Source organism: Schistocerca piceifrons, chromosome 8 (genome assembly GCF_021461385.2).
Source record: "Schistocerca piceifrons isolate TAMUIC-IGC-003096 chromosome 8, iqSchPice1.1, whole genome shotgun sequence".
Taxonomy (NCBI): domain Eukaryota; kingdom Metazoa; phylum Arthropoda; class Insecta; order Orthoptera; family Acrididae; genus Schistocerca; species Schistocerca piceifrons.
In genome coordinates, this window is record NC_060145.1 from 243,178,702 (window position 1) to 243,250,790 (window position 72,089).

The 72,089-nt window shown below is 42.6% G+C and overlaps 1 protein-coding gene across 1 annotated transcript; it reads right to left on the minus strand.

The window, feature by feature from the left end:
* Positions 1-12,472: 12,472 nt before the first annotated feature.
* LOC124712534 (cuticle protein CP14.6-like) lies at positions 12,473-49,395 on the minus strand. The gene is made up of 3 exons (XM_047242844.1): positions 49,357-49,395; positions 31,166-31,281; positions 12,473-12,927 (listed from the first exon to the last, which is right to left on the minus strand). Exons 1-3 carry the CDS (start codon positions 49,369-49,371, stop codon positions 12,666-12,668), a joined length of 393 nt encoding a protein of 130 aa, XP_047098800.1. The 5' UTR covers positions 49,372-49,395; the 3' UTR covers positions 12,473-12,665.
* Between the last annotated feature and the right edge of the window lie 22,694 nt (positions 49,396-72,089).

Sequence of the window (72,089 nt, forward strand, 5' to 3'; positions counted from 1 at the left end):
ATTCCTTCCTCCACCCATTTTCCGCCAGCTGACCGCCTTTGCGATGGACTGCTGCCTGGTGAAGAAAAAAAAGGTTGGGCAGTTCCTTTAGGACAAGATGTATTGTGGGCAATTATGTACTTTCTCATGCAGCAGGACGTGGTGTTTTAGCAGACGGGCATCTCCAACCTGCCGCGTCGGAGTGATGACTGCCTCAACGCTCAAGGTGATTTTGCTTTATGACCATTCAGTTTCTGGACTGTACAGCCTTCGAGCGCAAAGTTTTTGGCCATGCACGAGACTGCTCACCTTTTGCTCGGGTTAGATCCTTGCTACAGTCCCAGCTCAATTTTTATACAGCTCTCTTGTTTCGCTTTAGGAAATCAAATGAAGTACAAATTTGGCGACACAGTCCCTGGAGGGCCCCTTCAATTTCCTTGCGCAATGGCCTGATTGGCTAACTTCAAAGCTAATCACCTTGGAAAAGGCGTAATGTTTCATTATTTAACAACAATTTCTCAGCACAAAATACTCTGCAACATGCTTAGAAACTGTAGAGGTTGTCTATGACCACCCTGTACTGTGAGCTGCTTAGAGGTAACGCCACTTCTCGATTCTCAACATCCATAGTTAAGTCTCCCCTTATTCCCTTACACAAGCCTGGCGTTCGTAGCTTACTTAGATATCAGTTTCCCATCTTCTAGGTAGTCAACTTCCTTCTGGAATTCATCTCCATAACTTCTTTGGCTACATTTTACCATCAATTCGTTCTAACATACCTACTGCAGAAACATTTACGAAAGGTCGCGGTCATGTTCTGCACTTGTAATGAAACTCTCGTCTTAACAACAAAATATTTGTTTCATTTCTTCCTTTCTGAGCCGTATGTGGCTAATGTTCCTGCCGTCATGTATTTCACACCCTGTTTTTAACGTACTTACACCTCACCTCACTACGTTAATTTAAATTAATACTGTCACTGAGTTGCTGCTTTGCCTGACCGTGAGTGGCACTAGCAGCGCGTATCGATATAACCCCTCTCATAGTATCTTTGCTCGACTACTATTAATTCCAGGTCGTTGTCTGTCGTAAGCCAGTCCGCGTCGCGAGCTCGGGCTGCCAGTCAGATGGAACGCGTCTGAAGCGCAGTCCGGACCTGCCAGTCGGAGAGTCGTAATGCGGCACTAGTGCAGCCGGGTTGGAGCAGTGAGGTCTGCGTCGACATGGCTCGCCCGACCATTGCCGCCACGCATCACTTGAGCCAGGCCACGGTCTTGGTGGATCGTCGGTTGGTCGTCCTACCGGACGACGCGTTTTGGCTCGCCGATTGTTCATGAGCCAGCTGTGTGTGTGTGTGTGTGTGTGTGTGTGTGTGTGTGTGTGTGTGTGTGCATCGACTCCCGATTTGTCTTCGTGGGTGCTTAGTTACTGTTGGGTATCATTCAGGTCTTCATGCAAGTGTTTGTCAGGTTCTGTGTGTAGTAGGCGTTATTTCCACTCACGAATATTTTGGATGTTGTCTGCATTCTGAGCGGAGTCTGTCGGTCGGTGCCGATCAGGAAGGATATCTCCGCGCGGTGCAGTCGGCTGTGTCCGCTGGCGGTCCCTGCACAGTGTCGGAGCGTGTGTGAAGCTGTTCGATCGCTACGAGCTTCGTGGTTCACCGACCCAGGACGTCAAAGTTGAGTGGTGTTTTAAGTACCCAAGCCACATCCATTCATGTTGTGTGGTTCGTTTCGGTGGTTCGCTGTTGGGGAGGTTTTCGTGTGAGCAACACCGAGTGTTTGTATTGCTGAAATTTAGCCGCCATGCGGTGGAATTAATTATATAGGTTGACTAAAATTCAAGTGCACCAGAGGAATTTTCTGCCTTGTGGCCGTTAGTGTTCCGGTTACCTGCCCTGGCCACTAACGTAACTTCAGGCAGTGTCCTTTCCTCATCTGTTGTCCCTGTCCAACACGGCGTGTAGTTTTGACAGCGTAATAAGTATACATATTTGATTGTGAATAATTTCGCTCATAACATTTTGTGTTTGAGTTCTCATGTACCGATTGGTGGCAAGCAAGTCGTTTGTCGTTCGGTCCGTGGCTGTCCCTTGGTTGGGTTCCGACGAATCAAGTGTAGTTGGACTCACCTACAGGGTAGACCGACCCCCTGGAGGCTTCTGAGTGCCGCTTGTCGTTACCGTCTTTCTCGCGGGTGTTTAATTGTCTGTATAATCTGTCATAGCCAATGATTTAACCTTCACGCGCTCGCGCGGGCGGTGAAGTGACCGCCTTTTTGCAATTTCGCGCCATACTTACTCCACAAAGGTAACAAGGCGGCGGGAGGGACATGTATTCTCTAGTTGCACATTTTTCCGACAGATGCTGCTCAAAGTTCGTCCAAGTCGCACCTCTTTCTCAATTCAACACAGGTAATATGAAAGAAAAAACGAGAAGACAATTCTTATATGCGTTATCTTTGGAACTGATGAGCGATAACCTGAATGAAAGAGCTAAATTGAAGCATTTACCAAACGATTTGCAGTATTTTTGGAAAATTACTGAGAGAGTGGCGTAGTTTATCCAGCTGTATCAACCCCTACAAGGAGAGGAATATGTTATTTGTGTGGCTCGAAAAAGAATATAAAAACAAGGCGAGAATGCGGTGAATGTGGAAGAAACGTCTGTCTACGACATTCAATCGCGACAGTTACGTGCAATAATTGTTGTCAGTCTCAAAACGTAAATGGAATGCATACAGACTGATCAGCATTTTTCATCTGACGGAAATGTTTGTGACGTTTTCAATCAAAAATTCTTTTTTCAAAGCAAAATTAGCTTTTCTTGTGACGAGTTAAGACAGTGAATAATTCTAGTCTTAAGTATTACATTATATAGTCCCAAAACACTACAGTTAAAAAAAAATTTCTTATATTTCATTTGGGTATTTGGCTTCCTTTTTGTATTCCATTGTATATTTTATTGTTAAATAAATAATTTTGGTTACAAATGTGTTTGCAATTGTGTGAGATATCCTATGTCGATATTTTATGGAAATATGACCTTTAAAAACGGAAAATCTCAAGAGATTGATGAAAACTCTCGGGCGGTCGGCCGACCGCCCGCGCGATTGCTCGCGTGACTATTTCTAGCGCGAGCGCATGAAGGTTAAAAAATTCTTGGTTTCACTGGGTTTTACGTAAATTAAAATTAATTGTGGCCCTTCAGCCGCTTGGAACCTTATTCTTGAAATTACCCTTCAAGCAAAAACATTGCGGCCTTCTGCCTTTGAAAGGTTATCGCAATTAGTTTTAAAATCTTGAAAATTTTATTGTGCTCCTTCAGCCGTTTGTATTGCATCTTGTTTTTATGTTTATGTATCCACTATTCCCTTGAGGATTTCACCCTATCTGTGATATATATTAATTATTTTATTTGTAATTTTAACTGCGTGTCTTCAGCCACTTGAAAATTACCTTGTTGATTTTTAAGATTTCTTGTATGAAGTCCTTCAGCTGTGAAAGAATTGGAGTTAGAAACTCGTAGTTGTAAAAGTTCGGCTATGTGCCGTTTTGGTTTAAAGGAGCTATTAAATTACAACAAATTACAATTTTCAAGTAAACTGACCGATACCTGATTTGCCCCTTTCCACAATCCTAATCACCAGTATTGCCCAGCGGCTTTAGCGGGCGCCTTACTTGCGCTTTTTGGCATTATGCAACTACCACAGGAAATGAGCATAAAACGAGAAGCACACAGTGAGAAAGGTATCTACATCATAAACACATCTACAGACAGCAGAATTTCAACCTACCAGAACACTGTTCATAGGGAGTAAGAGTTGGATTGATACTCTTTATCAAAAGTTGTCTGGTGGTGCAGCCTCTGTTGTCTGTACTATCGTATTCCGTTCCCTGTGTAGATACGTTTCTTAATGTGTGCTTCTCCTTTTACATTCACTTCCTTTGACAATGGCTTACCGCCGAAACGCTCAAGAAAGAAACACTATAAACATTGTGTGTGTGTGTATGGATATCGCCGGCCGCTGTGGCCGAGCGGTTTTAGGTGCTTCAGTCCGGAACCGCGTTGCCGCCACGGTCGCAGGCTCGAATCCTGCCGCGGGCATGGATGTGTGTGATGTCCTTATGTTACTTAGGTTTAAGTAGTTCTAAGTCTAGGGGACTGATGACCTCAGATGTTAAGTCCCATAGTGCTCAGAGCCATCTGAACCATTTGTATGTCCATCTTTTCAGACGGTTGCAGGACTTCAGCTGTTCAGTAAAAAATGTGAAATCAAACACCTTTCAGCCTTCTAAATTTCCAGATTGTTATTTAATTGGGCTACCAGTTTCGGCGATACATTACTCCGCCTTCAGGCCCCCTGACAGACGTGTAGAAAGATTCCAACCTCGGTTCTGGTCAAAACAGGGGCCAGGGTTTAAAGACTGGTACCGGTAGATTTTTGAGACAGAGATCAGTTGAGACGTTACAGTGGTCCACATGAGAGTTTTATTATACGTAAAGGCTGATTAAAAAAAACATTTACATACAAAAGAAATGAAATGATCGTATGACATTGTTGGCCGGGAGGCCCCATGAGGGGAAGTTCGGTCGCCGTATCGCAAGTCCTTTTTAGTTGACGCCACTTCGGCGACTTGCGAGTCAATCATGATTTTGAACACACAACACCCAGCCATCACGAGGCAGAGAAAATCGCTGACCACGCCGGGAATCGAGCCCGGGACTCCGTGCGCGGGAAGCGAGAACGCTACCACAAGACCACGAGCTGCGGACGTTTACGTACAGACATAGCTAGTCGGTCATACAACACGGATCAGTAATTACATAGGAACCGGGGGTCGCAAACTCCAGGAGAGGACGCTACGGTTAGGAAAGGGGCGGTGCCCGACTAACATCGGCGGATCACACGGAAAAACCGTCGCCATTCACGCCCTGGAAGCGTTGGGATCAACATGGCTAGCTACATGTACCACGAAATGGCTGCGATGAATTTGATTTATGGTGCAGCCAACAGCAATGGACGAGTAGCTGTGCGAGTGTATCGTGCGAAATATCCCGATAAAAGATGCTGAACCATACGATATTCGTGGATCGCCGATTGTGCTAAGTCGTCTCGTTCCATGCGCACAAGTCAGTTCTAGTCGCCAGCGAAGAACACGAGCAGTTCAGGCGGAAGGATGTTTTCTCGAAAGGACACAGCGTGCGCCATCAACTAGTACACGAGATATATCCCGCGCCATTGATATCTCCCAACCCTGTATCTGGCGCTTTCTACTCTACGAAGGACGGCATTCGTTTTCTTTCCAACACGCCCAGACTTTACAACCGGGGAACTACAACGAGCCCTTGCGATTCGGGCGGTGGTTTCTGCAGGAATCCACTGCAGACAGTAGCTTCAGAGCGAGTGTCCCCTCTACTGTTGAGGCTATTGCTACACGTACACATGCCTCGGAATGCAAATTTATCCATAACGTGTGGGATGGCATCGTTCGAGACTGTTTAATTGGGTTGCACATTCTCCAGTCGCTGACCGACTTGGCGGTCGCACATGTCGTATTCCTACGAGACGTGTGGCCAGACGTGATGAATGATGTTCAGTGCCTATTCGTTGCCGCATTCGGTTTCAGTACGACGGTGCTCCTCGCATGTCAGCAGACACCTACAGGCAACCTTCCCTGACTGCTGGAATGGTTGCGGTGGGCCAGTCACATGGCCACCACTATCACGCGACCTGCCCCAATGGTTTTTTCCTGTGGATATACTGAAGAGCATTGTGTATGAAACACCTGTTACATCGCTCAAGTACGCAGTGGGCGGGATTGTTGCAGCAGGTACCTTTGAGAGGGTGCGCTGTTAAATGCAGTGTCGATGTCGGCCGTGTATCGATGCATGTGGAGAAATCTTTGAGCATTTCCTCTAGTGGGCGCCCGTTTGTAGCATGTTACTTAACAACGGCAACGCTATTTAGTATCACTGTATGGGCTTTGCGACCACGGTTCCTACTCTATAACTGATCCTTGTTCTACGCCCGATGTGCCATGTCAGTTTGTAAATTTTGTTTCTTTTTAATCACCTTGTCTGGAACCGCGCGACCGCTGCGGTCGCAGGTTCGAATCCTGCCTCGGGCATGGATGTGTGTGATGTTCTTAGGTTAGTTAGGTTTAAGTAGTTCTAAGTTCTAGGGGACTGATGACCTCAGAAGTTAAGTCCCATAGTACTCAGAGCCATTTTATTATTGTGTTTTGTATCTCTCCTTTATTAAGACAAATTACAGCAAGTTACCAGTCTGGCGGTGCAGTCATCTTACAAATAGATTCTGTAAATAATTTACCAAGTAACTATTTTATTACTTTTATTCCACCTTTTAACAAAACTATTGGAAAACCAAGGACTTCAGGTGCCTTTACTAGAACCTCGTACTCACCGCATTAAAGATTACTTTCTTTTAGCAGCTGTTGTGGTTCATTTCTCGAGTTACGCAAAAATTTATAGAAATATACTGTTTCTTGCAGTTTTTCTCATTGTTAATTACTGAGCCATCATCTTTTTTAACTGATCACTATCCAAATTCCATCAAATACCGCACTGTTTTGTTTCATTATTGTTCTTGAAGTTTCCAGCTAACTGTATTATCAGATTTTTCATAGCTCATCATGTTCTGTCACATTTGTGTCATCGTTTGAAATTAACTCTTACCTTTTCTGTAGTAGAAGCTTGTTAGCGTTTCTTTTCTTTTACATTTTTCATACCCACAACACAGTTTGCTTTCTGGTTTAGTGAAGGTAAAGCAGTGTTGAAAACTGAAAGATTCTACCACGTGTGTAATGGTTCGATTCCGGCGCCAAAGGCTGCCACTTTGAATTCCCGCCGAGCGATGCCCCTGACGCGGGCAGAACCGTCCGGAAGTGGACGACGTAAACTCTCTGTGACAGAGACAGCTGGTGAAGAGTGGTTGCAGACTTCGCCCTGGTGATCCGTTGGACTGGTTGGGATACATGGTCAGTCAACCGGATGTTGCAAGCCGTTGTTGGATCCAGTGGGCATGAAGAGTTTTACGAAGGGTCCCGCTGGCAAACTGCTGCATATCGCTGTTTGCCGAATTGTGGACTCTGAGAGACATTAAGCAGCCACATAAAAGGTGATGTTCGTCGATATGGCCGTTTGCAATTGATTAGACTATGCGGATTCGAGTGGCCGTTACAGCTTGTAAATGCGTATTCAGTGACCAGACTCTTGAGTAACTTAGTTGGCTGGAGCGAAGTACGTTAATGGTGCGCAGGGTGGTTATTGTACTGAGTCCACGTGGTTTTGGGGGGGCGTGCTTCACTTGACAAGAGTCACGTTTATTACATTATGTACTAGTCATATGAGTACTGTGTGTCCTGTTATTCATCTGATAATTTTTGAAAAAGGTTTTCGGGAGGAGGGCTGTATATAGATATTAAAAACATGTGAGTTATCAATTGAATGTAGCAATGGACTAGCCTGTTGTGTAAGTATTACCTGTGGTCATTTTAGTATCTATTCTCAAATACGGGATGGTGAACTTGTTCATTGCTACTGAGATCTGTGCGACTTCTGTCTGCCATGTTAGTTGATGGAATTTGTTCTGTATCGAAACATTCTGGGGGCGCTTTAAAATTGTTTATTCTAAATGCAGATAGGTGAACCCAGCAAATAATTTGAAAATTTTTTTGATTCCAAGTACGATTATGTGAAACTCGTTCAATAGCTGCAGTCTTAAAGATAAGGGAGGAATGAAAGTTTAAATTGAAATTTTCCCTGCTCATTGACCTTAAAAGTTTATTATTTTTTTTAAAAAAAAAAGAGACTTTATTTCACAAGCTGTGACATTGTCGCGAAAAAACAGTTTCCTTTAATGTACGTCTATGGTCACAAACTTTTTGTTAACAAAATGTTTGTAACCATAGACGTAAATCAAAGGAGACTCTTTCTGTGTTCAGCGTTCAGAACACTGTGCTATAAAAATTGCTTTATCGAGTCTCTTGTGTATCGAACTGGGTTTCACCTCTTGAATTAATTTCCTGTTTAAAAATTTGCATGTGAGAAAAGGAATGAGCCGTGCTCCGGCTCGCGTTTGTGCCGTTGACAGATTGGCGTCGTGTATTCGGATTGTGATCTTTAGTTTTCTTAGTGCGTTCACTGGCGCCACTACGTTTGCCCGCTTTGTCCGTGAGAGGCAGCAGCGCTGTTTATCGATAGCGAGTACTGTGGTACTATCTTTGGAGTGACCTCTAGTATTTGCGGGTCGTGTTATGTCGGAGTCATTTGAGTTGGGACGGAGCAGCAGTGAGGTCCGCATAGCGCAAGTACTCGCCGGGACAGCTGGCGACGCATGCACTGCCCGATGGAAGGACGTGGTCGCGAGAGTGAACGACCACGTCGAGGTCCGGATTCAGCGGGCTTAAGTTGAATGGATTGTTATTCACTGGTGTGTGTGTGTGTGTCCGCCGAAGTGACCTCATGGAATAAGCTGTCAGTCGACGATTCAAACTGGAACGTTTGCCTTGCCTGACTTGATCGAGAGCGACCGTTGGTTGGTCGTTCGGTCGGTCGTCTCAACGGACGACGTGTAGTTGGTCTTCCGACCGCTTCTGGGGTATCTGCGTTTGTGTGGACTTGTAATTCGTCCTTGTTGATCCACAGCGACTGGATTCAGTATTGCTTGAGTTGCGTGTGGTGTTGTTTTCGCGGATCCGTGTGTATCTAGTGTGGTTTTGAGTGAGCAGTCATTTTAACGCTGTCCGCGTACTGAATTCGTGGAGGCAACTTTTTGCGATGACCTCCGATTATTCTTGCGTTTGAACATGTTCTCTTGTATAATGATTGTCGTTTTACGATGTCAAGAATATAATCCGCCCATCTGCCTGGCATGAGTTACTCCGTCTCGTGATAACTGGGTGTTGTGTGATGTCCTTAGGTTAGTTAGGTTGAAGTAGTTGTACGTTCTAGGAGACTGATGACCATAGATGTTAAGTCTCATAGTGCTCAGAGCCATTTGAACAATTTTTTTGAGTTACTCCATCTTTGTATTGGGCATCATACGTTAGGTAGATTTTGCGACAGTGTTGGTCATGCGTTTAAACTGTGACTGGTTTGAGTTGCCATCCCGTTAAGTGAGCATAACAACTCTTGGCTGCCTGTCTCAACGCTTACGCAGCTGTAGGGACTTTCCTCAGGCAGATCCTTGGAGCACTGCCTGTGGATCTCTCCCTTCTTTATTTGGTCTGATTGTGTCAATTGTTTAAAAATATTTGTTCAATATATTCCTATTGCTTGTGGCCTTCAGGCGAGAAATTGAATTCTTCTTAATAAGGCCTACAGGCGTCAGCGTAGCTTGTGTTACAATCAATTTTTTTAAATGATTATTTTAAAAATGATTTTGGTATTTTCAACGTTTAGTTGTCTTCATACTTGTAATTCAGGCCTTCAGCCGTTAATTGTTCTGAAGTATTGCTTGTGGCCTTCAGCCAACAAATAATTTGAATTCTTTCGTAATAATGCCATCAGCCGTCACTGTAGCTTGTGTTACAGTAATTTTTTTAAAAATGATTATTTAAAAGAAATTTATTCCTTAAATAAAGTGTACATGTTTATTGTGCAACCAACGGTAACTGATTAAGCCCCGTCCACACCTTTTCCTACCTTCCCTAAGTCCCACCTATCAAGGATGGAACATTGTTCATTGGAATGTTATTGCGTATGCCTATAAACCTCAGTATCACCACTACATTACTACGTTACAGCATATGGTTCTGTTCTTTCGATTGAACTTCCTTACGCATCCTTTTATGGGAGATTTAACGTTTAATTTGGACTTGGAACGGCCGCGCACCTTGCATTTGTTTAGCATATGTCAATAATTGCCAGAGCACGCAGAACTTACAAATGAGATAACAAATCCTAGTACGAGCGGATCACTAAACATCGAACATTTTAATTTGTAGTCTGACTACGTACAAGTGCTAAAAAAATTATTTTCATCGTGGCAGCGACAACAGTAACCGTTATGAAATTGACTCGAATGAAAAACAGCCCACAGTTGCGCTAAATTATGTTTATTTTAAACCTCGACCATGGTTTCAGCTATAATAACATAGCCTTCCTCATAGCCAGCGCCGCTGGGCTAAGACATTTTTCATTTATTAGTATGTATAACTTCTGAAGAAGCTTATATTATTATAGCTGAAATCATGGTGAAGATTTAAAATAAACATAATTTAGTGCATCTGAGGGCTGTTTTCCATTCAAGACAATTGTAAAAAATGTCGCTTCCTTCTGTGAAGATATAATCTTGATTTTCTAAGCTTGTGTGCTCGCTGCTTAATTTTACTACCTTACGTTCGCTTTCTGCTTAAAGTCGTCACATGGTACTTATCTGTTCCATTCCTAGATGAGTTGATTTCTTAGAGCCTTATGTGAAACTTTATTGTGATTATTATTCACATATTTCAGCAAAAAAAGTTTAACGAGGTTTAAAGCAGTCACAAAGCTCGCAGGACATTTTGACACTCCTAGAATTCTGAAAGTACATGGAGTATCGTACTTTTATATTTAAGTTCTTGTGACCTATTGCAAAATATATTCGACAGATCTACGACGAAGAATAGACTTACATATTAGTATCATTACTTTTAGGACGTTATTTGAGAAAGGAACACATGACATCAGTTTTACTGCTAATCGACCTGCCTTAGTGATAATTCACAGGCAAAGTATTGTTCTTTTTGAGTGATATCACTATATAAAAAGGAAAAGATGGGGCATAAGCCCGCCACTGCCCTATTGGTCTGCCTTTCTTCAGCGCGTCACTAGGAGGCGGATAGTAGCAAGCCCAGCACCCCAGTCGCTCTCCTCCGAGAGAGACCACGGTACTCAAACTTCCTGGAAGATTAAAACTGTGTGCCGGACCGAGACTCGAACTCGAGACCTTTGCCTTTCGCGGGCAAGAGCTCTACCACTTGCCCGCGAAAGGCAAAGGTTCCGAGTTCGAGTCTCGGTCCGACACAAAGTTTTAATCTGCCAGAAAGTTCGATATCAGTGCACCCTCCGCTGCAGAGTGAAAATCTCATTCTGGACCCCGGTACTCATTTGATAGCAGGCTAATTGGAACCAGGGCCGACGTGGAGGGATTAGAACGAGGAAAAATTAACACCCATATCTGACACTGAAACTGGGATCTTCGGGGCCAAATACCATTGCTCTAGTTCATAGACCATCACAGCCACGTAAACATATACGGCCACCAATATTTTGCTTATGAAAACCTGCAAATGTTTAAGGATAAATTTGTTTTATTTAAGACTGGTCTGACTGTCTGTAGAGGAATTATTTCAAAGCATATCTATGAGAGGGTCAATAAATTTTTGAAGAATCGATAAGTAATTTGCGAAAATTATGTCATTCAACATCTTTAGCAGTAAGGCATGGTGCTCAGAAAAAATTCGTGTATTGTCTTCGTTACAAAACACATGCATATGTGTCGCAGTGTGACAGTAATATAGCGATCGTGCCATTGTAAATAAGACAGGGTTTATGAACAATAATACGAGGGGTATTCGTTTATTAAGGTCCGATCGTTCATGAAATGAAAACAACAGCAAAAATTCAATGGAACTTTTCACAAATGTTGGGCAGTCGCTATAGTAGGTCCGTCTACAGCGTCACGTCTGTCTTTCCAGTTCTCAGCACACCGCGAATACATAAAGATGCATAGTAAACAGTCTACCATGCCAAGCAAAAGTGCCTGCCGTGACATTTCGCCGGATTTTATGCAGCCCATCTAACATAACTGCCACGCATTTCCTTTTTCATAACAATTCTCGGCAGCACACTGCAGGGGCAATGAAGACGCCCCAATAGCATTTACGATGGGTAGTGTTTGATCACAGGCCGGATTTGTTTCTCCTGTGAGTTTCATCTCCGCTCACATGAACAGTTAGCTATAAGACGGGGTTTTGGCACAGACAAGGAGCTGCACACCAGCGCAGAAAATTGTCGGAAATTTCTACCCTATGGCGAGGGTACTGGAACGTTGGTACTGTGCTATGACAAATGTCTAAGTCGGAATGGCCACTGCGTGGAGAAGTAGCTGGGAGGTGAAGTCAACTATCGCGAATAAAACCGATCGGACCCTAATAAACGAATGACCCTCGTAAATAGAGGCACATCATTGTAGTAAGAATGCCGGCCGGTGTGGCCGTGTGGTTCTACGCGCTTCAGTCTGGAACCGCGTGACCGCTACGGTCGCAGATTCGAATGCTGCCTCTGGCTTGGATGTGTGTGATGTCCTTAGGTTATTTAGGTTTAAGTAGTTCTAAGTTCTAGGGGACTGATGACCACAGATGTTAAGTCCCATAGTGGTCAGAGCCATTTGAACCATTTTTTTTTTGGTAAGAATGTAAACATAATTCATTCACTTCTACGTACGATAACTTCAATAAGTTATATTGATGAAGAGTATACCGTTGGTTCAAATTCCCATTTAATCTGTGAGACCGTGACATATGCGGATCTTAGCTGCCAGGAATTAACAGCAACATTCCAGCTACAAGTGGTAAGTGTTAAGCACTTGCTTGACGATTTTAAGCTGTTAGTTCAGAAACTTGTGTTGAGATATTATACATTTGAATGATCGTGAGGTAAGCAGTGGCAGTCCAGTTAGCCGACAAGTGTAAGTCCAGCGTTGCTTCCAAGAAATGCGGAGGATCGTAGCAGCGACTGCTGCGGTGCGGGGCGCACCGTGACGGGACCGCTGCCGAAAGAGACTTTGGGCCGGTAGCCGTTCTCGTCGGCCTCGTAGATGACGCTGTAGGTGGCGCCTCCAGCATCCGGCGGCTGCCACGAGAAGCTGCCCCGCAGGCGCGCGCCGTCGCCCTCCGTGCCGAACTGCTCCTGCCGGATGCCGTTGCTCGTCTCGTACCTGCGCAAGCATTTCACCCACCAATCATTACTGCAGAGGGCGGATTGCGAAGATATCTACAGAGCAAGATGATCTTGAGTATGTGTGGGAGTGTGGCTCCAAAACGATAGGGACAATTAAGACCAGAGCTGGTAAATGTATGAATTAGTACCATCAAACGCTTGCTGTGGGGTTAAGACCAAGAACTGGTATTAAAATTCAGTGTTTAAAAATACATGTGCAGGGCGTCCCCAACTAACGTTACTAATGCTCACCTAGTCAGCCACTAGCTACGTTCGCGATTTAGACTGATATGAATAGCTTCGTGAAGTAGTTTTCAACTGCAAAAATAAAAAAACCACGTGAAATCTATGTACTTGTACGTTTATCTAGAGTATCGTTAAGAAATCAGTAAAAGAAAGGCTTCTGTTTATGAAAAATCTGTCTTTATAAAAAAAGAAATAACCTTTCACACAGTTAAGGCTCTTACACTACCATTGTTCTCTTAAATAGTTTTTGGAATTTACTTAAAATATAAAGAAATCTACTTCACCAAAGTTCACGAATACGTTCTGAGATCAAATAATGATGAATTAAGTTAAATATAAAGAAAAATAAACAATGATTTTCAATAAAAAATAACAGTAGGTGCATGGACGAATCATCTAAAACAACGAAAAATATCCTAGTCTAAATCATGGAATTTATTTTCAGTCATCACAGTCAAGACCTACATGTTTATATATAAAAATAGCCACATTCTTACTATTTTTTGTTTCTCTTCATAAAAGTTCCCTATTTCGCTGTCATTGTCATCATCAGATATTTCTGTTTCATTGTCACAGCACTTGTCTGCCACTTAAAAATAAACTGATGTATTCGATGAGTCAGTCTTCACTAGCTAATGCCAATTTAAAATTTCATCATTGTTCTGACACTGCTCCATTCTGTCTGAAACAGTCAAAAATGATTTATGATAACAAGTAAGCGTTTATAGCTTTGTGCGGTATGTTTCCACCTCAACTGGTACGTATCTACGGAAATAACGGTCGCTACTTAGAACACAGCTGCACAGTGTAGAAGCACAGCCAGTACAAGATTGCATAAAATCGAAGTCGCAATGTTGCAATGGGAATCGTAAATAAAAGAGTGACACGTACAGTAATAAATTACCCCAAAAAAGCAGTTAAAGGTTAATTAAAAATATATGTACTACAAGAGCCCATAAACTATGTGATCTAAAGTATCCTGACACCTGGCTGAAAATGACATACATGTTCGTGGCGCCCTCTATCGGTGATGCTGAAGTCCATAAGGTGTAGGCCCACCCTTACCCTTGATGACAGCTTCCACTCTCGCAGGCGTATGTTCAGTCACGTGCTGGAAGGTTACCTGAGGAATAGCATCCCATTCTTCATGGAGTGCTGCACTGAGGAGAGGTATCGATGTGGGTCGATGTGGCCTAGCGGGAAGTCGACGTTCCATAACATCCCAAAGGTGTCCTATAGGATTCAGGTCAGGACTCTGCACGCCAGTCCATTACAGGTATGTTATTGTCGTGTAACCACTCCACCACAGGCGGTGCATTATGAACAGGTGCTCGATGGCGTTGAAAGATGCAGTCGCCATCCCCGAATTGCTCTTCAACAGTGGGAAGCAAGAAGGTGGTTAAACATCAATGTAGGCCTGTACTGTGATAGTGCAAGAAGGGGTGAAAGCCCCCTCTATATAAGCACGACCACACCATAACACCACCGCCTCCGAATTATACTGTTGGCACTACTCACGTGGGCAGATGTCGTTCACGGGGCATTCACCCTACGCACACGCTGCCATCAGATGGCCATATTGTGTACCGTGATTCGTTACTCCACACAACGTTTTCCACTGTTCAGTTCAGCCAATGTCTAAGCTCCTTACACCAAGCGAGTCGTCGTTTGGCATTTACCGGCGTGATGTGTGGCTTATGAGCAACCTCTCGACCATGAAATCCAAGTTTTCTCACCACCCGCCTAACTGTCATATTACCTGCTGTGGATCCTGATGCAGTTTGGAATTCCTGTGTGATGGTCTGGATTGATGTCTCCCTATTACACTTTAAAACCCTCTTCAACTGTTGGCGGTCTGTCAGTCAATAGACGAGGTCGGCCTGCACCCTTTTGTGCTGTACGTGTCCCTTCAGAATTCAGTCAGGTTGTAACTGCAGTTCCAAGAGAAGCTAATACACGACAAGGTAAGTAGTACCTGTTGTCGTTTGCTTTGCCAAAACGAATGGTCCATAAATCCTAGTCTTTGTTATCACTAGCAAACCGTTCTGTTTCAGGGTGTTTCTCTTACCTTGTTGCATCAGATGACTCTTGCCGCCTGATATATGGCAATTGTGACGGTTCGCAAAACTACATGTACGCAATGTGGCCTGTCTAAGCTTAGGAGGTTATCTAACAGTATTTTAGTGGTCAGCACACACACAGTTATAGACAATGTATTCATCCTTCTCCGGGTAATATAATACCAGGATGCGATACGCCGTCAGCGTGAAAAGGAATACGCACCTTCCAGCGACCTTCTGAATGCCCCAAGCTTATTCGTCAGATGTAGATGGCCGTCCAGGACTTTCCTTGTCAAGCATACTACCTATTTTCCGGAATTTGTTGACATGAGGCCGGATTTTGGTTCTTCTTTCTTTCTCTCTTTTCTCTATCTTCGACTGTGCAGCCCACTCACCTCTTAGAATGTTTCATTACCAAGTTCCTAGTAATCAATGGCTCTCATTTCCACTACAGAGAGACGTATGGATGCATAGATTACAATAATTCTTTCATGAATCGTTAGTTTTGGGTCACCTTTTAAAGGGTGCTCTATTTATCTTGGCCACTGTGAATAACTCTTTGTCCAGACGCAAAATAAAAAAACGTCTCTAGCAAATGTTATTTACCTAACCGCGGCACATTAGGCAGCATGATTGTTTTACTTATAGCGTCGTTCATTACGAGGATGTGAACAGCAGTTCGTCTTTTTTAAATGGCGCCAGATATTTTTGTTCGGCAATCCGCTTTCTCTCCTCAAGAACTGTTGAAATGTATGTTGTAATGTACTATCCCCATAAACCATAAACAAGACATTACTAAAAACGTGACACAAAACTGATTTCGAGCGTCCCGCACTAGCACAGTACAGGTACCCGCCGTACCGCAACTCATCCACTTGCTGGAGATAACAGTAAACGAATGGAAACACGAGCAAGCGCACACTAGTCATTCAGTGGACTATCTTCTATTGAAGGTATGTGCGAGTACAATGCACAACAGTGTTCAGACTCAAGAGTCATTCTTAAGTGCTGATAATATATACCTTAACAATTTAAGGGCGCCAGAAAATACGGGAAAGGTCAAAATTACATTGAGACGTGACCTGTTTTCTATACATGGTGTAAGAAAAATACATGGCCAAACTTTCAGGAAATATTCCGATATGTCGCGAAGTTGTCTGCAAGGTAGACAACACATCATACTTCCCAGGGTTAGAAGTTGCCCACTAGGCAGGTTACAAATTTTCACCGAAAAGTACGAGAGTTGGAACTTTAATAGTGGCAACTATTTACTTACAGCTCTTACAAAATAGATATGTGTTTCAAAGTTTTACTGACCTTCAAAGTAGTCACCAGCATTGTGTATAGCCCGTTTCCAGCGATGTGGAAGTCGTAGGATACTCTTAGCAGTGCCAGTTGTGCTGACAGTTCGAGCGGCGCGGTCTATTGCCCGACGAATTTGTAGCAGTTCTGAAGTGAATGCCATGAAGTGTTTCCTTCAGTTTAACAATCGAGTTTCACTTACGATGGCTTAAGTTGAGGGAGTGCACTAGGTGTATGTCACTTAGCAGCCCCGTCAGTCAAATCAGTAACAGCTTGCACTGTACATGTTTGAGTATTGTCCTGCAAAATAATAGTAAAGTCCTGCAGAAAGTGTCTCCATGCTGTTCGTATTTGGAACACAACCTACAACCAGCTTAGAGACAAAAGTGCTGACACTTTCTGCAGGACCTGACCATCATTTTGCAGGACAATGCTCAAACACGGACAGTGCAAACAGTTACTGATTTGTTTGACTGATGGGGCTGCTGATTGCAATACACCTACTGCACCCCCCTGACTTAAGCCCTCGTGAGTGCAACTCTATTGCTAAACTGAAGGAAACCCTTCACGGCATTCGCTTCAGGACTGCTACAAATTCGTCGGGCAAAACGCCGCGCTGCTCAAACTGTCAACACAACTGGCACTATTAAGACTATCCTACGACTTCCACATCGCTGGCAGCGGGTTATACACTATGCTGGTGACTGCTTTGAAGGCCATTACGGCTTTTAATCTATCTTGTACGAGCTGTAAATAAATATTTTCCACTATTAAAGTTCCATCCATTGTACACTCCTGGAAATTGAAATAAGAACACCGTGAATTCACTGTCCCAGGAAGGGGAAACTTTATTGACACATTCCTGGGGTCAGATACATCACATGATCACACTGACAGAACCACAGGCACATAGACACAGGCAACAGAGCATGCACAATGTCGGCACTAGTACAGTGTATATCCACCTTTCGCAGCAATGCAGGCTGCTATTCTCCCATGGAGACGATCGTAGAGATGCTGGATGTAGTCCTGTGGAACGGCTTGCCATGCCATTTCCACCTGGCGCCTCAGTTGGACCAGCGTTCGTGCTGGACGTGCAGACCGCGTGAGACGACGCTTCATCCAGTCCCAAACATGCTCAATAGAGGACAGATCCGGAGATCTTGCTGGCCAGGGTAGTTGACTTACACCTTCTAGAGCACGTTGGGTGGCACGGGATACATGCGGACGTGCATTGTCCTGTTGGAACAGCACGTTCCCTTGCCGGTCTAGGAATGGTAGAACGATGGGTTCGATGACGGTTTGGATGTACCGTGCACTATTCAGCGTCCCCTCGACGATCACCAGTGGTGTACGGCCAGTGTAGGAGATCGCTCCCCACACCATGATGCCGGGTGTTGGCCCTGTGTGCTTCGGTCGTATGCAGTCCTGATTGTGGCGCTCACCTGCACGGCGCCAAACACGCATACGACCATCATTGGCACCAAGGCAGAAGCGACTCTCATCACTGAAGACGACACGTCTCCATTCGTCCCTCCATTCACGCCTGTCGCGACACCACTGGAGGCGGGCTGCACGATGTTGGGGCGTGAGCGGAAGACGGCCTAACGGTGTGCGGGACCGTAGCCCATCTTCATGGAGACGGTTGCGAATGGTCCTCGCCGATACCCCAGGAGCAACAGTGTCCCTAATTTGCTGGGAAGTGGCGGTGCAGTCTCCTACGGCACTGCGTAGGATCCTACGGTCTTGGCGTGCATCCGTGCGTCGCTGCGGTCCGGTCCCAGGTCTACGGGCACGTGCACCTTCCGCCGACCACTGGCGACAACATCGATGTACTGTGGAGACCTCACGCCCCACGTGTTGAGCAATTCGGCGGTACGTCCACCCGGCCGCCCGCATGCCCACTATACGCCCTCGCTCAAAGTCCGTCAACTGCACATACGGTTCACGTCCACGCTGTCGCGGCATGCTACCAGTCTTAAAGACTGAGATGGAGCTCCGTATGCCACGGCAAACTGGCTGACACTGACGGCGGCGGTGCACAAATGCTGCGCAGCTAGCGCCATTCGACGGCCAACACCGCGGTTCCTGGTGTGTCCGCTGTGCCGTGCGTGTGATCATTGCTTGTACAGCCCTCGCACAGTGTCCGGAGCAAGTATGGTGGGTCTGACACACCGGTGTCAATGTGTTCTTTTTTCCATTTCCAGGAGTGTAGATTAGCTGTTTTTCCAGAGGGCGGTCGTAGCAACGCCACCAGGGCTCGCGGGTCTCAGGAACCTACTTGCTTCCGCAACACACGTGACCGAAACTAGATCCCAAGAGATTCTGATGCGGTACAGTATGTAGACTGCCACAAGGCCGTCCATCGGCATTTCACTACGAGCTAGGACTCGACGTCCAGCCACATTTCCGCCCCAACGAGCCGCCACCGGCACGGATATCGCCCTGATTCGCCACGACGCAGAAGACAGATCTGTCATCGTGGTTGTGAATGTCGTAAAACTTTGCTTAAATTACTCTTGTAGTACATACACTGTAAACTGTTCCACGGGAACTTGAACTCTCTGGATAGACAGACGAACTTTTTCGTGGAATTCCGTGCATAATAGAAGAACTGAAAGTGTAATTCAACTGTGCTTCAAGCCAGTCTCAATGAGGCATGCTATTTTCATTCTGTGAGGCCAGTTTGTTTGTTTCCAAAATACGGCCTTCAGCTAATGACTTTCATCGTGTCAGTCTTGTATTATTATTCGTCGGAGTAGACGGACAGTGGTTTCTGGTTTTCTTAACAAACTTTTCGAAGAATCTATGACATTGTCACCTACGACGGATTCTTCACGTCTCTCACATGTAAAAAACGAGAATATGTCATGTGCACATGATCCCGAAAGATTGTCTCCAAGTTAACGTCAGTTTCTTGAACTGAGCATATTAATTATCTGCTTTTGAACGAAACGTCATCGTGAACAGCGTATTTGCTGTACGGTGAGGATTGACACATTGACGAATGAACCATTCGTTATGGCTACCTTCGCATAATATTATGCAAAAAGTCTCTCATTAAACCCAAAGGAATTCTATCCACATGTAAAGGCTGTTAGTGGTACGAAAGTTAATGTTCGGACAGTCTTGGATGAAACAGGAACTAAAATTGAAGGTAACAAAGCAAAAGCGGAACTGTTAAACTCAGTTTCTAAATGCTCCCTTTACAAAGCCAAATATATCAGTATTGTCACAAATTAATCGTCACATCACTTCAAATATGAGTGGTATGGATATCAGGGTCAGTGACATTGAAAAACAGTTGATCGCTTCAAAACTGAACAAAGGTCTAGGGCCTGACACTCACTGTCAGACTCCAAACCGAATTCGCTGCTCATTTATCTCCTTCTTTAGCCATAATATACCGAACATCCCTAGAACCAAAAACAGGGCCAGATTGTTAGAAGAGAGCACCGGTGACACCTGTCTGCAAGTGTGATACGGAAGTGGCCCACAAGAACCGCCCAGTATCCATGACAACTATTGATCTTAAAATATTAGAAAATATTTTGAGGTCAAATGTAATGAAGTACCTCAAACAGAATAAGATCATTCTTGCTAACCAGCATGGGTTCCGAAAATAATGATCTTCTGGAGACCATGTTGCACTTATCTCACATGACATCCCGAAAGCCATAAATCAAGGCTGTCGCAGATATGTAAGTTTTTTTTCCCACAAAGTACGAGGGCTAATTCGGAAAGTAAGGAACGATAGGTCGCGAAATGGAAACCACAGTGAAAATCAAAACTGTTTTATATGCGACAGCTACTTATCTCCATAGTCGCCGATTTGACTTAGACGTTTGTCGTAGCGTTGTACCAACTTTCCAATATCCTCGATATAGAAGGCAGCCGCTAGTGCTTTCCACCAATTCTCTACGCTGGCCTACAGCTCGTTGTCTGTGCCCAAATGTTGTCTCCATAGCCAGCGGTTCATGTGAGCAGAGATGAAACTCAGAGGGAGACAATGACGGGCTGTTTTGTGGGTACTCAAACATTTGCAATTGAAAACGATACAGGAACTTCTTCGTTGCCGCTGCAGAATGCGGCTGAGAATTGTCTTGAAGAAGAAAACGCACGAGAGTTATGTAATGTTGGTTGCACAGCTTCAGGCGAAATTTCTCACCAGACCCACGTCCTCGGAGGGAGACACGTATCTCTATGTGCTCCCTGTGTGCTCGGAAATAAAAAGAACGACGTAACGCGATCGACGGGCATACTAGAGACACTGCCCAACACACCTGTGCAAAACATCGGTGTTTCACAGTGGTTTCCATTTCGCGACCGATCGTTCCTTACTTTCCGAATAACCCTCGTATTTGGATCACTAGTATATCTATACTTATTTTTGATACTACGAGTATTTGGTGTATCAAATGAAATTTGTGACTGGATTCAGAATTTCTTAGTCGGGAGAATGCAACATGTTATGTTCGATAGGGAGCCGTTGACAGGTGTATAACTTGTTTCAGGGGGATTGGAACACTTACTGTTCGTGTTGTACGACTTTAAATATATCGTCAGAATATTCGCTGATAATGCGGATGTCTATAATGAAGTACTTTTTGAGAAAAACTGAACAAATATTGCCGGCCGGTGTGGCCGAGCGGTTCTAGGCGCTTCTGTCTGGAACCGCGCGACCGCTACGGTCGGAGGTTCGAATCCTGCCTCGGTGATGGATGTGTGTGATGCCCTTAGGTTAGGTTAGGATTAAATAGTTCTAAGTTCTAGGGCACTGATGACCTCAGATGTTAAGTCCCATAGTGCTCAGAACCATCTGAACAATATGAACAAATATTGAGTCGGATCTTGAAAAGATATCAAATTGGTGCGAAGATTGGCAGCTTGTTTTAAATGTTCAGAAAATGAAGTAACATTGTATTCTATGACTATAATGTATACGAGTCACAACTAGAATCGATCAACTCTTACAATTAATGGTAGTTAAATGTTTTGGTTTAGTGGTAAAATGCGAGGGCGTTCAATAAATAATACATTTTTGTCTGATTTTATTCAGGATTGCAATACGTCATATTATTCCCCACTCTTCTGGTTACACAATGCTGTTTTTCACCATAATGCGACGGCCTTGCGCCACCTTACTGGAAGGCTCATGGTACCGCTCTACTGATCGACCTAGAGTCCAAAGTTTTGCTGCGCCAATAACCTCCTCAGCACTCACATACTAGTTCCTGTGGGGTGCGTCCTTCATTGCACAGCTGGTCCTTAGTTGCCATTTATGGTCTTCTGTTAGGCGGCGAGGTACCCAGCGAGCAAACGCCTTTTGAGTATCCCAAGTGGTGGACGAGTGTGGCAATACTAGCAACAGAGGCGTCCAATTGTGCAGCGAGGTGCTTGATTGTGATCCGTCCACCACTTCGATTGAGAGTGTCCGCACGTTCGAACACTGCAGAAGTCACAGCTATGCGCGACCAACGGGCACGAGGGAGATGGACAGGTTTGAACGACCTCGTTGCGTTGCTGACGACTCACGGTGCTTTGGTTCACTGTCAGGTGTCTGTAGAGATTCTGCAAGCGCCTATGAATATCCGCATTGGTCTGATTTTGCACCAAAAAAATTAAGTGACTGCTCTCTGCTCGGAACGCACCTGCCTTACACACGCCATTTTGAAGGCTATGTATAGAGCCGCCAGCTATCGGTACTTCGTGAAACTATAGAGGCTGAAGCGGGAATATTTCAATATGTCCCACAGCAAATTCCGCATTTTTTTCAGTTGAAACTGTTAGAGAAAAAAAAGTGTTGCATTACTTACTGAACGCCCCTCGTACTACGGAATGCAATGGGTCTATAAAGGAGATTGATTACAAAACATTTCTGCGACGCGTATTAGAAAATGTATGGGACACATACCAAATGGAATCAACGAGAGACGTTGAACGTATGCGAAGGAAACATGTTTTTTGACCCGTGGGAGTGTGTCATGAAGATGCTGAAAAAACTTGTGCAAGTCTTGAACATAGACGTAAAGTATCTCTAGAAACCGTAGTTACAAAATTTCATGGACCAGCCCTAAGAGAAAAATGTAGGAAGACAAGATTAGATAAATTACAGCGCCCACAGATGATTTCAAGGAATCATTCTTACAGAGTTCCATATGTTTAAGCAACGGAACGGGAAGAGCCGTAATAGCTAGTAAAATGCCAAGTACCCTTCTACCATGCACTGGACAGTGGCTTGTGGGGTGTCGACTGTATATGTGTGTGTCTCGGAAACGCTGTGTGGCACAATCATGTACTATGACTTTGCGAATTTCGCCACAGAAGTACACTTTGCTCAAAACGAAAACTACCTTTGAGATGTTATATAACAGGATACCTTGTGTTGCACATAGTTTAATTTACATCCAAATCAACGCTGCTTAATCAGCAACACAGATATAATGTTTAGCAACGCATAAATATTTTTCCTTATAATGTAAAGCAAAAAAGATAAAAAAAAAGAACTGTGTGACGAGATGCCCGATTTGAAAGAAAAAAAAAAGGTGAGGGACCTGACGTTTTAGTCAGATAGTGGACACTGGACTAGTTCTTTGAGATCAACTGTTCATATCTCCGGGTGTCCATCCAGACTACGGTTTACGTACTACTTCCCTAAGTTGATTAAGGAAGATGTCCGGATGGTTCGTTTGAAAGAACGCGACCGATTTCTTTCCCTATACTTCACTAACCAGAGTTTCTTCTCCGTTTCTAATTACCTTGTCGTCCAATGGGAGTTAACCCCTAATTTTTCTTTTTAAAAACGAGAACACACTTGAGCGAGTATTCATTTTTATTATTCTCAAATGGCTCTCAAAATTGATGTAGGGTTATTTTAAGGTATAGCGTAAGTCTGGTTTTTGCAAGAGGTCTAAAGATGATTCGTAACAAGCACTCACTGTTTTTCACGTCAGCCTAGCATTTTTTTCTATTCACATAATTATGTTTCACGCTGCACACAAGTCGTAATTGGATGCGAGTTAATGACGAATCCAATAGCGTGTTGCGATCTTTGTGGCTAGTGTTTACTCAACAGCTGTACGAATGTGGGTCGCGGTGCGAAAGGTCGCACTGCTGCAGCCGACCACCTGGTCGTGCCAGTCCTCCAGCGACTGCGAAGTAACGCACGAGTCACTAAACACGGAACTCACGTACGAGTAATGGTAATCACGTAAACGTTTAATGAAAGTCTAAAAGTATTCTTGACACGCAGTTATGTCGAAAATTTACGTTCTGAGGTCGTGTTTGCGTAAAATACAGTTTAAATCATAACCAGCCACTATTAACCCCAGCAAGACCAATGCATATCGCTTATCGCGCTATACGAGAAGGTTAGGGGGCGAGAGGGATATCTTGAGCCCATACAAAAAATTTCAAAATTCGTTAATTATTGTTGACTCAAGAAATATTGATGTGTAAATAAGGTCCTGAACTTGAAAATATTGAATACGACATTCACTGGGAAGAGTAGCATCTAATACGAAGACTTAAATTTTTGGATTCAGTTTAACTGGAGAATTTAAAACATTTCTAGAATGTGGTAGGAGGATTCATTAAGTACAAGATTTTTCAAAATTTTAAAATATAAAAAAACTAACTAGATTACCATGTTTCCAAAAGGTGTTCATAAAATACCCCCATCCGTCCCTTTGGTATTACGAAGGTTAATGATGTTTAAACCACATGCCATGTTGGCTGACTTTCGTTGCGGTGGAAGTTGCTTGTGCTGGTGGTGATAAATAGCAAGAAACGATTTAAAGAATAGAACTTCCATCTTGAGTCAGCAGTCTGACTGATTTGGTGCGGCCCGCTGCGAATTCTTCTCCGACACCAACCTCTTCATCTCAGAACATTACTTGCACCCTACGTCCTCAATTACTTGCTAGAGGAATTCCAGGCTCTGTCAGCCCCTATAGTTTTCACCCTCTACAGTTCCCTCTAGCACTATGGTGGCTATTCCCTGTTATCTTATGACCTATAACCCTGTCCCTTCAACTTTTCAGTGTTTTCTATACTTTCCTCGCTTCACCGATCCGATGGAGAACCTCCTCATCCATTACATCCACCTGACTTTCAGCATTCTTCTGTAGGACCGCATCTCAAACCTTTACGTTCTCTTCTTTTCAGGTTTTCCATTATCCATGATCAGGCTTCCTTTTGGTTTCTCTTGGCCTGTGCTGGTTCGCTTTTTATATCCTTCTTGCTTCGTCCGTCATGTGTTATTTTCCTTCAAGGTAGCAGAATTTCCTAAGTTTCTCGCTACGTGACTATCAATTTTGATGTTAATTTTCTCACTGCTCTCATTTTTGCTGCTTCTCATTACTTACGTCCTTCTCGGTGTACACGAAATTCGTATTCCGTACTCAGTAGATTGTTTCTTCTACTAAACAGATCCTGTCATTCTTCTTCGTTTCCTTCTTCACTTTCACTGAGAATAGAAATGTCAGCCGGAAATTTTATCATAAATATTTTTTTCTGCCTGGATTTGAATCGCACTCTTGAACCTTCCTTTCATTTCCGTCATTGCTTCTTCGATGTATAGATTCAACAGTAGAGGCATCCCTGCCTTACATCATTTTCAAACCGAGATCTTCAGTCTTCGTCCAGTCTTATTGTTGTTGTTGTTGTTGTTGTCTTCAGTCCTGAGACTGGTTTGATGCAGCTCTCCATGCTACTCTATCCTGTGCAAGCTTTTTCATCTCCCAGTACCTACTGCAGCCTACATCCTTCTGAATCTGCTTAGTGTATTCATCGCTTGGTCTCGCTCTACGATTTTTACCCTCCACGCTGCCCTCCAATACTAAATTGGTGATCCCTCGATGTCTCAGAACATGTCCTACCAACCGATCCCTTCTTCTAGTCAAGTTGTGCCACAAGCTCCTCTTCTCCCCAATTCTGTTAAATACTTCCTCATTAGTTATGTGATCTACCCATCTAATCTTCAGCATTCTTCTGTAGCACCACATTTCGAAAGTTTCTCCTCTCTTCTTGTCTAAACTATTTATCGTCCATGTTTCACTTGCATATATGGCTATGGACAAATACTTTCAGAAACGACTTCCTGACTTTTAAATCTATACTCGATGTTGACAAATATTTCTTCTTCAGAAACGCTTTCCTTACCATTGCCAGTCTACATTTTATATCCTCTCTACTTCGACCATCATCAGTTATTGTGCTCCCCAAATGGCAAAACTCTTTTACTACTTTAAGTGTCTCATTTCCTATTCTAATTCCCCCAGCATCACCCGACTTAATTCGACTACATTCCATTATCCACGTTTTGCTTTTGTTGATGTTCATCTTATACCCTCCTGTAAAGACACTGTCCATTCCGTTCAACTGCTCTTCCAAGTCCTTTGCTGTCTCTGACAGAATTACAATGTCATCGGCGAACCTCAAAGTTTTTATTTCTTCTCCATGGATTTTGGTACCTACTCCGAACATTTCTTTTGTTTCCTTTATTGCTTGCTCAATACACAGATTGAATAACATCGGGGATAGGCTACAACCCTGTCTCACTCCCTTCCCAACCATTGCTTCCTTTTCATACCCCTCGACTCTTATAATTGCCATCTGCTTTCTGTACAAATTGTAAATAGCCTTTCGCTCCCTGTATTTTGCCCCTGCCACCTTCAGAATATGAAAGAGAGTATTCCAATCAACATTGTCAAAAGCTTTCTCTAAGTCTACAAATGCTAGAAACGTAGGTTTGCCTTTCCTTAATCTTTCATCGAAGATAAGTCGTAGGGTCATTATTGCCTCACGTCTTCCATCATTTCTACGGAATCCATACTGATCTTCCCCGAGGTCGGCTTCTATCAGTTTTTCCATTCGTCTGTAAAGAATTCGCGTTAGTATTTTGCAGCTGTGACTTATTAAACTGATAGTTCGGTAATTTTCACATCTGTCAACACGTGCTTTCTTTGGGATTGGAATTATTATATTCTTCTTGAAGTCTGAGGGTATTTCGCCTGTCTCATACATCTTGCTCACCAGATGGTAGAGTTTTGTCAGGACTGGCTCTCCCAAGGCTGTCAGTAGTTCTAATGGAAAGTTGTCTACTCCGGGGCCTTGTTTCGACTCAGCTCTTTCAGTGCTCTGTCAAACTCTTGACGCAGTTTCATATCTCCCATTTCATCGTCATCTACATTGTCTTCAATTTCGATAATATTGCCCTCAAGTACATCGCCCTTGTGTAGACCCTCTATATACTCCTTCCACCTTTCTGCTTTCCCATCTTTGTTTAGAACTCGGTTTCCATCTCACCTCTTGATATTCATGCAAAGGTCTCTTTAATTTTCCTGTAGGCAGTATCTATCTTACCCCTAGTGAGATAAGCCTGTACATCCTTACATTTGTCCTCTAGCCATCCCTGCTTAGCCATTTTGCACTTCTTTTCGATCTCATTTTTGAGACGTTTGTATTCCTTTTTGCCTGCTTCATTTACTGCATTTTTATATTTTCTCCTTTCATCAATAAAATTCAATATTTCTTCTGTTGCCCATGGGTTTCTACTAGCCCTCGTCTTTTTACCTATTTGCTGCCTTCACTATTTCATCCCTCAAAGGTAACCATTCTTCTTCTACTGTATTTCCTTCCCCCATTCCTGTCAATTGTTCCCTTATGCTCTCCCTGAAACTCTGTAGAACCTCTGGTTCTTTCAGTTTATCCAGGTCCCATCTCCTTAAATTCCCACCTTTTTGCAATTTCTTCAGTTTTAATCTGCAGTTCATAACCAATAGATTGTGGTCAGCTCCTGGAAATGTCTTACAATTGAAAACGTGGTTCCTAAATCTCTGTCTTACCATTATGTAATCTATCAGATACCTTTTAGTATCTCCAGGGTTCTTCCATGCATACAACTTTCTTTCAAGATTCTAAAAGCAAGTGTTAGCTATGAATAAGTTATGCTCTGCGCAAAATTCTACCAAGCGGCTTCCTCTATCATTTCTTAGCCCCAATCCATATTCACCTACTATGTTTCCTTCTCTCCCTTTTGCTACTCTTGAATTCCAGTCACCCATGACTATTAAATTTTTGTCTCCCTTCACTACCTGAATAATATCTTTTATCTCATCATACATTTCATCAATTTCTTCGTCAACTGCAGAGCTAGTTGGCACATAAACTTGTTCTTCTGTAGTAGGCGTGGGCTTCGTGTCTATCTTGGCCACAATAATGCGTTCACTATGCTGTTTGTAGTAGCTTACCTGTACTCCTATTTTTTATTCATTATTAAACCTACTCCTACGTTACCCCTATTTGATTTTGTATTTATAACTCTGTATTCACCTGACCAAAAGTCTTGTTTCTCCTGCCATCGAACTTCACTAATTCCCACTGTATCTAACTTTAACCTATTTTTAAATTCTCTAACCTACCTGCCCGATTAAGGGATCTGACATTCCACGCTCCGCTTTCTCCTGATAACAACGCCCTCTTGAGTAGTCCCCGCCCGGAGATCCGAATGGGGGACTATTTTACCTCCGGAATATTTTACCCAAGAGGACGCCATCATCATTTAATCATACAGTAAAGCTGCATGCCCTAGGGAAAAATTACCGCTGTAATTTCCCCTTGCTCTCAGCCGTTCACAGTACCAGAACAGCAAGGCCATTTTGGTTAGTGTTACAAGGCCAGATCAATCAATCATCCAGACTGTTGCCCCTGCAACTACTGAAAAGGCTGCTGCCCCTCTTCAGGTACCACACGTTTGTCTGGCCTCTCAACAGATACCCCTCCGTTGTGGTTGCACCTACGGTACGGCTATCTGTATCGTTGAGGCACGCAAATTTCTTGCACGTATTTTACACTGTCTAATATCGTCTAGGGCCACCGCGAGCACGCAGAAGTGCCGCAACACGACTTGGCATGGCCTCGACTAATGTCTGAAGTACTGCTGGAGGAAATTGACACAATGAATCTTTCAGGGCTGTCTATAAATCTGTAAGTGTACGGGGGGCAGAGATCTTTTCTGAAAAGCACGTTGCAAGGCATCCCAGATATGCTCAATGATGTTCTTTTCTGGGGAGTATGGAGGCCAGCGCAAGTGTTTAAAGTGTGGGATTTCGCATTGTCCTGCTGGAAATCCTGAAGTCCGTCGGAATGCACAATGGACATGAATGAATGCAGGTGATCAGACACCATGCTTACGTACATGTCACATGTAAGGGTCGTATCTAGACTTATCAGGGGTCCCACATCACTCTATCTGCACACGCCCCACGTCGCTACAGAGCCTCCACCAGCTTGAACAGTCCCCTGCTGGCATGCAGGTTCCATGAATTCATGAGGTTGTCTCCATACCCATACTAGTCCATCCAACCGATAAATCTTGAAACGAGACTCTTCCGTCCAGGCAACATCTTTCCAGTCACCAACAGTCCAATGTCGATGTTGACGGGTCGCGGCGAGGCGTAAAGCTTCGTGTGGTGCAGTCCGCAAGGGCACACGAGTGGACCTTCGGCTCCGAAAGCCCATATCGACTATGTTTGTTGAATGTTTCCCACGCTGACACTTATTGATGGCGCAACGTTGAAATATGCAGCAATCTGCGGAATGGTTGCACTTCTGTTACGCTGAACGATTCTCTTTAGTCGGCATTGTTCCCATTCTTGCAGGATCTTTTTCTAGCCTCAGCGATGTCGGAGATTTGATGTTTTACCGGATTCCTAATGTCCACGGTACACTCGTGAAATTGTTGTACGGGAAAATCCCCAATTCATCGCTACCAATCCAGTATCTAATTTCGGAATCTCTGTCTGCCAATTATGTAATCTAGCTGAAATCTTCCAGCGTCTCCAGGTATTTTCCAAGCATACCTCCCCCTCTTTTGTTTCTTGAACACAGTATTCGCTATTACCATCTGAAATTTATTGCAGAAGTTAATTAGTCTTTCTCTTCTCTGATTCGTACTGCCAAGCACATATTAACCCGTAACTTTGTTCCTTCCCATACAATTGCGGTTCAGTCGCTATTATCATTAGGTTTTCATTTGACATCTGTCATCTGACCCGTTTAGTATCCTTATATACTTTTCCTACCTATTCATCTTCTGCTTGCGACCTTAGCAGGTATAACTAAGCTATCGCAGTCCGCGTTGATTTGCTGTCGAATGTGATGAGAACAACTTTCCACTGAACTGTTCACAGTAACTCATTTTCTGTTGTACTTTCTTAATCGTAAAGAATCCACCTCATGTTATACCACTTTCTGCTGCTGAAAACTCCTACATTACTGTAATTTGAGCCAACAATGCACTAAAACTAAATAGATAATTTTCTAAGAAAAGAACTGAATTAGTTTTATTTTACTTACATTGAAAATCGTATCTTGTTTTATGACTTCCTTTCAAATATCCATGTTACTACAGAAAACTGATCTAGATTCAACACTTTTTTGAAAACGCATATTAACACGGAACTTTACGTACAATGACAGTGACTTACAAAAGCAAGCCAGCACTAAAGTATTTGCCTGTCAGGGAGGTTACATTATTTACGTGAATGTTAAAACAGATTGTCTCAGGAAAACGGGAGTAGGATTCGTTACGAATAGGAAACTCATGGTAGTGACTGAGGTGTTGTGAACAATTCAGTGACAAATATATTCTCATCAGAATTGGCAGGAAACCAACGCCAAGAACAATAATTTGTACTTGAACAACAGTTAGGGTATACATTTCAGCGTCAAAAACATACGATGAAGAATTAGAGTATGTGAGGGCATTGAATAGCTAACTCAGTTAGGAAAAGGAGATGAAAATCTAATAATCGTGGGGGTTGGAACACTGTAGGTGGGAAAGCAAAAAAGATTGCATCAAGGGAGAATATTGGCCCGGTAGTAGAGATGAGAGAGGAGAAAGATTAGATTAGTTTTGTAGTACGAGGGTGAAGACAAAGGAAAAAGAAAAGAAATACAGAGTATATATTATAGCCATTCGGAATAAAAGAGACGACACCTCCTTGAGTTCTGTGATAAATCTGAGCTAGTGGTGATAAATATACTGCTCAAAATAAAAGAAAATAAGATTTACCTAGGAAAGACAGATACGGGAGGATACAGGCTGAATAACATCGTGGCGAGACATAGGTTCAAAAATCAGAAAGGAGTAAGAAATCCAGGAGGTTGCTGGTTCCATGGAACAATGGTAAATTGTATAATGGTTAAGGAGTTGGACTCGCATTCTGTAGGTGCGAGAATCACATCTCTAACGCACCATTTTCATTTTCATTTTCTTCCAACAGAACAGAACCGGTATATCTGTCAAACGTGAGTCTATACTCTGTCCCCAATGATAAAGTAACCTTGTCTTCGATGGGGAGTTTAACCACACTTGGTTTTCTCGACATCTGTAACGCCGGAGAAATGTTTCCTCACAACATAGTCTCTGCACCAGTGTCCCGTATTTTATTTTAAGGTCTATGTACAGTGTGATTAGTTGAGAGACTGTCATTATTTCTCTACTTTTACTATACTGAGCACAGTCTCCATGTTTAATGAGAAATCATAGGAAACGTTTTATTTAAATGTATTAGCATTAAGTGTGACAGCGTGTGTGTTAATCATAATACATTAGTGACATACTTCCAGTGCCATGGGTCAATTCCATTGAAGTCATTCTCCAGTAGACTTGTAGCGTCTCCCGGGCTAAACTGCGGTGCTGCTAGAACAGCGTTCAGGAACACAGCAACCAAGAAAATCTGAAAAATATGTACAACATAAAAGATAACTGCATTTGAAACACTAGACTGCTCTCTAACACAACCACTAAGAACGTACATACCAAATGTACAAGCACAATCATAGTCACCCTTACTCGCGGGTGCACATTCACATAAAATCTAGTTTTTTCGTGACAACGACACAAATTTGGCAAATGAGTGACAGTGTGACCCAGTGCTAATTTTTTTTTCTTGTTCAGTTTTAGTGGTGTAACAAGTTACTAAAATACACTGACATAATTTGTACTTACGTTAGCATGGTTACTTTTGTGATTTATCTCGATAAGAAATGGAATTCTACAACCGAATGTCCATCTGTAAATTTCAAAGGAGCACCATATTTTGTTCAGAACGTTTTTTGTGGGTGTATGTGTCAAAGAGCTGTAACAAATCGAGATCTAACACAAAGCAAATCAACACCGCAAACATAGTTCACTTTGTGTGCAACGTTAATTGATTCTATCGTTCTCAAAAGTGAAGCTTTTGACTGGAAATAATGTTTTTGTCCTTTGCAACAATAACAAATAATTCATAATGGCCTGCAAGACTTTCGAACAGTAATTCTTTATCATATGAAACTGTTCTTCAGAATGCAGGAACGTGACGAGATTTCCTTTTCAGTCTCTTTATGTTCGTAGTTATAGCGACAGCAGAAGAAGAACTCGTCTATGTGGGGCAACCAGTCAGTCATACCGGAAAAGTTCAACATAATTTGGCTTTATGTACAAATTTATTTATTTATTAACTGGGCGAAAAGTTAATCTTCATAGGAAATATCATGGCAAGAAGACCTCTGTATCTTACTGAATCGTTTGGTGCACAATCATCTGATAAATTTATACGCTTGGTTCAAAACTTATCTGCATGACTCATCACTACCTATTACCGAAATGCGCCTTCATGGGTATTATCAAGGGGTACCAAACTGAAAATTACGTTCATGTTATCGCATTTCGTGATCCACGCAGGAATATGAAAAGGAAAATGGATGGAGCTTAAACAATAAGAACTCAGCGGTATCATAGTTGACAAGGGCACAACTAACGCAGACGTGAAGTTTAATGTGTAGAAAAGGAGAAGCATATTTTATCACCGTACCAGCGTCTCTAAGACGTTAAATTAGGTGAGCATATCTCTTGAACTGAAAAGTAGGCTGCAATTTTTTTCGCTCTTTACAAGATATTTCACAATCCCTGTTACAGGTTTCTAGGGTTTGTAGAGAGGACATAGTAGGTAAAGCGTTAATGAAGACTCATATCTGGGACGTATCGATTATATACGAAATGAGTTTGAAAATGGGATCCCCTGTTTCACTTAAGGCACACTGAGAAGATGATACCATCGTCAGTCTTCGCCGTAATTATAAAATCGCATGCCATTTTTTCCGAATACAACAATGGCTTAAAAACTGGTATGTTCTCCACTAGGAGCGTGGACTATGGTGCTCCGTGGAGGCGCCGCATTGTTGACTTTGAAGAGGAAATCCTTCGTCACGCAGTAGAGAACCCGACGAAGAGTGCACCTGTAGAACTCAAAGGGCAGAGCACATTGTCTCCGCTGTGTGCGTGCGCTGAAGCGGGAGATACGAAAATAGTCCAATCTTTAAACTTATTTTACATCCAAATGAAACATTTTCGGAAATGATTTCCTTATCAAAACTTTACCTAGTCCCTTCTACAAACTCTAGAAGCCTTTAAAAGGAAATGTGAATCACCGTATGTATGAAACTTCACATATATGTAAGTTGTGCTCTACAGCTAAGTGGATTACGAAATGGTGTAAGATTTGTTTTCATATTATCCTGAAAGGCTGTTGAACTCGCATTCTCACGCCTCCACCTCCACTATTCGCTCTTCCACCACTGCTCCTGAGTGAGTTACTGGATGAAACACTATATTCGTCCTGGCTAATAAGGTCAAATTACCCCCTGGTCTTGAGTATATAGTTGCACCGAGGCTGCCCTGTGTACATGAACCTCGTCGGCTCTCGCGAGAAAACAATTTATCAAAAAGGGAAACCAGATGCTGGGCTATCCCATACGTCAGAAGAAAACAAAAGAACACCTACTTGCACATACCGTAAGAGATTTAATACAATTCATTATACCACTGTACGAAGCAAGCGCCAAGTGATGGAGAGATTTCTCCTATAAAGCTACTATTGTTCAAATGTTCAGATGTGTGTGAAATCTTATGGGACATAACTGCTAAGGTCATCAGTCCCTAAGCTTACACACTACTTAACCTAAATTATCCTATGGACAAACACACACACCCATGCCCGAGGGAGGACTCGAACCTCCGCCGGGAAGCTACTATTAAGGGCTGTCTCTCCTCCAACATGTTATCGAAGTAGAGATTCCATTACCCTCACAACTGCATCTGTTCATGCTATTAGAGACAGTCAATCTCATAGCAGATGAGTCTCCGTGACTGAACACTGCGCGCGCGCGTGTGTGTGCGTGTGTGTGTGTGTGTGTGTGTGTGTGTGTGTGTGTGTCACCAAATGACTGTGGGCTCAATTTCATCTAATACCATTTACCCTTTTTCACATTAGTCCAAAGGAAAGCACGCAGGTAGCATTTGAAGAGAATTACATGTTTTTGATACGAAAGTTCATTAGCAAAAAGTTGTGCACCTAAGACATGCCTTTCCAAACTGCTATCGCGTGGTACTTCAAGCAGACAGCGATGTCAAAATCGATCGACAAGTAGACACCGTGTAGGACGACAAATCCACATTATTTAGAAGCGCAGATGAAACTATTTAAATGACTCAAGAATCTGTCTAAACATAAAAAACCTTTACCGCAGCTGATGACACTAGTAAGAGTTGAGAAATGGTCTACAGCGATATAGTGCAGCATAGTATGTGTTCCTTGGCTCAGTTGTATGATATATGACGTAACTTGTTATTCTGTTACAAAGTCGAAATACATTTGGATGATTACCATTTTCAGGTTGGTTTGTATAATAGAAAACAAAATTTAATTAAAGACAATACGGATTTAAAAATGGGAATTGTATGACACTTGATATAGACCTTAAAATTCATAGAATGAAACTAAATTTGTAAGAAAAATAAGAAATAAACGAATTAAGTACGACATTATAACTAACCAAGGAGTTGAACAAGCTTGAGTCTTTCACAAGTCTGTTGAATGTATTATACAGGATTATTCAGCTGCCCATGTCACTGGGTTTCGTGCAGCCCGCAACGCCTTCAACTTGTAACCTCTTCAGCTACCCACATGCAAGATTTTCATGTTATGTTTTTCGCTAAGCGGAAAGCTGTACCGAGAAAAATTGAACAGGCCTTTTTTGTAGGAAACATAATGTAATTAAATTTTATGCTGGAGGCCAAGGGTTTCCAGTTAATCAAGAAAAATGCGTTTGAAGGTTACTTTTGTACGTTTTCCTTGAATAATTCGAAAACTACGGCTTCTAGCGAAAACGCATCCCAGGATGACAAAAACGTCTTATTCATTTTCTTCTGTATGACTAATAGTTCACACGTAGCAAACGATGAATATGAAAATCTTGCACATGGGTATTAGAACGCATTACAGGTTGCATGAAAGCCAGTAGTAGGGGCAACTGAATCACCGTGTATAGCGTGTGTCAGGAGCAACGGTCAACATTCAGAGGTGTGACAAGCTATTACTTGGAGCAATAAATTTCATATGGACATATGCCATATTCTGAATTCAATGTAAACTGATATTTATTTTCTGTGTTATTCAGTACATTCTCAGGTTTAAACTAGCACACATATACAACAGTAAGTAAACGTTAAAGCATGCGTTTCACGAAGTATCGGTTGGATAATACGTATATTAACAAGTAAATCCGTCTCCAAACGTTATCGTTGATGTCACATTACACATGCAGCATGGTTCGCAATAGATGTTCGAATATTTCACCGTAAACTTCAATATATTTGTGTAGTTGTGGGAGACGATGTTGTGTCGCTTGTGTCGCTTGTCTGAGTGCCTCTGCAGCTTCCATAAGGACGACAGAAGAGCCCTAGTAGATAGTGTCGGAAGTTCCATGCGGCTTTTCGCGGATGATGCTGTAGTATACAGAGAAGTTGCAGCATTAGAAAATTGTAGCGAAATGCAGGAAGATCTGCAGCGGATAGGCACTTGGTGCAGGGAGTGGCAACTGACCCTTAACATAGACAAATGTAATGTATTGCGAATACATAGAAAGAAGGATCCTTTATTGTATGATTATATGATAGCGGAACAAACACTGGTAGCAGTTACTTCTGTAAAATATCTGGGGGTATGCGTGCGGAACGATTTGAAGTGGAATGATCATATAAAATTAATTGTTGGTAAGGCGGGTACCAGGTTGAGATTCATTGGGAGAGTGCTTAGAAAATGTAGTCCGTCAACAAAGGAGGTGGCTTACAAAACACTCGTTCGACCTATACTTGAGTATTGCTCATCAGTGTGGCATCCGTACCAGATCGGTCTGACGGAGGAGATAGAGAAGATCGAAAGAAGAGCGGCGCGTTTCGTCACAGGGTTATTTTGTAACCGTGATAGCGTTACGGAGATGTTTAATAAACTCAAGTGGCAGACTCTGCAAGAGAGGCGCTCTGCATCGCGGTGTAGCTTGCTCGCCAGGTTTCGAGAGGGTGCGTTTCTGGATGAGGTATCGAATATATTGCTTCCCCCTACTTATACCTCCCGAGGAGATCACGAATGTAAAATTAGAGAGATTAGAGCGCGCACAGAGGCAGTCGTTCTTCCCGCGAACCATACGCGACTGGAACAGGAAAGGGAGGTAATGACAGTGGCACGTAAAGTGCCCTCCGCCACACACCGTTGGGTGGCTTGCGGAGTATAAATGTAGATGTAGATATAGACCAAGCAGTTCATGTCGCGTATTGTCCGCTCGTTTGTACACCTCAGCCTTCATCCAATGCCATAAACAAAAATCTAATGGCGTAAGGTATCGCACTCTTGATGGCCAGTTAATTGTATTACCATGACCAACGCAGCGATTAGGATAAGAGCGGCTGAGATATTCCACAGCATGTCTCGTAAAACGTGGACAAGCTTCGGAAAAAAAAGCCCGTTCTGTCCAGTCATTCGCCCTTCTAAAATGGAACTTGGAAACTGGTTTCCACTGTAGCCCACTGGTTTTCCTGCGACAGTCAACGATTATTACGTGTGATGTTGATTGCAAACCGTGTAAAAGTGGCTTCAGCAGCGAATGGTAGTAATAGAAGCAAATGACGAGTTTCATTTAATCAGTCACATAAGTCAAGTCTTGTGAAATTGTCGTCAGTGTGAAGACTGTGGAGATGAAGTGTGTGAAATGGCTACTAGTTTTCTGCAAGTAATATTCGCCATGCCCGTGTTTGTTGGACATTGGTTAGTGCGGAAAGCTGCCGTGGACTGGCGATAGGACTAGGCTGCACCATTTCAACAATATGTTGCAGTTGCTGAACAGGTCGTTGAACTACACGTTCAAAAGAAAAATGGGACATTGGAAGAATACCTGTTTTACATACTTTGTTGAAAACTGTGGCAAACAATCTATCAGGAAATCGACGATTCGGAAGGCACCGATGGTATTCTTCTATAGCTGGAGGAGCACTACTTTCGCAGAAGCCGTAAACATACACCATACCTGCATATTCTTCATTAATGTAAATCCCGGGGACTCGGTGTTTGTGTTGTCCACATCATTTCATCGTCATCATTCGCGACATTGTATACATTGGACTGTGTAGAAATTGTACTGTGTAAAAAATTGGGACTTTGTATGTGCGCTGATGACTGCGCAGTTGAGCGCCCCACAAACCAAACATCAGCATCATCATTAGTGTATATGTGTGGCACTGTAGCAAGCGCGTTTACAAACACGGCTAATCGATGGTTCTGTCGCATTCACTCTTAGTCCTTCGCACTAATTCACTAGCAACACACCAGTTCCCGTTTATCGCGAGCAGTAAGCAGCGATAAGCCGAATCCGGGTTCGAGTGCAGGTCCTGCACAAATTTCCATTGTCGTCATTCAAGTTTACAGCTGATGGCATCCATATTTGGAATGGCGAATACGTTCATGCAATATTCCGCTGTCACTTTCTACAATTTTCGATGAAACTGAACAAAGAGTATCGAGACTTTATATATTACTGAAAAGTAAACTCAAGCTGCATGCCTGAAACGATTTTTCAATTTAAAACTCGCTTTTGTTGAATTTTTAAAGGAAAAACGAGTGCAGGAACGAAAATTAGAACACCCAGAATGGATTGCTGACCTTGCATTTTAAGTGTGCTTGGCTGCACACTGCCGACAGCAGGACACTGCAAGCCGATAAACAACTTATTTCTGATTTGCTGGGGATGCATTTAAAGAGAAAATCGCATTATAGCAAGGACACATTCTGACAGAGTCCAGTCCCTAAGCTCAATGTTATTAAAGAAATCGCGATGTTTGAATAATTCATTGTGGCCTTGCAAAAATTATAAGTTTAACTCAATACACGTTTTGAGGGCACTGTCAATCTCACAGCTGTTTTAGAGATCGTATGCCGTTTCAGTAGAAATGTAGCTGACTGATCAGGACTTGTACATTTCTTTCTTCAGAGTTTCCATGTTTCCATAACGAGGTTGCAAAAGTGCTAAATTATTTCGATCAACATACACGAATGTGTGAGAAAGATTTGTTTTTATAAAAAATTATAGGTCTTCAGCGGGCCAAAAATGGTTGTATAACACTGAAACATTGTTTTGTTTTTCGTCTATGTTGTTGAGGAATGTGAAATATAAAACCAAATCCTCCACAGTACTGGTGCATTGAAATTTCAAATCTACGCGTTTCACCCTCGTCATCGTCAGAAAGCGTGGCGTAGTGTTGGAGGAAAATGTGCCAGATAGGTTGAGTTGCATGGCACTCGTGCCAATGCCTGGCCCTTGGGCCGAATTTTTGGTCGCACCTGAGTTAAAGGACAGTGGATTAAGAAACAAAGACATAAGCAATGACCTTAAAATATTTGTAATAAGAGAGAAAACCGACACATATAACCATAAATGGAAGAAACATGCCAAACAGGAGCAGGATGGCAGACACACTAGAAATTTCTGCAATATATACCCTACAGTTGTTAGGAACATAGGTGAGCGCAGGAAGCGATGGAGCTAAGAAGTTGAAACCAGAACAGCTTCCTCGAACCTAATCCATGAAAGCAGATGTAGATTTTATGCGTAAGAAAATTTTACACTGCACTGACATTGCACTGAAACGATGGTTGTTTGTGAGAGGCTTGTGTAAAAAGGGCAAACGTCTGTGAACTTGTATCGGAAATCGCCAGTGGCAGAAATACTGCTTACCGAGATTGCAGTTTATCGTTTCGCGATACTGGTGTTCACGTTAATCAGCATCCCACAACTGTAATGCGAATACGGACTGGATGGTTTAAGGAGGGCCACAATCAAAGCCTTGCAGGCTCTAGCCCCACGCGACTAGCGCGCGAGAGGTCAGACTTTTTGCTCATGCGTACAGCCAACTCACTTCGAGTTAGGATGTGGCTTGTTCTCAGCGAAAAATATGCGCTCAAAACTCAGACGTTGCCTGTGGATATCGTATCACAGAGGCACAATCCCTTTGACTCTTCAGAGGTGTCACTAAATCCGCCCAAACATGTAAACAACCATGACTGAGCAGCGCCTATTAGACGGAGGGGGTCTGACAGTCGATCATCTCCAGTCATTCCATCAGGAAGAAGGTACACGGCTCGTGGTGTCTGTAGTTCAACCGTGCCTAGACGGTCGATACCGCTGCTCGATCGCGTCCTCATTGTTACGTTGTGCCAGGAAGGGCTCTCAACAAGGGAAGTGTTCAGACTTCATGGAGTGAACCAAAGTTATGTTGATCGGACATGGAGGAGATACAGAGAGACTGGAACTGTCGATGACATGCCTCGCTCAGGCCGCCCGAGGGCTACTACTTCTGCAGTGGATGACCGCTACCTACATATTAAGGCTCAGAGGAATCTTGACAGCAACGCCACCATGTTGAATAATGCTTTTCGTGCAGCCACAGGACGTCGTGTTACGACTCAAACTGTGCGCAATAGAATGCATGACGCGCAGCTTCACTCATGACGTTCATGGAGAGGTCCATCTTTGCAATCACGAAAGCATGCAGCGCGGTACAGAAGGCCCCAAAAACATGCCGAATGGATTGCTCAGGATTTGCATCACGTTCTCTTCACCGATGAGTGTCACATATGCCTTCAACTAGACAATCGTCGGAACCGTGTTTGGAGTCAACCCGGTCAGGCTGAACGCCTTAGACACATTGTCCACCGAGTGCAGCAAGGTGGAGGTTCCCTCCTGTTTTCGGGTGGCATTATGTGGGGCTGACATACACCGCTGGTGGTCATGATAGGCGCCGTAACGGCTTCATGGACGCCAATTCGCGCCCCCGTCGTGCACATGTGAATGAATTCCTTCAGGATAACGAGGTCGCTCGACTAGAGTAACCAGCATGTTCTCCAGACATGAACCCTATCGAACATGACTGGGATAGATTGAAAAGGTCTGTTTATGGACGACGTGACCCACCAACTACTCTGAGGGATCTACGCGGAATCGCCGTTGCGGACTGGGATAATCCGAACCATCAGTGCCTTGATGAACTTGTAGATAGTATGTCACGACGAATACAGACATGCATCAATGCAAGAGGACGTTCTACTAGGTTTTAGAGGTACCGTTGCGTACAGAAATCTGATCCATAAACCTGTGAAGGTCTCGCTATAGGATGGTACAACATGCAATGTCTGGTTTTCACGAGCAATAAAAAGGGCAGAAATGATGTTTATGTTGATCTCTATTCCAATTTTCTGTACAAATTCCGGAATTTACGGAACCGAGGTGATGCAAAACTTTTTTGATGTATGTATATCCAAATGGACCGAGCGATGACATGTGGAGCACCCAAGACTGTTAGCACAGCTATTATTGCTGCAGTTTCACGTGACGTGTCAGCAGGGACAGGCACATGAACAGCGGTGGGTCCGACGGCAACACTGGAGACAGGAGTAGTCAAGTATTCCGGTTTCTTTTACAGTGAAACGCTTGAGTCCGGAACAACACGGCTGCTTCGGTCGCAGGGATGTGAGTGCTGTCCTTAGGTTAGTTAGGTTTACGTAGTTCTAAGTCTAGGGGACTGATGACCTCGGATGTTAAGTCCCATAGTGCTCAGAGCCATTTGAACCATTTATAGTGAAACCATGGACAACGAACGGTGCCAGACTACAGCTGTCATTGTCGAACGGGACCAGCACCTGACGTTATGAGCTACAAAGAGTGTTCGACTGTTGCTCTGGTCGTCACATCCTTCACATTTATCAATCATTGCAAACATCGGGTCATGGGATGACCAAAAATTGGCATGGTTGAGTGGAAGCAGCATCCCATGACCCGTGGCAATGATTGAGGGATCTGAAGGATGTGACGACCACAGCATCAAAAAATGGCTCTGAGCACTATGGGACTCAACTTCTGCGGTCATTAGTCCCCTAGAACTTAGAACTAGTTAAACCTAACTAACCTAAGGACATTACACACATCCATGCCCTAGGCAGGATGTGAACCTGCGACCGTAGCTGTCTCGCGGTTCCGGACTGCAGCGCCCAGAACCGCACGGCCACTTCGGCCGACGCCACAGCATCAGTCGAACACTCCTTGTAGCGAGGTAGGTAGCGACAGCATCGGCAACGTGCGAAAGTATATCGTTTACCCAGGGATACTCCAGCTCATAACGGTCAAGTGCTGGTCCCGTACGACGATGCCCAAATACCCTTATCTATCATCCGAGCTCATTTCAAATCGATGGCCTGCCGGTTTAGTACCTTTGCTGCTGCTAGAAAAAGGTAAACCACCGTATTAAATTTTTCTCCCTGTATGTCTCCACATCACCTGCAAATATTATTCCTTTTTTTTTTGGTCATCTATCTACTGACTGGTTTGATGCAGCCCGCCAGGAATTCCTTTCCTGTGCTAACCTCTTCATCTCAGAGTAGCACTTGCAACCTATGTCCTCAATTATTTGCTTGACGTATTCCAATCTCTGTCTTCCTGTACAGTTTTTGCCCTCTACAGCTCCCTCTAGTACCATGGAAGTCATTCCCTCATGTCTTAGCAGATGTCCTACCATCCTGTCCCTTCTCCTTTTCAGTGTTTTCCACATATTCCTTTCCTCTCCGATTCTGCGTAGAACCTCCTCATTCCTTACCTTATCAGACCACCTAATTTTCAACATTCGTCTATAGCACCACATCTCAAATGCTCCGATTCTCTTCTGTTCCGGTTTACCCACAGTCCATGTTTCAATACCATACAATGCTGTACTCCAGACGTACATCCACGTAAATTTCTTCCTCAAATTAAGGCCGGTATTTGATATTAGTAGACTTCTCTTGGCCAGAAATGCCTTTTTAGCCATAGCGAGTCTGCTTTTGATGTCCTCCTTGCTCCGTCCGTCATTGGTTATTTTACTGCCTAGGTAGCAGAATTCCTTAACTTCATTGACTTCGTGACCATCAATCCTGATGTTAAGTTTCTCGCTGTTCTCATTTCTACTACTTCTCATTACCTTCGTCTTTCTCCGATTTACTCTCAAACCATACTGTGTACTCATTAGACTGTTCATTCCGTTCAGCAGATCATTTAATTCTTCTTCACTTTCACTCAGGATAGCAATGTCATCAGCGAATCGTATCATTGATATCCTTTCACCTTGTATTTTAATTCCACTCCTGAACCTTTCTTTTATTTCCATCATTGCTTCCTCGATGTACAGATTGAAGAGTAGGGGCGAAAGGCTACAGCCTTGTCTTACACCCTTCTTGATACGAGCACTTCGCTCTTGATCGTCCACTCTTATTATTCCCTCTGGTTGTTGTACATATTGTATATGACCCGTTTCTCCCTATAGCTTACCCCTACTTTTTTCAGAATCTCGAACAGCTTTCACCATTTTATGTTGTCGAACACTTTTTCCAGGTCGACAAATCCTATGAAAGTGTCTTGATTTTTCTTTAGCCTTGCTTCCATTATTAGCCGTAACGTCATAATTGCCTCTCTCGTCCCTTTACTTTTCCTAAAGCCAAACTGATCGTCACCTAGCGCATTCTCAATTTTCTTTTCCATTCTTCTGTATATTATTCTTGTAAGCAGCTTCGATGCATGAGCTGTTAAGCTGTTAAGCGATAATTCTCGCACTTGTCAGCTCTTGCCGTCTTCAGAATTGTGTGGATGATGCTTTTCCGAAAGTCAGATGGTATGTCGCCAGACTCATATATTCTACACACCAACGTGAATAGTCGTTTTGTTGCCACTTCCCCCAATGATTTTAGAAATTCTGATGGAATGTTATCTATGCCTTCTGGCTTATTTGACCGTAAGTCCTCCAAAGCTCTTTTAAATTCCGATTCTAATACTGCATCCCCTATCTCTTCTAAATCGGCTCCTGTTTCTTCTTCTACCACATCAGACAAATCTTCACCCTCATAGAGGCTTTCAATGTATTCTTTCCACCTATCTGCTCTCTCCTCTGCATTTAACATTGGTATTCCAGTTGCACTCTTAATGTTACCACCGTTGCTTTTTTTAATGTCACCAAAGGTTGTTTTGACTTTCCTGTATGCTGAGTCTGTCCTTCCGACAATCATATCTTTTTCGATGTCTTCACATTTTTCCTGCAGCCATTTCGCCTTAGCTTCCCTGCACTTCCTATTTATTTCACTCCTCAGCGACTAGTATTTCTGTATTCCTGATTTTCCCGGAACATGTTTGTACTTCCTCCTTTCATCAATCAACTGAAGTATTTCTTCATTTACCCATGGTTTCTTCGCAGCTACCTTCTTTGTACCTATGTTTTCCTTCCCAACTTCTGTGATGGCCCTTTTTAGAGATGTCCATTCCTCTTCAACTGTACTGCCTACTGCGCTATTCCTTATTGCTGTATCTATAGCGTTAGAGAACTTCAAACGCATCTCGTCATTCCTTAGTACTTCCGTATCCCACTTCTTTGCGTATTGATTCTTCCTGACTAATGTCTTGAACTTCAGCCTACTCTTCATCACTACTATATTGCGATCTGAGTCTATATCTGCTCCTGGGTACGCCTTACAATCCAGTATCTGATTTCGGAATCTCTGTCTGACTATGATGCAATCTAATTGAAATCTTCCCGTATCTCCCGGCCTTTTCGAAGTATACCTCCTCCTCTTGTCATTCTTGAACAGGGTATTCACTATTACTAGCTGAAACTTGTTACAGAACTCAATTAGTCTTTCTCTTCTTTCATTCCTTGTCCCAAGCCCATATTCTCCTGTAACCTTTTCTTCTACTCCTTCCCCTACAACTGCATTCCAGTCGCCCATGGCTATTAGATTTTCGTCCCCCTTTACATACTGCATTACCCTTTCAATGTCCTCATACACTTTCTCTATCTGTTCATCTTCAGCTTGCGACGTCGGCATGTATACCTGAACTATCGTTGTCGGTGTTGGTCTGCTGTCGATTCTGATTAGAACAACCCGGTCACTGAACTGTTCACAGTAACACACCCTCTGCCCTACCTTCCCATTCATAACGAATCCTATACCTGTTATACCATTTTCTGCTGCTGTTGATATTAACCGATACTCATCTGACCAGAAATCCTTGTCTTCTTTCCACTTCACTTCACTGACCCCTACTATATCTAGATTGAGCCTCTGCATTTCCCTTTTCAGATTTTCCAGTTTCCCTATCACGTTCAAGCTTCTGACATTCCACGCCCCGACTCGTAGAAGGTTACCCTTTCGTTGATTATTCAATCTTATTCTCATGGTAACCTCCCTCTTGGCAGTCCCCTCCCGGAGATCCGAATGGGGGATTATTCCGGAATCTTTTGCCAATGGAGAGATCATCATGACACCTCTTCAATTACAGGCCACATGTCCTGTGGATACACGTTACGTGTCTTTAATGCAGTTGCTTTCCATTGCCTTCTGCATCCTCATGCCGTTGATCATTGCTGATTCTTCCGCCTTTAGGGGCAATTTCCCACCCCTAGGACAAGATAGTGCCCTGAACCTCTATCCGCTCCTCCGCCCTCTTCGACAAGGCCGTTGGCAGAATGAGGCTGCCTTCTTATGCCGGAAGTCTTCTGCCGCCAATGCTGATTATTTATCAAAAGTTAGGCAGTGGCGGGGATCGAACCCGGGACCGAAGACGTTTTTGATTATGAATCAAAGACGCTACCCCTAGACCACACGTACGTAGAGCAATATTATTCCTAATACAGTCGTAAGTAGTATTTAAACTTTTGCTATTATTCTTTGTTCTGTAATTTCAACTAGTAGTAGTGTAATGATAATTATTATAGTACAATATAACAGTAACAACTCGCGGACTGTTAGCCTTTCATCCGTCGGTTCCCTAGGTCTCAGACAGGGGAATGATTTCCAGGAATGTAAGTACCGGAGAAATCAAATACGGAAATCGTACAAACACTAATTCAGCGGACGAAAACAGCGATGGTAAACCCTTGGTGATCAGCAGCTTCACGGCGGAGGAACCCCAGAGGTTTTAGCGGTGGAGAAGCTGTATCCATTGCAGTCAACTGTCCAGCAGTCAAAAGCGACTGTTTCCCATTGAGGCCATGTTACACACTGTACTAGGTATAAGATACTTGACTCTAAAACATTCAATAAAAGAAACCTGTGAAAAAGGACGCTGCTTGGGGATGCCAGAGCACCTCTTAAGCTACCTCTGATGGTGACAACATATGAGCCGCCAAGAGGGGGACGGGAATTCAGAGCGGCCTCCCATCATCCACGAAGTACCCATCATTTCCATCTAGCAATCAGTCGCGACCTACAGTGCAAGTGTTGTAGCTAGATCAGTCGACCACAGCCACACATCACCCAGATATGACGGCAAAATGCGAGTGCACATGAAATGTACCGCTTATACACTCCCCTATAAAGTTAATCTGTGCACACCATATAATGCAGAACCGACCATTAGATGTGGGGCAGCCACTATAAAAGGAGGCGGGCGCTGTTTTAAGTAGAGGACCAGTAACAGCAGAATGTGTCCGTCAGGAGTGCTCACTGACTTCTTATGTGGACTAGTCATTCGCTATGACATGGGTAAGAAATCGTAAGGGAGATCTAAAACCCTTCTACAGCTGCTAATATTTTCTTTTTCTTTTTAACACGTCTAGTTGCATAGGACCAAACTGAGGAGCAAATGTCCGTAGCCACAGAACGTGTCAGTACATGAGATTACGACAGAAAAGTATTAATAAATAAAATAAAATGTTTATGAATCCTAAGAGGACGACAGACTATAAGTTTATAAAAGCGCAATCAACAATATAACGTAGGGATCACTTTAACTTTTCAAGGGTTTCCTGGACAGACTAGAGTCCGCAGCTCGTGGTTTCGCGGTCGCGTTCTCGCTTCCCGAGCACGGGGTCCCGGGTTCGATTCCCGGCGGGGTCAGGGATTTTCTCCTACCTCGAGATGACTCAGTGTTTGTGTTGTCCTCCTCATTTAATCATCATTCATGAAAGTGGCGAGTTTGAACTAAGCAAAGGTTCGGAATTTGTACGGGCGCTGCTAACCTCGCAGTTGAGCGCCCCACAAACCAAACTTCATCATTATCATCATCGACAGACTGGAAGGAGTGGCCCGCGAGGATACTCATCAGTTTAGATTTGAAAGCGCGTGAATTACTGAGTTTTTGAATGACGACTGCTAGTAGTGTGACTGTGAAGTGGAAACGTGAAGGTACAGCAACAGCTAAACCAAAAACAGGCGGACTATACGTATTGACGGACAGGGACCGCCGAGCATTGTGAAGAGTCGTTGTAAAAAATCGTATGAAATCAGTGGAAAGAATGACCCCTGAGTTCCAAAGTGCTTCCAGCAGTCGGCACGATGACTGTGCGTTAGAAGTTAAATAGACTGGGACACAGTGTTCGCCCAGCTCTTCATACTCCACGAATTTCTGTAGTCATTGTTATGCGACACTTGGAGTGGTGTAAAGAGCAAAGCCATTGGACAGAGGCTGACTGCAAACGAGTGACATGGAGTGATGAGTCAGACTGTACCCTATGGCAATCCAACGGTAGTATTTGGGTTTGGCGAATTTATTGTTGTAAAATTTCCTTGCTATGTGCTGTTCCGGGTTAACTGTAGGAGATGGCCTTAGGCCCTAATCAGTTCCGGCTAAGTAAGCAATAAATGAATAAATACTACTCCAGTCGACGGACATGAAAGGGAGCAGTGACTGAGCAGGGAGTGAGACAGGTTCGTAGCCTGTCCCTGATGTTATCCAATCTGTACGTTGAACAAGTAGTAGGAATTAAACTTCACGGGAAAGAAATAAGAAAGGGAAAAGAAAGAAAAACTTTGAGGTTTGCAGATAACATTGTAATTCTGCCAGAGACAGCAAAGCAGTTGGATGAGCAGTTGAATGGAACGGACGTTGTTTTTGAAGGAAGATATAAGATGAAAATCAACAAAACCAAAACAAGGATAATGGAATGCAGTCGAATTAAAAGACGAGTTTTGCTATTAGGGCAGCAAAATAACTGATGATGGCCGAAGTAGAGGGGATATAAAATGAAGACTAACAATGGCATGAAGAGCTTTTCTGAAGAAGATAAATTTGTTAACAACGAAAATAGATTTAAATGTTAGGAATTCATTTCTAAAATTATTTGTATCGAGTGTAACCATCTATAGAGGTGAAAAATGGACGATAAACAGTTTAGAGAAAAAGAGAATAGAAGCTTTCGAAATGTGCTGCCACAAAAGAATGCTGAAAGTTAGGTCGGTAGATCACGTAACTAATGAAGAGGTACTGAATAATAACTGGGGAGACAAGAAATTTGTGGCACCACTTGACCTTAAGAAGCGATCGGTCGATGGGACACTTCTGGGACATCAGGAGATCACCAACTTAGTACTGGAGGAAAGTGTGGGTGTTAGAAATCGTAGAGGGAGAGCAAGAGATGAATACAGTAAGCGGATTCAGAAGGATATGGGTAGCGAAAGTTATTCCGAGATGAATAGGCTCGCAGAGGATAGAGTAGCATGGACAGCTACATTAAATCAAACTAATTACAGGGCAGAGATAAATGTTTAGTTTAGTGAACTGTAAAATAAAGTTATCCTCTAGTGGAGAATTCCACTAGACACGCTCTTATTGCAGGTTGCATGCCGTTGCTTTCATCTGTCTATTGGAACGACCTACGTGGACAATTACAAGGGATTCTTCAGTTTATAGCAAACTCAGAACCACGATGGTTCTTGATGTTTTTCACAATAACAAATAATTTCCAGAGGTGAAAAAAGCGGCATCAATAAAAAGAAATTGCCTGTTAGTAACAAGTCATCATTGTTCACGAATGCCTAGGTTGAATTCAATTCTAATGAACTATTTAAAGCGAGTTGCTGCTGAGAATACATATACTATGATGAGGTGCTCAAACTAGCTTTGCTGTACAATATGCTCGTGAGTCAACTTAAAACAGTAGCCTTACTTCAAATTTCTTGCAACGATAAGTAAAACTTCCTAGCAGATTAAAACTGTGTGCCCGACTGAGACTCGAACTCGGGACCTTTGCCTTTCGCGGGCAAGTGCTCTACCATCTGAGCTACCGAAGCACGACTCACGTCCGGTCCTCACAGCTCTACTTCTGCCAGTATCTCATTTCCTACCTTCCAAACTTTACAGAAGCTCTCCTGCAAACCTTGCAGAACTAGCACTCCTGAAAGAAAGGATACTGCGGAGACATGGCTTAGCCACAGCCTGGGGGATGTTTCCAGAATGAGATTTTCACTCTGCAGCGGAGTGTGCGCTGATATGAAACTTCCTGGCAGTATCCTTTCTTTCAGGAGTGCTAGTTCTGCAAGGTTTGCAGGAGAGCTTCTGTAAAGTTTGGAAGGTAGGAGACGAGATACTGGCAGAAGTAGAGCTGTGAGGACCGGGCGTGAGTCGTGCTTCAGTAGTTCAGATGGTAGAGCACTCGCCCGCGAAAGGCAGTTTTAATCTGCCAGGAAGTTTCATATCAGCGCACACTCCGCTGCAGAGTGAAAATCTCATTCTGGGAACGATAAGTAAGTTACACCAAATACTACAGAATGGTACTTATTGTAGGAACAGAGGGTTGTTGCTTTCCCCCTAACTCTTAATAACAAAAGGAACATAAATGAGTAAACTGAGAAGTTTCTCTCCACGAGTTGGAAAAGTTCAAATGAAATCGACTTCATAGTATCGTTTCAGGATGCAGCTGCTTTTTTTTTTTTTTTTTTTTTACAAAGATGAATTCTCCTCACTGTCTAGGCACAAAATATTCTCACCTGGCTATTAACTACTGTCCACGACGTATTACTGGAGTTGTAATTTATAATGTGAGGTCTAAGGTTGCTATTTTTGTGAGCAGGGAGGGAATGTTCATACACATATTTCTTTACATATATTTCTCTTGCTGTTCATGTACTGATATTGGTTATAACACTCACCTGCACCAAGTGCTAGGACTCCTTGATGTTCGTGAAATTGGTCTTTTATTTATACGATGGACATTTGTAGAAATAAGACCGTATCTTGTCGATATACATTCATGAATCTCTCCTCTCATAACGTTATACACTGTTTACATTTATGAGTTACCTGGCACAGCCTGTTTATTCCTTTCGTTAACTAGAGCGTGAATTATTTGATAGATGCATAATGAAACTGAGAAAGAGTTTCAAACAAAATTCTGCAATTTAGTTAGTAAAATGTCTTGGACAGGTCACAAAAATAAAACAAAAAGAAGCGAATATAAACCAACTTGACGATTGTGACATAGGTTACTTGTAAAAATGTGATAAGTGAATATGTAAATTGTGTTCGAAGTCCTCCAGTCTTTTAAAATGCAAAACGACAGTCCTGTGCTAATACCTACGACAGTAACAGTAGCAGATAGACTGCGTAACGATGTTATCACAAAAGAACCAGCATATATACGGGTGACTCACCCTGCCGGTATCCATTTCTGCTGGAGGCTTCTAGGGGACTGGGGGACTAGTGACCTACGATGCGCGCGCTGTATTATATAGGGTCTTCGGAGGGAATCGACCAGTCCCCCCCCCCACTCGCCGGTAGGGAGGCATGGGCAGCGCTAGTCGTCTTACAAGACGTTGTGCTCGAAACTTGTTTGAAATTGCTCAACATAATTATCCATTACTAGGCGGCTCTTCAATTTCTTGTGGTCTTACTGCTGTACCCAGCTAATCTTGCCACGCACAGAAAAAAGTTTTCTGCTTCCAAACGTTAAATCGAAGAGGTGAAGTGTCATGATAATGGAGCTCGAAAAAGCAATAGCGTGTATTTCTGCTTAAGCAACAACAAACACAGTATTTCCCTAAAATGAATGCGAGGGTACAATCTGTGTCACTGCTGGGTAGCGTCTGCCTGTTTATGGCTCGTGAAATGAATGACTGGGTATCTGAATTTCGCACCAGAGCAGTTTTCGTATCGTACCGGTACTTGCAGAAAAACAAATATATAAACAGTACCGAAGAACACGCACTACTACACTTTTTAATTGTGTTATAGAAAACTCTTCTAGGTATGAACAGCTTATTCGATAAACTTTGTCTTTTACATCTTTGTGGTAATCAGATACAACGGCTTATTGTAAGACTTTGACTTCAACTGGTGCCCTACACACACAAAATTAAAAAAAAAAAAACATTCAACAGTTGCTCAGAATTTTCCCACGAAGAAAGTAGGAAGATATTTTTTTCAAACCATCAGAAATTTCATTATTATTATACACTGAGAAGGTGCCCATATTGTCCTCTTTCGAACACCAAGACGATAATCACAGCAGACCAGCCCTCCAAAATCGAAGATCGACAGTGACAGCAATGCATTCTACAATCGTTTCACACCTCAGAGGGCGATACGAGTTCTAACAAAACAAGTGATCGTTACGTAATTTTCCACTGCATCATACTCTCCAAATCGGCCTTCCTCGTGGCTCCAAGGTTGGAAACTGTTATTTGGTTGAAAATGGTACCCTCAAAATGTTCTGATGTCCAGTGAATGTTGATGTGATATGACTTTTATAAGAGATACTAGCCACTAACTTGGTTATACATACTTAAAATATCTCATTGCATCTTTATTATAGTGGTATTAAAAACATTTCGTTCCTCAGTAAATGGCTAAATTGCACATACAGGAAAACTTTAGATCAGATATGATAGTATCGTAAGCGAAAAACGTTTGAACCGAAGTATACTCGTGATGACTATAAAAATAAAGGATAAATTATGCTTAAAATAACAGGCTAAATGTATCGTCCATGTACCTCCAATAAAAAATTCAGTTACTTCCGAAAAATGCGTTTTCCATGTAGCATGAAATGTCAAGACCTGAAATTAGCAGACTGATCACCTTGAGCGTGGCAATTCACGTAGGAGTGATGCTGTGACTCTCCACAGCTGAAGAAAGTCATGGCAGTCAATTATATGTATGAGCTCGGTAATGCACTACTGGCCATTAAAATTGCTACACCACAAAGATGACGTGCTACAGACGCGAAATTTAACCGACAGGAAAGAGATGCTGTGATATGCAAATGATTAGCTTTTCAGAGCATTCACACAAGGTTGGCGTCGGTGGCGACACATACAACGTGCTGACATGAGGAAAGTTTCCAGCCGATTTCTCATACACAAACAGCAGTTGACCGGCGTTGCCTGGTGAAACGTTGTGATGCCTCGTGTAAGGAGGAGAAATGCGTACCATCACGTTTCCGACTTTGCTAAAGGTCGGAGTGTAGCCCATTGCGATTGCGGTTTATCGTATCGCGACATTGCTGCTCGCGTTGGTCGAGATCCAGTGACTGTTAACAGAATATGCAATCGGTGGGTTCAGGAGGGTAATACGGAACGCCGTGCTGGATTCCAATGGCCTTGTATCACTAGCAATCGAGATGACAGGCATCTTATCCGCATGGCTGTAACGAATCGTGCAGCCACGTCTCGATCCCTGAGTCAACAGATGGGGACGATTGCAAGACAACAACCATCTGCACGAACAGTTCGACAACATTTGCAGCAGCATGGACTATCAGCTCGGAGACCATGGCTGTGGATATCCTTGACGCTGCATCACAGACAGGAGCGCCTGCGATGGTGTACTCAACGACGAACCTGGGTGGACGAATGGAAAAACATCATTTTATCGGATGAATCCTGGTTCTGTTTACAGCGTCACGATTGTCACATTCGTGTTTGGCGACATCGCGATGAACACACATTGGAAGCGTGTATTCGTCATCGCCATTCTGGCGTGTCACCCGGCGTGATGGTACGGGGTGCCATTGGTTACTCGTCTCGGTCACCTCTTGTTCGCATTGCCGGCACTTTCAACAGTGGACGTTACATTTCAGATGTGTTACGACGCGTGGCTCTACCCTTCATTCGATCCCTGTGAAACCCTACATTTCAGCCGGATAATGCACGACTGCATGTTGCAGTTCCTGTACGGGCCTTTCTGGATACAGAAAATGTTCGACTGCTGCCCTGGCCAGCAGACTCTCCAGATCTCTAACCAATTGAAAACGTCTGGTCAATGGTGGCCGAGCAACTGGCTCGTCACAATACGCCAGTCACTACTCTTGATGAACTGTGGTATCGTGCTGAAGCTGCATGGGCTGCTGTACCTGTAAACGCCGTCCAAGCTCTGTTTGACTGAATGCCCAGGCGTATCAAGGCCGTTATTACGGCCAGAAGTGGTTGTTCTGGGTATTGATTTCTCAGGATCTATGCATCCAAATTGCGTGAAAATTTAATCGCATGTCAGATCTAGTATAATATATTTTTCCAATGAATATCCGTTTACCATCTGCATTTCTTCTTGGTGTAGCAATTTTAATGGCCAGTAGTGTATGTGCGGCTCCTATTCAGAGACCGAGTCATATCAAACTAATTCTAGAGCAGAGCTATATGTATAGGCCAGTGTGTAGAAAAACCAAAGTCATCCTCAATACAGAGATTTGTTTCAGCACCGGAGAGCTTTACTACATAGGGTCATTTTGGAAGTTGCATGACGTTGCTTTCATTCGTCCTTTGAAACTATTTACGTGGCTAATTACAGGGGCAAGTACAATCTGACGTAAACACAGACCCACAGTACTTCTTGACGCTTTCTATAGTAAAAAAAATGATTCCAGGAGGTGAAAGAAGCGACAAGTGGCACAAAAAATCCTAGGATCGGCAGAAGTTAGAATCCTGATCATTGGCAGCCTGACATTAATACGTTTGGCCACTGAGCATTTATTGAAATCAAGGCAACGAACAGAGGTTGCATATTAGTGACAAAGTTTTGTAGCGAAAGTCTGGTGCCAATAATAACTATTTTTCATAAACATTGCTAAGTGCAACCCATAATCTGCAGATAACCTAAACGCAGGACATGAGTAAATATAGGTATATGTCAGACGACGTAAAAGTTGTGTAGGAAGTTATATATGTCTACGTTGACCCAGTACAAATTTCAAGAACTGAATTTTCCCAAAACAAACTGTGAAGAGTCTACAGGAACCTTATCTGCTACTTTCACTGTAATGGCGACTGCAGGTCACACTTGTGCAGAACACCTGCAGAGCAGTACATGGGGCTCTCGGTTAACACACAGGTTACTGATAACGTGTTGCTCAAACTGACCTCAAGAAAACAGTATCGTGCAAAAGGAGAAATCCATTAAATAATAACAATAGTAGTAATATTAATGAAGTTACACATTCCATAAAAAAATTTTGATGGAGTGAAAGGAGTCGTCTGTTACTAAATCAGCCACCAAAAGTTTTGAAAGTAGTATAGTACACAAATGTCTACGCTAAATTAAATTCTAATGAATTGTTTGAAACGTGTTTCTAATGGGAATATACTGTTGATACTGTGACGAAATGACAGAACTAGCATTTCTGTACAATATGATCCAGCGTGAATACAGCATATTACCCTCACTACAAATTTCTTGCAACGAAATGTAGGTTACTACAGAATACAATTCTACAGGACAGCAGTGGTAGTAAAAACAGTAGGATGCCAGTTTCTGTCCACAACTTGTAATGACACAAAATACAAAAATGAGTAAATGGAGTAGTTTGTCTCCTAGACTTGAGAAAGCACAAAATAAAGTGACTTAACAGAAGCATTTCACGATTTCTCAAACGTGTTTACTTAATTATTTATTTATTTTTCACAAAAGTAAATTTTCCTCAGTGTCTAGGCAGCAAATACTGTCGCTACTGTGAGAATTAAGGCTGCCGTCGTTATTAACATAGAGAGAATTTTGAAGACACCAGTTTGATTACACATGTTATTTAGAATTTCTCTGTTGATTCCGTATATTGACATACATCTGCTAAAAGTGCTAGTACTGCTTGTTGTGTATTAAATGCGTCTTTTACTTACATGATGGACATCAGACTGAACCTTTCAGATATTCATTTATGAATCTCTCTACTCAGAAAGTTGTCCGCTTACTATATTTATGACCTACGTATGTAACCTATTTTATTCTTTTCATTAACTATAGCGGGAATTATTTCGCAGTTACATAATGAAGCTGACGTAGAGTTTCTAGCAAAATTCTGCTATTCGCTCAGTAAAATTTCTTCGACAAGTCACAAAAAATTTAAAAAGGAGTTAATAAAAACCAACTTGCCCTGCTATGATTACTTTTACTTATTAAAAATTTGCTAATGGAGTATGTAAATTGTGTTACAGGTCTACCAGTCCATTGAAACGCAAAATGACAGGCCTTTGTTCAGGCATTTACGACACCAACAGTAGCGGACAGGTTTTACTAGTAATAATTATTACACAAGGACCAGAATATATCCCGGTGACTCACCCTGATGACCGCCATTTCTTCTGGAGGTGCCTGGAGAACTAGTGCCCTCCGATGCGCACGCCGTAATATATAAGGTCCTTGGAGGGCATCGTTCCCCACTCACCGGTAGGCCGCCAAAGACCGCGCTAGTCATCTCCATGAGCTGTGCCAGAAACTTGCTTGAAATTGCTCAAGGTAATGCCCCATTATTAGCCGGCTGTTCACTTTTTTACAGTCCTACGGCCAGGGATCAGATAATCCTGCCACGCGTCAGATGCACGGATAATTGAAGTTTTCTGCCTTCAAATGTTAAATCAAAGAGCTAAAATATCACGATAATGCAGCTGGAAAATAGCGACAACGAATTTTTCTGCTGAAGTAACAGCAAGCACAGTAATCTCCAAAATAGAATGCGAGCGTACAATCTCTGTCATTTCTGGGTACCGTCTGCCAGTTTATGGTTCCAGAAATGAACAAAGAGGCATCTGAATTTTGCACCTGAGCAGTCGTCCTGTCCTGCCGGTGCTTGCAGTTAGAAAAATCGATTAATATTGTCGAAAGATTCCTACGTTTTATAAAATTAAGAACAGGCACTGCTACACGTTTTACTTATTTGCGATAAAGAGAACCCTTTTCGGTACGAATAGATCTGGTAAACTAAACTTGTGTTTACCTCTCTGTAGTAATCAGATACAACCGTTTATTGTAAGACTTTGACTTAACTTGTGACCTTGCACCCCAATCCACATGTAGGTTTAAAGACAGTAAGACAAATTCAAGATTAGGGTAAAGCAGAAAATTATCATAACAAAATTATTAATAATGGGTATCAAAAACCTGTGAATATTCGGCAGATGCTCAGCAGTTCTTCACCGAAGAAAGGGGAAAAATCCTTTTAAAAATTAACGGCAATATTAACAAACACCAATAACGTGCACAGATTGTCGTCTTTCATACGCAAAGACGACAAGCATAGCAGATGAGCCCTAGAAAGTCGAATATCGACAAAGATAATAACACATTGTACAATTATTTCACGTCTCGGTCGTTGGTGGGCCGGCCAGGTTGAGGTCGAAAGAGGCGCCTGTGTGCCCGTAAGTTAGAGTTATCCTGACCCCCCCCCCCCCCCCCCCCCCCGCTGGCACCCCGACCACGTTGCACGTTGTTGAAACTAACCGAACATCCATTTAGTTATGCTGTAGACGTATATTTCTGTATGGTAGCGTGTAATCGCGACCTCGTTAAGACCCACAAGAGAAAAGAGCTTGCTTTAGACGACTACATAATTTTGAAACAGTTAAAAGTTCCAAAGAAAAGTTAAGGAACTACCACCTTCTGTAATGGTGGTCGGTCTCAGAGTGAAAAAATTAAGTTTCTGTATAACATCATCTCCTTTATTGATTCAATTTTATATATGTTAGTTACCATCTAAAAATCAGAAATCCTTACTATACTTTATTAGCATTGTAATTACAATGAATTGTTAGTATATCATCTACTCGTTTCGGATCGAGTCTGCTTCGTCTTTCCGAGATAAGGTTCCCTGCCGCACTGAAATTTCTTTCACTGTCTGGGTTTTTCGCAAAAATAGCTAACTTCGGATTTAGACTTAGTTACGTTTCCACCACCCAAGCGAGTCACGTCATCATCATCATCACCCATTTGCATTAAGTACAGCACAACCTCATTGGCAGATTCAGCATCGAGTGGCCCACAGCCCAGCAGCTTAAAAAACAATCACTTCATTTCTGTGGTTGGGGAGCACGACTGACGTTCTCTAGACGGACTTATCATAAGCTCCGGAAAAGCAGGGTAACATCCTACGGCTGGGTAAATGAAACAGTTTTAACACACAGATTTAAAATAGCTTCAGGATGTAAGAGTACTACATTAGCTTATGACCCACAAGGAAGAAGAAAGAGTGAATCTGATAAATTTTAGAAGAGCCTGTAAAGTGTCCTTGATTCCATAAATAAGAAAGACTATATTGTCACACGAGGAGATATAAATGCTAGAACAGGAAAACAGCCCAGTAAAGACCTAATCGGAATAAACGGAGAATCTGCAGTTAATCAGAATGGAAAAACTTCTAGAAACTTTGTAAATTTAAATTCACCACGAACAGAAAATAAATTTTACTAGAGCAGACGGATTCACGAGTTTACCTGGATATTCGGGAGATGTTTAACAATAACATCATTTAATAACAAATGGAAAAAAATGTTGTCTAAAAATCGGCGATCGGAATAAAAGGAGAATGAGGAAGTAGAAGAAATGAAGCTATGTCTTGCGGAAAATGAGAAAATAGATTTTAAGAAATTTCAAGACACCTTACTAAGCTGGAAAATCCGAAGACCTCAAGGAACTGACAATCTGAATAGAGAACTTTGCAAATACCTACCGTAAGAAGCTAGCACAGGCTCTATATTTTGTAAATCAGTGCTGACAGCAAAGAAAATTACTAATGTAATAGAAGAAACCAACAGTAATTCTTATTTTCAGAAGAGCATCAATAACAATGGAAATTAGAGGACTAAGTCGCTTAAATACGTAATACAAAATACTTGTGTCAATAGCAGTAAAGAGAATGAGACACATGGTAAATATCACATTATTCGGAGAATAAACTGGTGTTCGGAAAGGAAGGCCTGCTAAAGCTATATTTTCTCATTAAAATAAAACACATAAAAAAGAAGAGAAAATAATTTAAAATCTTTGCAGACTATGTTAAAGCCTTTTGCAGTGTGCCCAGAGGAAAACTTTGGAGTATCATAGAAAAAGAGGGACACCACTATATCTCATTGAAGCTATCCGAAATAGATCAAAGATCAATTTATAGCTAGAATCTGCAAATAGGTCCCAAGGAAATATTAATAAAGAGTTCAGACCAGTGTGCATTCCATCGGTACTCTATAATTTACATGTTGACGATATTGTGACGGAATGGTATAAACGGATTATGAAATTTGATATAGAGGACTGCTAGCCTGAGTAGCAGAGCAGTTCTAGGCCCAACAGTCTGGAACCGCGCGACCGCTACGGTCGCAGGTTCGAATCCTGCCTCGGGTATGGATGTGTGTGATGTCCTTAGGTTAGTTAGGTTTAAGTAGTTCTAAGTTCTAGGGGACTTATGACCTCAGAAGTTAAGTCCATAGTGCTCAGAGCCATATAGAAGACAGATTCAAAGAAAGAAATTGTTGAAAACGCTTTATGTTTACTGATAACATGATTCCAGTTGCCGACAACAAATGTAACTTACAGAGAGCACTATATAAACTATACGTACTAGCAAAGCAACAGGTATTTCGACAAGTAAAAACAAGTTGATGGTGCTTCAGGGCTCTCAGCCTTTAAAATGTATATTCATAATGGAAAACAAAGCTATTGATCAAGTTAATATCTTCAGATTCTTGGGATGCGACAATCATGTCGCGACGAAATGAATACATAAAAATAGGATTGCGACGTTCAATGTGATGCGTGGTACCCTAAAAAACTGTAAGGAACAATTAATAATGCAACAATGCTAAAATTTTACGAAGTGGACGACATTGAAGTGAAAAACTATACTTTGAACTCTAGAATATGTAGCGTATTCTAGGCTGCCGAGATGAGATATTTGACAACAGACTATGGCGTAACAAGATTGATTAAAAATGGGACCATGACAAATAATGAAGGAATTTTATGTTAAAATAAAAGTTAAGGAAAGAACAAATCGAAATAATTGGCGTTGAACGTATCCTGAAACAATTGCTACAGTACATCGATAAACATTGGTAAACCAAAGAAGAGATGGACTGGTCAAGATGTATCGTTGCATCAACTGGTCTAATGGTTGAGGGAGATGATGAAGAAGATAAAAAACAGAACAGCATATTACTACATGGTTATCTGTAACTGAAACTTTGTCATTAATTTGACTCACAGGAATTAATGTCTCGTCTCTATCAGCAACGGACATCATTTTCAGTGCTCGGAAGGGTGGATACAGAAATGTAGCTCTTCTGTGCAGCGTCTGACATCCTACTTTCTCTTAAAGGCTGGTATTCACTATGGTGTTGACCACCCTTAGCCTTGATGACAGCTTCCACTCTCACAGGCATACTTTCAATCAGGTGCTGGAAGGATTCTTGGGAAATAGCAGCCCATTCTTCAAGGACTGCTGCACTGAGGAGAGGTATCGATGTCGGTCGGTAAGGCCTCACACGAAGTCGGCGTTCCAAAACATCCCAAAGGTGTCCTATAGGATTCGGGTAAGGACTCTGTGCAGGCCAGTCCATTACAGAGATGTTATTGTCGTGTAACTACCCCATCACAGGTCGTGCATTATGAAAAGGTACTCAATCGTGTTGAAAAATGCAATCGCCATCCCCGAATGGCTCTTCAATAGTGGGAAGCAAGAAGGTGCTTAAAACATCAATGTAGGCCTGTGCAGTGAGAGTGTCACTCAAAACAACAAGGGATGCAACCCCCTCCATGTAAAACACGACCACACCATAACACCACCGCCTCCGAATTTTACTATCGGTACTACACACGCTGGCAGATGAGTTCACCTGACATTCGCCATACCCACACCCTGCCATCGGATCGCCACGTTGTGTACCGTGATTTGTCACTCCATAAAACTTTTTTTCCACTGTTCAATCGTCTAATGTTTACGCTCCTTATACGAAGGGAGGCATCGTTTGGCATTTACCGGCATGATGTGTGGCTTATGAGCAGCGGCTCGAGCATGAAATCCAAGTTTTCACACGTCCCGCCTAACTGTCATAGTACTTGCAGTGGATCCTGATGCAGTTTGGAATACATGTGTGATGGTCTGGATAGTTGTCTGTCTGTTACACATTACGACCCTCTTCAACTGTAGGCCGTCTCTGTCAGTCAACAGAGGAGGTGGGCCCGTACGGTTTTGTGCTGCACGTGTCCCTTCATGTTTCCACTTCACTATCACATCGAAAACATTGGCCCTAGGCATTTTTAGGAGAGTGGAAATCCCGCATACAGACGTATTACATAAGTTACACCTAGTCACCTGACCATGTTCTAAGTCCGTGAGTTCCGTGGAGCGCCTCTTTCTGCTCTGTCACGATGTCTAATGAGTACTGACGTCGCTGATATGGAGTACCTGGCAGTACGTAACAGCCCAATGCACCTTATAAGAGAAACGTGTATTTTTGGGAGTCCCCGGAAACTTTTGATCACATAGTGTATCTAGTGTATCTTTTGTAAATTATACGTCAATGCCATTCACATTTATTTCGACAGTACTCGATTCCTCAAGGGATCTAGCGGTTACGTTAGTTTACTCATGTTTGGAGACCATAGCCTCGCGGGATTAGCCGAGCGGTCTAGGGGCTGCAGTCATGGACTTTGCGACTGGTCCCGGCGGAGGTTCGACTCCTCCAATGGCATGGGTGTGTGTGTTTGTCCTTAGGATAATTTAAGTTAAGTAATATGTAAGATTAGGGACTGATGACCTTAGCAGTTAAGTCCCATAAGATTTCATACACATTTGAACATTTTTTTTGGAGACCATACTTTGCAGTTGAGAACAATAGCGTCAACGAACAATTTTTTTTTTCAATCGCTGCTGGATCTAATTCATAAATCTTTTGTGGATGTTATTAACGTTAGACACTGTGTTATGCTTACTGGAGACATAGATAGGAAGATATTAGAACAGGAGGGGAATATTGCCGCCCTTCAGGCTGAGTTAGACAAGGTCAGGGGAGATCTTGACATGTTAAGGAGGGAGAAGGGTAAAGAGAGGTGGGAAGTGGCCAGAGGCAACAGGAGGAACAGGACTAGAACTTTGTCTGACAGCTTCGTGGTGAATGTGGAGAATTGATTTGACCTGTTGCTTCAGTTAGAAGCTGGTGCGCCTCAAGCAGCTGCAGGTGTAGACAGGGCACAACAAACTTTCAGCAGCAAATTGAAAAGTAAGAATGTAGGGAAATCAGTAAAGAGAAAGAAAGTGTTGTTGTTAGGTACTTCCCATGTAAGAGGTGTTGGCCAACTTTTGCAGGATGAACTAGGATCAGAATACCTGGTCACCAATTTTTTAAACCAAGTGCTGGTCTGGAGCAGGTGACAGAGTATTTAGGATCACTTTGCAATGATTTCACTATGGAAGACACCATGGTTATAGTGGGTGGGGCATAGTATTGACAGAGATCCTGGGTAGACTGACCTCATTTGAACTCTTCTGTCAAGAGAGTTAATTTAGAGCTGGAACGGCTGCTTATGTCGGGTGCAGGGTCACACATTGGTGTGGTTCGTGTTGATTCTCACAATAGATGGGATTATACTAGACATGGCCTTCACCTCAACAGGAAAGGGAAAGGTAAACTGGCTCGGAAAACAGAAGGAAATTTAAAGGGGGGAGGCACTGTCATGAGTGACAAAATACCAGTGGTTATAAGGTTCAGAAAAGATTTTTTTAAGGTAGAGAAGACAGAAAGAAAACAAATTTTAAGAGAGGTTAGGACTGAGACAAACCTTTGGTTTGAGAAGGAAACAAGAACAAACCATCATTTTAGCTTATTACATCAGCATACACAGCTATTGGTTAAGAATATTCAACAGTCGGCAGATAGTTCAATCTACCCAATGTGAGATGTCAGCTACCTTTATTGCACCAAAATATTCGAGGACTGAGAAATAAAACTAATGAATTAATTATCTGCATAGATGAATTTGTCTTCAAACCCACCTGACATAATCTGCCTCTCTGAACATCATGTGAGCAAGGGTATAGAACTTTTAAGTGTTACAGGGTTTAAGTCAGCATCTCACTTTTGTAGAGCAGAAATGGAGAAAGGAGGAGTTGCCACATTCATCAGGAACTGTCATAAATTTAAGAATATCGACATTCATAAATTTTGCCTAGAATAGCATATGGAAGCATGTGCAACAAAACTAGAATTACACAAAAAATCCTTCATAATATTAAGTGTATATCAAGCACCTGCAGGTAACTTTAATCTGTTCACAAACCACCTTGAAGCTGTACTGGTGATTTCAATGTAGATTTCCCTAAAGACTCTCCCAATAAGACGTTTTTGCGTTAGCAACACTATCATTCAACTTAATTACCACTGTAAAGTTCCCGACTAGGCTAGCCAATTGCTCAGAAACAGCCATTGATAATATCTTTATAGAAAAGTCCGATGAACAAAATTACATTACAAGACCAATAGTCAATGGCCTCTCAGACTATGACATGCAGTTCCTTCTGTTAGATGTTAATACTGAACAAGAAATAAAATCTGTTAAATCTGAGCTCAAGGGGGTAATCAAGAATTCAAAAATTGATTATTTCAGGACACTCCTCAGAGACATTCACTGGACTGATGATTACAGTGCTCATGACATGAATGAAAAATATAACAGTTTTGCTAATAAAGTGCTTCCCTTATATGTACAATGTTTTCCCCCAAAACCAACCAGGGTTAGAGTAAAGTCTACAAAGAAACCATTGATTACTTAAGGCATATGGGTATCTTGTAAAACAAAAAGAAAACTGTATCTGTCAATCCTAAACAGCTTCATTAAGGGTAAATGATACATTGGTGACAGAAATGTATAGTGTTGCAGAACTTTTTAACAAACATTTTATAACTGTTACGGAAAAAATGTGGTTGTCAGGTTCTGTAGATGCTGCTATGTAATACCACAGACCAGACATTTCAAGTAACTTCCATAACGAGAATATGGCTCTCACTGCCCCAGCAGAAATAATACCCATCGCAAAATCTTTAAAATCAAAAGCATCTAGTGGGTATGATGAAATATCAACGAAGTTAATTAAATAATGTAATTATGTGTTAAGTAACATATTAATCTATCTGTGTAACCAGTCGTTTATCAGTGGAATATTTCCTGAATGGTTGAAATATGCAGAAGTTAAGCTACTGTTTAAGAAGGGAGATAAAGAAATAGCATGAAATTTCCGTCCAATTTAAGTTTTGCCAGAAATCTCAAAAATTTTAGAAAAAATAATGTAAAATCAGTTTTATAACTATCTTATCTCTAATAACATGCTGTCAAAGTCACAGTTCGGAATTCTAAAGGGTTCTGATATTGAGAAGGCTATCTACACTTACAGTGAAAATGTGCATAATTCATTAGACAAAAAATTGCAGGCAACTGGTATATTTCGTGATCCGTCAAAGGCATTTGACTGTGTAAATCACAATATCCTTTTAAGTAAATTAGAATATTATGGTGTAACAGGAAACGCTGCAAAATGGTTGAAACTTATATCTCTGGCAGGAAACAAAGGGCGTTATTAGTAAAGAGACACGTATTAGCTATCAGGCATCATCAAAAAAATGGCTCTGAGCACTATGGGACTTAACATCTATGGTCATCAGTCCCCAAGAACTTAGAACTAATTAAACCTAACTAACCTAAGGACATCACACAACACCCAGCCATCACGAGGCAGAGAAAATCCCTGACCCCGCCGGGAATCGAACCCGGGAACCCGGGCGTGGGAAGCGAGAACGCTACCGCACGACCACGAGATGCGGGCAGGCATCATCCAACTGGGAAATAATTACATGTGGGATGCCACAAGATTCCATTTTAGGGGCCTTACTTTTTCTTCTGTATATAAATGACCTTTATCAGTAACATTACCAATGCCAATTTCGTTTTGTTTGCCGATGATACAAACATTGTAATAAATAGCAAATCAAGTGTAGTCTTAGAAAGATTGGCTAACAAAATATTTATGGACATTAATCACTGGTTCCTAGCCAATTCTTTGTCACTAAACTTTGAAAAAACCCACTACATGCAGTTTAGAACTTGTAATGGGTGTCCACTAGTATAAGCCTAACATACGATGACAAGAAGATGGAAAAAGTGGACAGTGTTAAATTCTTGGAATTACAGCTTGATAATAAATTAAACTCGGAGGAGCACAGCACGGAACTGCTGAAGCGTCTTAACAAATCTCTATTTGCAATTCGAATTGTGTCAGACATAGGTGATATAAAAATGAAAAAGCTGGCATGCTATACTTACTTTCATTCCATAATGTCATATGGGATTACTTTTTGGGGTAATTCATCAAGCCAAACTAAAGTTTTCGAGGCAAAAAAACGTATAGTAAGAGTTACATGTGGTGTGAACTCAAGAACGTCCTGCAGGTCTGTTTAGGGAACTAGGGATACTAACTACTGCTTCCCAATATATTTTTTCCTTAATGAAATTTGTCATTAAAATGTATCACTTTTTCAAACCAACAACCCAATTCATGGAATAAATAGTAGAAATAAGAATAATATTCACAAGGATTTAAAGTCTCTTACTCTAGAGCAAAAGGGTGTGCATTATGCAGCAACACACATTTTCAGTAACTTTCCAGCAGCCATATAAAGCTTAATGACCAATGAAATTCAGTTTAAGAGAAGCCTAAAGGATTTATTGGTGACCAACTCTTTCTACTCCATTGATGAATTTCTCAGTAGAACCAACTGATTTTTACATATAAGGGTGGTCCATTGATAGTGGCCGGGCCAAATATCTCACGAAATAAGCATCAAACGAAAAAAACTACAAAGAACGAAACTCGTCTAACTTGAAGGGGGAAACCAGATGGCGCTATGGTTGGCCCACTAGATGGCGCTTCCATAGGTCAAACGGATATCAACTGCGTTTTTTTAAATAGGAATTCCCATTTTTTATTACATATTCGTGTAATACGTAAAGAAAAATGAATGTTTTTCTTGGACCACTTTTTTCGCTTTGTGATAGATAGCGCTGTAATAGTCACAAACGTGTAACTACGTGGTATCACGTAACATTCCGCCTGAGCAGACGGTATTTGCTTCGTGATACATTACACGTTTTAAAATGGACCGTTTACCAGTTGCGGAAAAGGTTGATATCGTGTTGATGTGTGGCTATTGTGATCAAAATGCCCAAAGGGCGCGTGCTATGTATGCTGCTCGGTATCATGGGCGACATCATCCAAGTGTCCGGACCGTTCGCCGGATAGTTACGTTATTTAAGGAAAGAGGAAGTGTTCAGCCACATGTGGAAGGTCAACCACGACCTACAACAAATGATGATACCCAAGTAGGTGTTTTAGCTGCTGTCGCGGCTAATCCGCACATCAGTAGCAGACAAACTGCGCGAGAATCGGGAATCTCAAAAACGTCGCTGTAGAAAATGCTACATCAACATCGATTGCACCCGTACCATAATTCTATGCGGCAGGAATTGCATGGCGACGACTTTGAACGTCGTGTACTGTTCTGCCACTGGGCACAAGAGAAATTACAGGACGATGACAGATTTTTTGCACGCGTTCTATTTAGCGACTAAGCGTCATTCACCAACAGCGGTAAGGTAAACTGGCATAATATGCACTATTGGGCAACGGAAAATCCACGATGGCTGCGACAAGTCTAACATCACCGACCTTGGCGTGTTAATGTATGGTGCGGCATTATGGGAGGAAGGATAATTGGCCCACATTTTATCGATGGCAATCTAAGTGGTGCAATGTATGCTGATTTTTTACATAATGTTCTACCGATGTTACTACAAGAAGTTTCACTGCATGGCAGTATGGCGATGTACTTCCAACATGATCGATGTCCGGCACATAGCTCGCGTGCGGATGAAACGGTACTGAAAAAAAAAATGGCTCTGAACACTATGGGACTCAACTGCTGAGGTCATTAGTCCCCTAAAACGTATAACTAGTTAAACCTAACTAACCTAAGGACATCGCAAACATCCATGCCCGAGGCAGGATTCGAACCTGCGACCGTACCGGTCCTGCGGTTCCAGACTGCAGCGCCTTTAACCGCACGGCCACTTCGACTGGCGCGGTATTGAATAGGATACTTCAAGACAGGTGGATTGGTCGTCGAAGCACCATGCCATGGCCCGCACGTTCGCCGGATCTGACGTCCCCGGATTTCTTTCTGTGGGGAAAGTTGAACGATATGTACTATCGTGATCTACCGACAACGCCTGACAACATGCGGCAGCACGTTGTCTGTGATTGTGCGAACATTACGGAAGGCAAACTACTCGCTGTTGAGATGAAGGTCGTTACACGTAATGCCAAATGCATTGAGGTTGACGGACATAATTTTGAGCACATATTGCATTAATGTGGTATTTGCAAGTAATCACGCTCTAACAGCATGTGTTCTCAGAAATGATGAGTTCCCAAAGGTACATGTATCACATTGGAACAACCTAAATAACATGATCAAACGTACCTACGTTCAATGTTTTAATTTAAAAAACCTACTTGTTCCCAACTGTTCGTCTAAAATTGTGATCCATATATTTGTGACTATTACAGCGCCGTCTATCACAAAACGAAAAAAGTGGTCTAGCTAAAACATTCATATTTCTTTACGAACTACACGAATATGCAATAAAAATGGGGGTTCCTATTTCAAAACCGCAATTGATATCCATTTGACCTATGGCAGCGCCATCTAGCGGGCCAATCATATCGCCATCTGTTTTCCCCCCTTCAAGCTACACAAGTTTCGGTCTTTGTAGTTTTTTCGTTTGCCACCTATTTTGTGAGATATTTGGCCCGGTCACGATCAATGGACCATCCTATATATATATATATATATATATATATATATATATATATATATATATATATACTCCTGAAAATTGAAATAAGAACACCGTGAATTTATTGTCCCAGGAAGGGGAAACTTTATTGACACATTCCTGGGGTCAGATACATCACATGATCACACTGACAGAACCACAGGCACATAGACACAGGCAACAGAGCATGCACAATGTCGGCACTAGTACAGTGTATATCCACCTTTCGCAGCAATGCAGGCTGCTATTCTCCCATGGAGACGATCGTAGAGATGCTGGATGTAGTCCTGTGGAACGGCTTGCCATGCCATTTCCACCTGGCGCCTCAGTTGGACCAGCGTTCGTGCTGGACGTGCAGACCGCGTGAGACGACGCTTCATCCAGTCCCTAACATGCTCAATGGGGGACAGATCCGGAGATCTTGCTGGCCAGGGTAGTTGACTTACACCTTCTAGAGCACGTTGGGTGGCACGGGATACATGCGGACGTGCAGTGTCCTGTTGGAACAGCAAGTTCCCTTGCCGGTCTAGGAATGGTAGAACGATGGGTTCGATGACGGTTTGGATGTACCGTGCACTATTCAGTGTCCCCTCGACGATCACCAGTGGTTTACGGCCAGTGTAGGAGATCGTTCCCCACACCATGATGCCGGGTGTTGGCCCTGTGTGCCTCGGTCGTATGCAGTCCTGATTGTGGCGCTCACCTGCACGGCGCCAAACACGCATACGACCATCATTGGCACCAAGGCAGAAGCGACTCTCATCGCTGAAGACGACACGTCTCCATTCGTCCCTCCATTCACGCCTGTCGCGACACCACTGGAGGCGGGCTGCACGATGTTGGGGCGTGAGCGGAAGACGGCCTAACGGTGTGCGGGACCGTAGCCCAGCTTCATGGAGACGGTTGCGAGTGGTCCTCGCGGATTCCCCAGGAGCAACAGTGTCCCTAATTTGCTGGGAAGTGGCGGTGCGGTCCCCTACGGCACTGCGTAGGATCCTACGGTCTTGGCGTGCATCCGTGCGTCGCTGCGGTCCGGTCCCAGGTCGACGGGCACGTGCACCTTCCGCCGACCACTGGCGACAACATCGATGTACTGTGGAGACCTCACGCCCCACGTGTTGAGCAATTCGGCGGTACGTCCACCCGGCCTCCCGCATGCCCACTATACGCCCTCGCTCAAAGTCCGTCAACTGCACATACGGTTCACGTCCACGCTGTCGCGGCATGCTACCAGTGTTAAAGACTGCTATGGAGCTCCGTATGCCACGGCAAACTGGCTGACACTGACGGCAGCGGTGCACAAATGCTGCGCAGCTAGCGCCATTCGACGGCCAACACCGCGGTTCCTGGTGTGTCCGCTGTGCCGTGCGTGTGATCATTGCTTGTACAGCCCTCTCACAGTGTCCGGAGCAAGTATGGTGGGTCTGACACACCGGTGTCAATGTGTTCTTTTTTCCATTTCCAGGAGTATATATATATATATATATATATATATATATATATATATATATATATATAACTTCTGCACAATTTCAATTTAGTAATGTGTTCATTGTAAATGTGTGTGTGTTAGTACAAACTAACTTTTGCACCATTTCAGTGCAGTAATGTGTTCATGGTAAATAAGTATTATAGGAGTTCTATTATATGTTTATTCCTTATAAATAAAATCTATTTTATTTTAAATTCAGTGCATTTGTATTTGTAAAATGATTCTTTCATATAGTGTTCATTAAAAAATGATGATCATTCCACTTGTACCTGTGGAAAGTACATTAGCTTATTTGTTTCAGTTGTAAATATTTGTCATGTAATATTGTTTTTCTGACATGTTCTACATTCTGGAAGACCTCCTCACTACGGATCAATTGGAATGAAAGTAAATCTAACCTAGTGTAATATCCAAGTTATTTCCATTTAGGTTGAACATTCGATGTCTTGTATCATGTTCCTGGTCTAGTACTGTAGCTAATGCCTTTCACACATACATGAACTTCTCTGCTCGTTAACAACTGTGCTGTGTTTTACTCAAGCGATATCTCCTGATTCTGTGTACCTTTTTGTTTATACGTGTACATTAAGCATTGGTTAGAGCTCTTTTCAGTTAGAAGTACCGATCATTGCAAGTGAGATTTGTGATAAATGTGAAATTGTCTGACTCGTTATGGACATGTATGTGTGGCGAAGTTTAGTAATAGTCAGAGCATACCTAATTTTGTGAATGTCTTGTAAACGTCCAACTAATAATCCCTACGATAATAAATGAAGTCGTCATGGTTCCAGCCGACTTTCAGTTTGAGAGCATTCAAAGTTAGTGTCAGTCAATAAATTCTCGTGCACGTAGCTGTTCCATTTACTTAAAACGCATGAAATATCAATGGGGAACAGCGTCTTTCGTAGTAGACAAAAACACACAGCAAATTTTACGTTCGACGAGAAGCTGCCACTAAATATGGACGTATTGTTAAATGGAAGCAAGTCGTTTCAATAAAACTGTAGAGGAAGAAGACCACTAGAGGACTCTTGTGTGTTATATTTCCGTTATCGTTTTGATGCCATGTTTTACACCACCGTACATTCTGTGTTTCGACAGTGATGTATAAACCGACATTGACACCGGAAGCTACATGTCGCATCACATCACGAGACAGAAGCGATGTTTCTCACCGACAAAATGTGGTAAATGGAAACCCGATGAGTTTGGATGTTCTCCGAACGAGATGAGCTCCGCATTTAACCACACATTCTCTTTTCGAGGAGACATCATTTGACTACTTACAGTAGTTTGGTGACTCTGTGCAACTTCTGCTGTCAGAGAATAGATGTCTCCAAAAAGAGTGAAGATGTCGACACAACAAGAGAATCCTCGTACATACTCAACGCTAGTCTCCCACCAGAATCATTTCAATGTAACTGAATCATACATGAGCAAGGAAAGCGATGTTCTGCGCTTCGCTGAGACGAGTAACTCGGGACCAGTATCAATTAGCGTTGAGAGAGAAGAGAACACACCTTAGAATCTTCGCCGCGTTATGCACAATTAGCGCTGCGTATCTTTGCTAGGTCTGCGTGTTCACAGGATACCTTTTACCCCACTGGATGTTACGAAATAACATGTTCTCCAACCACTTGTTCGTTTACTTCAGTGCACTGGTATGAGCGACGAAGGGACGTGTCCTTATGTCGGGAAAAGAGCGTAATTTCCCTTTGTGTTGATATTTGCGCTAAATAACGAGGAATATTTCAGAGCGCTAAGACGGGTGTCTCCTGACACTTGGTAACTAACTTTCAGTAATTTTAGATGTTTGGTACCATGAAGACGTGGTTGTCTCTTCGCGCTCTTTATGTGACACAGGTACTGGTTGCAGCAACGCCGGAGATAGTACTTTCTCCACGTGTGGTGTTAGTGGGTATAGTAACAACATGTCAAGATCTTATAAGCTGTATGTAGTAGTGTGATTCCTCTATAGTTTCTACATCTCATTGGGTCTCCCTTCTTTAGTATAGGGCAGATGACAGACTCCTTCCATTATTCTAGGATCCTTTCCTTCTTCCAAATGAAGCAGATTCTACTGGTAATTGATCAAATTCCTTTTTTTAGTCCACCTTTGTACCAAAATTTAAGCACCAACATCATCAGACACCTTCCATTACACCTCGTTCAACTTTACTTATCATATTGGCCATTACGTTTGGAAAGTCATTATTTTCTTTAGAAACTAGTGTTGTTCATTGCTTCAACTACGCAAATATCCATACAGTATTCATCGAAGACCTCGCTATTCGTTTCCTTATTTTTCTTGTAGTTTGATCTGTTCGTATTATCAAATTTTCGAAGCCTACCATACTTTGTCCCCAGTTCGTTTCATAATTTCCCAGAAACTCTCACATTTTCCGTTGTAGAAGCTATTTTACGTTTGTCATTTACTTTCTTTTGCATTTTTCAAACCCGCAACATATTTTCGTTTCTGGCTAAGTAAGGTATAGTTTTATTGAAAGAACGCAAACTACAAGTCTCTATTACACGTGCTTGTGCTCCTTCGGTTTGCTCTGAACTGTCTTAACCACCCAGTTACATGAGGGCTGTCAACCACCATGCAATTTACTTCATTCTACATTCTTAAATAATTCCCAAAGGTAAAAGAAGTAATACAGGAGAGATTAGATCCTAGGACTGAGTCTTGCACATTTATATTTCTATTTTGCTACTTAGCCAGCAAGCCACATTTTGGTTAAGAGCCTTCGTTTACTGTCTCAATCTTTTGTGAACATATAACCTTGATTTTGTGAGATTCTATACACATTGCTTTATTTGATCTGCCGTATGCCGAATTTCTCATACCTATTCTCACAGTTTACATATAGGTTTTTCTGTCAGATGAGCTAGTTTCTTCCTAAATTTGTGTGAATCTTTACTCTGGATATTGCTAATGTGTTTCAGCTCAAAGTTATATTATAAAGCGTTTTAACGCAGTCGCTTCTTACACGAATTCCTTATAATTATAAAATACATTTAACTTCAAGTTTAATTATATATAATCCTATCGTTGAAACTATTACGGTTATAGGAAGAATAATTCTTGATTTTTGAGACTTCATCTTTATAGATCATGAATTTTCGGTATATGATATAATCAGAACCGAAAATCTAACACGTGTGTAATAATAAAGACTTTTTACATGCGATATTCTGAAAGAATATGGAATATCTTGCTTAGTGCTACGTAAGTGTAAGTTATTGTAGCAGACTCTCATGAGAGATGCATGACAAAGAATAGGCTTGGATAGTAGTGTCATTATTTTTAGGACACTGTTTGAGCAAACCAGTATTGTTATTAATCATCCTGTGACACTGATAACTCAGAGCCAAAACTATTTGATTTCTCAGAGACATCATATTCATAAACAAAATACTGCTACCTCAGTATCTTATTTATGAGAACCTGTAAATTTATAACGGTAAAGTTGTTACTTTGAGACAGGTGTGATTCTCGACAGAGGATTTATCAAGTCCGGGTGTCGATAAATAGATTAAATTTTTGGCGATGCCATATGATGTTGGGAAAATTTTGTCATTGATCTAACAATTTTGGCTGGAAGGCACGTCGCTCAAAACAAGTTTGAGTAATTGCCTTCATTACAAAATACTTGAGGATGAGTTGTACTGTCGCCAGAATATAGCAGTTTTGCCATTTAAAACATAACAGGGTATGTAAACAGGGAAAAGTAAAGAACACGTCACTACACAAATGTAATTAATGCAGCTCTGTTCTAAATTTAAGAAACTATCTTGTTGTTGGTTGAAGCATTTGTACAAATTACAAATAAATCTGACCGTGACATCTCCTGAAAACTAGAGCTGTTAGCTGCCAAAAGTTAACAGCAATGTACCAGGTGACAGGGGTAGGCGTTGCACACTTTCTCGACTGATTTGAAGGGTCGGTTCAAAAACTGGTTTTGATATTCAGGCACGTGAATAATTCGGTGACATGAAGTGACCGGCCGCTCAGCCGACCAGTGTAAGTGCCGCATTACTTCCAATGATCGGCACAGCTTGCTGGAGTGTTGGTTTCGTCGGACGTGGCAGCGGTGTGGGGCGCACCGCGACGGGTCCGCTGCCGAAGGCGACCACGGGCCGGTAGCCGTTCTCGTCGGCCTCGTAGGTGACGCTGTAGGTGGCGCCGCCAGCGTCTGGCGGCTGCCACGAGAAGCTGCCCCGCAGGCGCACGCCGTTGCCCTCGGTGCCGAACTGCTCCTGTCTGATGCCGTTGCCCGTCTCGAACCTGCGCAAGCATTACACCCACAAATTATCACTGCGGAGGATAGTGTCACCCACACACACACACACACATATATATACACGCACACACACATACACAGAAAGGTTGTCAGTGTATGTGGGTGAGTGGCTCGGAAACGGCAGGAGCAACTTCAACCAACCACATTCGTAAATGTATGAGTTAGGACGAAAATTACCGTAGGGGTAAGGCCACGAATTGGTACTAAAATTCAATCTGTGATAACACATATAATGGGTGTTGATGAAACACCTTTTTAAAACACACACACATACACACACACACACACACACACACACACATATATGGCACATATGAAGCATAAGAAATCACGAATGTTCAACGTGGCCAAGCTGCACGTCAACGAAAAAGACATCACCTTTTCACGCCCGCCGGCCGCGGTGGCCGTGCGGTTCTAGGCGCTTCAGTCCGGAGTCGCGTGACAGCTA

Bases quoted from the DNA above. Each gene is read 5' to 3' on its own strand.
- LOC124712534 (XM_047242844.1), bottom strand. The intron at 12,928-31,165 runs GTATGTCACTAA...ATGCTTGCGCAG, and splicing joins ATTGACCCATGGCACTGGAA to GTACGAGACGAGCAACGGCA.